Consider the following 72,089-nt stretch of genomic DNA (forward strand, 5'->3'; position numbering starts at 1 on the left):
ATATTGTTAAGCATTTTGGTCTAAAATTACTAAAGCCAGTGATTTGAAAATTATTTTGGGTGAGATGAAAGTAAGAGTTTAATAAACTCTTTAGGATATTAAGTCTTCCATATTATATAATCAGGGTGCAGGCAAATCAAGAGACAAAGGATAAAAGATAAGTCACTGCAAAAAAAGTGTTGCCTCCAAGGGTTAATAAGGATATTAGCATATTGGAGTGTATGTGCTTAGTTCTTCTCATTGCTATAGTAAGCAATTCATTTTTAGGCCATTTCCATCTTTTATTACCATTTTTATCAGGACTATCAAACACCAGGAGGGTAATGCTTTTTCTGTCTGAATATTGTGTTCAATATTGTTGATTTTTTCCAGTATTCTACAGTATGCCTTTTCAATTCTCATTGATTTGCCATTTTATGAGCCTTCAGGTGAAAAGGAGGCTTTGAACAGTTTTTTCCAAGAACACAGAAGAAGAAGAAGAAGAAGAAGAATGAGATCCTATCTCAAATTGGTGAGGAATACTTTTAGGATACGTTTCTGAAACAACTATCTAACAATTGACAGCCAAATGAAGTTAAATCTTTACCTCATATCTTATATAAAACTTAATTACCAATGAATCAAACATAAATATATAAAATGATTTAAATAACTATTAGTGAATTTTTTCATAAATTTGAAAGGCCAATGCAGATTTAAAAATAAAAAATATTTCTGAATTAAAATACATATATTAAAATATTTCTATGCAAGACACCGTGATAATATAAAATGCAAGGGGCATAGTTAGAAACAGGAGAGATACACGGGAGGGTGATGGGGAAGAAACTCTTCTTGGTTTATAGGCAGCTGCCTTCTTGCTGTATCCTCACATGGCTGAAGAAGAGCCAGCTAGTTCTCTGATCTCTTCTTATAAAGGTATTAATCCTATTTATGAGGGTTTGAGAGGGTGGAAGAGTCAGAGGGAAGAGGGGAGAAGGAGAGAGAGAGAGAAAGAGAGAGAACAGAAAATCTTTTCAAAAAGTTTGTACAGAGAGAGAGAGAGAAATAGAGTGGTCTTTCAAGGAGGATATGGAAGGTGAAAGTTTTTTTTTTTTTTTAAAAGAAGAGTCTTAATGCTTAAAAGTCAAATGAGAGGATGCAGTCGAGAGGCTGAAGACCACATCATCACATCACATCTAATGAGACCTCTTCAGTCCTCATCTTACCTGACCAAAGCATTTGACACAGTTCGTTCTTCTTCTGGAAAAACTTTCCTTGGCTTCCATGGCATGACACTCTCCATCTTTCCTTTCATCCTCTAGATACTCTTTCTCAGCAGCCTTGGCAGGCTCATCCTCCTGCACTTAGCTGACCTGATGGAGTTCCTCCAAGCTGTGTCCAAGGTCCTGTCTTTCCTCACGACCACTCTCTGAGACAATCGTATCAGCATCTCTAGCTTCAGGTACCACCTAAATGCTGATGACTTAGGGATGTCTGTCTTTCATCCAGAGCCTCTTCTCTGAACTTCACAATGATGTATTCAACTAGCTATTCAAAATCTCCATTTGGAGGCGTGTATGCCACATGGATGTTATTATGTCCAAAGGCAGGACCAAGCTTTGAATTTCTCTACACCCCAACCCAGCCCTCTTCTGGTGCTATTTCTGTTAATGGCACTTGAATCCATCAGTTGCATAGGCCAGAAAACTAGGAATCATATTTGTTATTTTAATTTCCTCCAACTCTGATACCCAACTCATCACCAGGTGCTGTTGATTTTGTCTCCTAAACAGCCTTGATATCCATCCAAGCATCTCCATCTGCACTGCCAATAACACAGTTAAAGCTATCAACTACTCTTGCTTGAACAGGCGATAATAATCATGGGTTTTGCCACCAAGTCCTTGTCCATCTGGCCACCAGCATGTCTCTATAACAATTTCCCATTGCTCTGAGAATCATGACAAAATTCTTAAGGTGGCCCTGTGCGATCTGCAAATTAACCCATTTCTACATTTGCCTCTTGCTTCATTCTCCAAATTGTTCTCTGATCTCAGCCACACCGTCCTTGTTTCAGTTCTTTAGAAATGACATAATCCCTCCAACTAAGAAGGTTTTTCATGTGCTGGACCATCTGTCTAGAAAGCTCTTCCCCTATTCAACCCTCTTGGTCTTTCTGACTTTCAATCAACGTTCAGGTCTTAGGTTCATCATCACCTTCTCAATGACCTGGTGAGTCTAAGTCATGTTCTTATGTGATGTGCTCTCCAAAAACACATCATATTCCTTCACATTGCTTATCTCAGTCTGTGAGTATTTAATTATTGCTCTGATTACTTATATACTCTACTCCACCAGTGTATGAATTCCATGAGAGGAAGAGCTGTGTTTGTATTTCTAATAAATATATGCCAGGCATGTAATACAGTGAACTGCACAAAATAAGATTGCAGTAAATGATGAATGCATGAATCTCTGTCTTATTCATCTATATGCAGAATCATGGAGAAGAGAAAATGAGAAGATACAATGTAAAAGCACGTTATAAGCACATTTCACTTAAATTGACATGCTGCTGATGGCTTGTCTGCCATCCTTCCCTCTCCACGTAGCACAGTTGACTGAACTCCAAGCAAACATTATCAGTTCACAATTGCATGCTGTAGGTCCCACAGGCTGATCTCAGTGACCCTGACTTCTTTCACAGCATTCACTTTTTAGATTTTAAGGTTTAATATGATGCTTAGAACAATGAATACCTGGTTGATTTGATCGTTCTTAACCTTTTTCAATGTTTAAAGTAAGCAGAGTTCACAAGCTTAAAATCCTGTTCAGTCTAGGGAATAGAATCTTATTCCATAAGACAGTTTGTTTTAATGTCAGGGTGTGGAGCAGACAGAGCTGAATGTTTAAGGCCAAGGCCATGTGTGTGTTTTAGGATCTAGCACTTGTGTTTGAACACTCACACTCTGACACACACATACTCACACCCCAAAGTAAGGAGAAGACAATAAACTCTGGGTGGCCCTAGTGCTTGGCGATTAAATAATATGAGCACCTTCTGAATGCTACCACCAGGTGACCTTGCCTTTTTGAAGGTGCTGACAATGATTTAGGGAAAAGGAGTTAGTATTTTAGCAATGAAATGCTTATGTTTCTTTGTCTTTCTGTCTCTATTCTTTAGCTTTGAGCCACACCTACAGCAAAGTTATTAGATCTCAAAATAGCCATAAGAAACACATCAGAGGGCTATGTAGAGGCCGGGAACAATAAAGACAACAATGGAAAAGTTGGAGGGTTTTCACAAATGTGTGCTCTATGGCAAGGACTAAGAGGAAGGCCCTTGGGTGAAGGGGTTTGAACCCCACCCATCCCCACCCTTGGCCAGAGCTGTCCAGTGGACCAATGATGTGACTTATTCGGTGGCTCACCAGCTTTCAGCTAGTGTGATTCTGCATCTGCAATTAATTGGAAATGTAAAATCTATCCCCCGCCTCTCCCTTTTCCACAGCAAACACAAACCATTTAATTAGCAAGAAGGGAAAGGCAGACAGAAATTCTCTGCTGTGTTCGGTTAATTTTGTCAGTACAGTCAAATTATCAAAAAAACTTGATGGGGGTTCTGTGGTATTTGTGACCAAGAGAGCAGGTTTGAAAGTGTAGATGAGCTTTCCTTAAATTTTAAAAAGATTTTACTTGGTAAAGATATTATATATTTTGCATAAAATATTTTATACAAATATTGCATAAAAATATGCACCGTATTTTTTAAGTCCATAATTGAAGTACTCCAGTAATATCTGTTAACACTATTTACAATAGCCAAGACATGAAAGCAACCTAAATGTCCATTGACAGATGAATGTATAAAAAATGTGGTATATATACAATGGAATACTACTCAGTCATAAAAAAATGAAATAATGCCATTTGTAGCAAAATATAGGGACTTAGAGATTATCATACTAAGTCAAGTAAGTCAGACAGAAAAAGACAAATATCATATGATATCACTTACATGTGGAATCTAAAAAGATGATACAAATGAACTTATTTACAAAACAGAAACACTCACAGACATAGAAAACATACTTATGGTTACCAAAGGGGAAAGGTAGTAGGGAGGAATAAATTAGGAATTTGGGAATAACATATACACAGTACTATATATAAAATAGATAAATAACAAGGACCTACTCTATAGCACAGGGAACTATACTCAATATTTTGTAATAACCTGTATGGGAAAATAATCTGAAAAAGAAAATATATATATACCTATATATATATATTTAGTTATATATTTATATATAACTGAATCACTTTGCTGTACACCTGAAACTAACAACAGTGTAAATCAACTATACTTCAATAAAAAAATTAGAAATAAATAATTTAAAAGAAAAAAAGAAAAAAGTTACAAACATAGTGGATATTAACCTAAGTATAAAATACAAGACCCAACTATATGTTTGTCATGAGAAGCCCACTTTAAACGTAAAGACACAGATTGGTTAAAAGTAAAAGGATTGGGAAAGATACACCATGCTGATAGCAATTAAATGGAAGCTGGGGTAACTATATTAATTCCAAATAAAGATTACTTCAGAGCAAGAAAAATTATCAGGGATAAAGAGAAACATTATTTAATAATATTATCCGTGATAGATGAATTTTCCAGGAAGATGTCACAATGCTGAATGCATATGCTTCTAACAACAGAGCATCAAAATATGTGAGGCAAAACTGATAAAACTACATAAAGAAATAGACAAATCCATTATTATAGTTGGAGACTTCAACACCCCTCTTTTGGTAATTGATAGGTTGATCAGGCAGAATACCAGTGAGCTAGAACAGCACTATCAATCAACTTGATCTAATTGACATTTATAAAATATTCATCTAAAGAGAGCAGAATACACATTCTTCTCAAGTTCACATAGAACATTCACCAAGATAGACCACATTTTGGGTCATAAAATATACCTTAATAATTTAAAATAATAGAAACCATACAAAAGATGTTTTCAGACCACAATGGAATTAAACTAGAAAGTAGTAACATAAACATAGCTGGAAAACATTCAAATATTTATAGATTAAACCACAAACACTTAAATAACACATTAGTCAAAGAAGTCTCGAGAGAAATTTTAAAATATTTTAACTAAATAAAAGTGAAAATACAATTTATAAAAATTTGTGGGATGCAGCAAAAGCAGTGTTAAGAGGGAAATTTATGGCATTAAACGCACATATTAGAAAAGAAAAATGATCTTAAATCAGTAATCTAAGCTTTCACCTGAGGACACTAGAGAAAAAAGAACAATTTAAGCCTAAAGGAAGCAGAAGAAAAAAATAATAAAATTTAGAGTAAAACCAATGAAATTGAAAACTGAAAGCAATAGAGAAAATCAACAAAACCAAAAGCTGGTTCTTGAAAAGGTCAATCTTTCTTATGCTTAATGTTGGGAGCTGTACCCCAAACCTTCTATTCTCATTTACTATGAGTCCTGTTGTTTTTTCCCTATTGGCAACAGTCTGATGGCAGGAAGGAGGATTTAATAAGTGGATTTCTACTCTTCTCTTTTCCTGCTCTTCTCCTCATTAAATGCTCCATACCAGTGTTGACTCACTCTTATTGGAATTTTACTCCACCCTGTGTGGGGTTACTGTGAAACTTCGCATAGTTCCACCAACTTCTGAAACATTTAAGACATTGCTTTCATTGCACAATCTGATGAAAGGCTGTTCTTACCCCATCTCAACTTTCTTCCCGGTAAGTGAATTTTGGCTTGTTAGTAAAAGTCCACAGAGTTGAGAGAGGTACCATCTGCTGCCTCCCAAGATTAGGTCTTATATATGTTATCTTTTATATTCTGACTGTCTTATTTATTGTCAGATATAGTTAGTTCTGAGCATTTGTGACTTTTATGCCACTGTTTTCTTCTCAGCATCAAGAAACCAAATGGCCAACACCAAAGATTGCTGCTACCTCTAGGTGGCCCTGGAGGTTGAATGGAGTTGAGGAACTTTTAATTTCATGGATATTTTTCATCTCATTATCTACATATCTCCAAACTAGAGAAGCAATGAAATTTTGTTTTCAAAATGTGGTTGATGTTTCTGATCACTTTAGTGCTTTTGTGGGTGGTAAAGTTGGGAACTATGTGGTGGGGCACCTCATGAAACTATGTATTCTGTGAAGCTTGGCTTCTCTTTCAATGACCACAGAGCCAGCATCCACCCACCTTTCCTTTCTACTGGTGTATTTTTTGTTATATTTAAAAGACCCGTCTAAGACACTGATTTTTAGGTCTTGGAAAAAGGGAAATTTTGAGATTTGGCTTCTCTCTGGCATCCTAACTCACTCAGTCGGAAACACATTAACATTTTAAAAGTTTATCCTCTCTTTGTGGATCATATATGGTCTATGGCCATTGTATCACAGAGAGATGTTGGGGGAAGCTAATACTTACTAAATAAGTCATCCATGGCAGGTTCTAATAATTATGGGTACTTTACATCCATTATTTTATTTAAACTTCACACACTCTGTTTGGTGAGTAGTCTTACAATTGTCCTTGTTTTAAGGACAAGACCATAACGGCTAAAAGAGACTAAGGAAGATGTCAACCTTCTATACAGCCAGTGAACAAGGAATAAAACCCAGGGCTATGTGACTTTATGTAACTACTGTTTCTACCCACTAGGACCTTTTTGCTAACCTAAATGTCATGGGCATCTGACTAAAATGAGGTAATGAAATCATGTTGTATCTATCTGAGCATTGCCAACTCTCACCATGAAGATATATATTTCATCCATTCTACTCACTAGAGATCATTTCAGGGTCATTTAATGTCAAAAAAAAAGTATCTTTCTGGTAAAATAATCCAAAGTGAAAAGGAGTGAGAAAGGAAATTTCAATCATACTATGCATGACAACTGAAGGAATGAGTGATGAAGTGGGCAATCTTTCAGGCAGTTTCTAGCAGCTAGAGCTGACTGCCTTTGACTTCAGTCTACATATTCAGAACAATAGCTGTGAATAGAGATGTTTGCAATGCCAAGCAGAACAGTGTTGGTTTCAAGCGTTCCTTCCTTGGTGAATGATGGCAAACATGGTAGGGGAGGGCAGTTTGCAAAGTATAAAATCTATGTGACCAGCCAAAAGTTTAGCTCACATGGGGTAATTTTCCAGCCTGGCACCACAGGACTGTCATTTTTATTGTTCACAGATCCTGGATCTTCTGCTTCGAAGAAAGGTTAAGCTTTGGCCAAATGGGGTGCTATTAGCACAGAGAATGAAGCTCACTGGCATTAGAGTTTCCATCACTGCTCTTGTCAGCAGAAGCACTCTTTTCCATACACACCTCTAAGTTGTCTCTGGGTTTCAGGAGAAAAAGTACTGCATTAATCACCAAGGCAAGTTGGTGACCGTGAGCTCTGGTTGTTCTCCTGATTTGGGTCCTCAGGGTTAAAAATGAAGCCAGACACTGTGGAATGAACCCTAATTCCTCAGAGTATGGATAGTTGTTTATGTAGAATTTACTGCTGACTCAACAGATAGGCACCAACACATTCCTTAAGGGGAGAAGGTGGACAAAAGGAAAAGTTTACTTAAGCACTTATGAAGAACTTCAAAGCCTTTCTCTATTTATACAAGAATATGTAGAAAACCAATACAAGTCCAACATATTTCTCCAAACAAATATTATGAAGGGTTTCCATAATTTTAATTCCATTGTAAGAATGCATATTGAAATATAAGGTACTTCTCTCTGGGTTGTGAGATTACAGGCAATTCTACTTTCCCTTTGCATAAGTATTTTCCAAATTCTCTGCAATAATATTACTTATAGAAGGGTGAAAGAGGAGGAAGGTAATGGGAGGAGAATCAGGTAACTTCACACCTCACTGCCCAAAACTCCCCAATTCTAACTTAATGGCTAAAGCTGGACATCCATTATTGTATTTTTCCAAAGACCTTTTGGTTGACAAGACTGAAAATTTTAAAAATATATACATACATACATACATACATGATAATGGGAATTTGCTCTTCAATTTTGATAGCAAGAAGAAAAACAAGACGTTAAGCAAATGAAAGAGCCTAAATATTCAATACCAGGGAAGAGTGGAAAAAACAAGCCCAGAGAGGTAATAGAGGAAATAGTGTTTGACTCACCAGTAGCTATTCCAGCCTATATGTCTAAACCAATCAAGGCATTTCTACCCCCTTGTCTGTAACTGGCTCAGGAATGGGTCTCCACTCCAATTCTGACATAGAGACTAGACTCTACCAGCCTAGCTGGAGGCTAACTTCCAGGTTGGCAGAGCAGAGACCTTTAAAGAGTGATGCTATCAGACAAGCTCCGATCAACCATCTGCCTTCCTGTTATGTGTAATAATGCCTGTCATCATTGTCTGAGCACATTTAAGGTGTACTTTCTGTTACTTCCTGTCCAAAGTGTCTTATCAACATGAACGCAAAGCAAACTTTCTTCATAATTTTACTTAAGGTGTGGGCTTACTTTGCCACCCTATCATACTAGCACTTTTTCCCTTTTGTGAAAATTGAGGTATTGGTTCCTATATCTTGATAATTTGTCCCCACTTATGTTTTTATGTTTGTTAATCTTCTTCAGGATAAAGTTCCACTTCTAGATTTTCTTATGTCTGTGTGCTGCACATTGTAAAAACATAACAATGTGATTTAGGCCTTTAGTTAAAGGATTATGTACATAAACCACATAATAGCACATTCACTTATTTTAGCCATTTGAGTACACTGAAAGGGAACTTTCATTTATTTGAAGAATCATGTGCCAATCTTGCTTTAGAAAAAAAATACTGGCATGCAATCTAGCAAGAAGGGTACGCACACACACATGCATGCACACACAGATAATACTTTTTCACTGTTTCCTTGACAATTTTAAAATTTTCTTTAATGAACTACAGAAAAGTACAGAGAAAAGTGTAAAATCTACTTGCGTGCTCAGACGAACAAATATTACCATTTTGCCCGTTTTAAGTGTTTTGTGTTAAACATAGTGTTTTACATTTTTTTTTTTTTTTTTTTTTTACATTAAAGAAATAGGGGATTAAGTTTAAAGTTGAAGTTTATTCCTCCCTGGACCCATTTCTCTTTTTTCCTTCCCAAAAGTAGCTATAATGATGTACATATTTTAATGTATATATATGTCCATATGAATGAATTATAGCATCACTTGATTTCTCTTTTTCTTACTGATACATGAAAGTTTTTTAATGCAAATACTAATCTTTAATCTGCTGTATGTGTTGTACATATATTCTTCCAGCTGGTAATTGTCTTTGAAGTTTGATTATAGTGCCTTTCTTTCCTTCTTTCTTCCTTTCTGTCTTTCCTCCTTTCATTCTTTCTTCCTTCTTTCCTTCCTCCCTCCCTCTCTTTCTCTCTTTCTCCACAGAGACACCTTTCATTTGATTTATTAAACATATTTATCTTTTATTTTATTTTTTTAAACATCTTTATTGGAGTATAATTGCTTTACAATGTTGTGTTAGTTTCTGCTGTATCACAAAGTGAAGCAGCTATACGTATATATATATCCCCATATCCCCTCCCTCTTGCGTCTCCCTCCCACCCTCTCTATCCCACCCCTCTAGGTGGTCACAAAGCACCTAGCTGATCTCCCTGTGCTCTGTGGCCAATGCATGTGCCAACAGCAAGAACTGGCATTGCCAACAAGTCCTGCTGCCAAGGTTTCCCCTTGACCCATCTGACATTGATATTGGCTGGTCCAGACTGGGTTAGCTTTGGGCTCTGCTGGCAAAGGGATGTCCTTTCTATTCTGACTAGTTCACACTCTCCTTTTCTCTGGACCAATGTGTCTCCCTCCTGCCTTCTCTGCAGGGACTCCCAGCAGGTCATATGATGAAGGCGACCCTAGTCCTTGTTTGCACAGGATATAGGACCAAGACAGTCTCAGGCAAAGCAAAATGGTTCGGGACCCTACTTAGGGCCAAGAATATTGGTGCAAAATGGACCAAGGCCTTTTTTACCTTCAACAGGTAAAGCCAGTTGGTAGCCAAGCATCTCTCCTTTCATGTCCTACACCCAACTATTTAAGCACCTGTTGCTACTTAGGGAAGCAAGTCTCAGCCTTGACTGCAAATATAATCACCTGAAAAACTTTTAAAACTCCTGCTACATAAGCCACACCCTAGAACAATTAAATCAGAACCTTTTGGATTAGAACCAGGTATGCCATATATTTTTTAAGCATCCTGTATGATTCCAATATATAGCCAAGGGGAAAACCACTGGCTTAGAGCAATAGCAGTGATTAACTACGATACTACAGTAATATAACCATCACCTTGATTTGACTCTAATTTGGAGAGACTGTAGTGTTTTTAACCTTGATACTTTAACACATATGCCTCCATATAAGGGTCATCAGTATTTGGGTTTGTCAGTATTTTGGAAATGAGGGCCATTAATCAAGAGTTAAAACTAAACTAAAATTAGATGTAGAAGCACTTTCTTTCCAGCATCCATATGCCTCTGGCTTTTGTCTGCATAGATTCCTTTTTGGCAGGTTAGAACTGATGGAACTGGGCTGTCTCGATTGCAGGAGTTTCATCCCATGAAGAGGATCTCAGATTTAAAATCAACCAGTAACACTTAAAACTAATGGTTCACTGCTGTTAGCAGCTGGTAGACCTCTCTGAAGTCGGTATGAGTGATCTAAAATCATTCCCCTCAATAATCTTCCCTGCGGTGTGCCTCAAGTTGTCCCTGGGGATGCTGTCACCATTTGGAAGGATTACCCAACCATCTGAATGGTTACCATGCATGGACATGCTTGCTAACATATGAAACGAATCAAAAAAAAAAAATTTAGTTTGAAGCTGAAGTGCAGATTCACACAAAAATGTTAGTTTTCAGAGCATCTATGAAAGGTATTAAGTAGGCATTGGACTTAGACCCACTGAATATTTCTAGGACCTTCTATAAAGTCACTTTTATAAGCATTTTGCTTTTAATTATCTAATGATAACCTAAAACAAATAAAAAAGAAGCAACCTCAGCCCCCTATAACCACAAATATATTGAGTCTGATTTGAAGTGTATTTAAAAATCTTTTACCTAAGGCTAGTCTTTCACCAATGGGTCTCAAGTGGGAAAACAACATAGTTATGCTGTCTCCTATGAAGAGGAAAAACATGACTATTTTGTAATGAGAATGATACTTTGAAAACCCTCAACTGCTGCATTTACTCCTGGGACATCCCTAGTTCCTGGTTGTCTCTTGGTTTTCTGTGAACAACTAGTTCGGAGTACGCAGATTATATGCCTGTGAAGGAGAGCCCACGAGGCCTCCTGTCCTAAGGAACACAGCATTTCAGAGCATTTCTGAATACACTAGAAGAAATAAGTAGAAAATCTGCCCCTGCTGATCACTGAATGTGTAAAAAGTAAGGGAGACAGATGTGAGGCAAATCAAGAGGTCCTGTGTCCTTACGCCCCTCCGGCCAGAATCCTGGATGGGGTGGGACCCTAGTTTAGGGTCTGAGTCAAGTCATAGTACTTCCTTTCAGAGTCACATGGTCAGTGTCAAGGGCCTAATTAGCCCTGAGAATTGTGGATGATAGAGAGTGGGAGAGCTCCAAGGGACTATTAAAGTCTTGGCCTATGTACTTCTTGGCTTATAGAAGTGGTTATTTCTTGTAATAGAAGCCACATTGCTGATTATAAAGGTTCATCAGCGCTATATCCTGTATGTGTCTCCATAACCATTAGGGTGTATTAAATCCAGAGTATGTAGGGCAGGGCCAACATCATGTAATATAATATAACGCAGGCAGTCCTGGCCCCTGTTCCATATGGGATGTTCACAGGACACCCTGACCAGGCATACAAAGGACAACACATTGGAGACCAGCAGACCCAGAGGACAGCACTGGAGCCCAAGCACATAGAGCTGGACATCTTTGCCATCACTCCTATGAGATGGAGTGCACCCAGCCTTCCATGGATCCTGGGTGTCAGCTTTGGTAGAACAGTGGAAAGGGGAGGGAATTTAAAAGGCTGAGTAATTATCTAAAAGGAGACTGGGTTATCTGAATGGAACTGTTTAAACCCGAAGCGATTGAGATATATTCATGATCAAGTTAGTACTTCTGACCGCTGTGACCACTCCCTGCCCCAAGCTCACCCCAACTAGGATTCAGTGAGGTATGAGAAAGGTGAGATCAGTTATAAGAAATAAAATGTACACCTTTAACAGAAACAGCAGAGAATGACTTCTCCGTCTCTCACTATGCGACTTTGGGCAAGTCATCCATGTGCTTATTCACAAATGCCCTGTTCCAGGTGCGGTGCTGGGCACTAAGAATGCAGTGAAGAAAGACAGTGTCTTCAGATAGGGCAACCACTGTCTCTGCTTCCCACAATCTCCTTTTTTTCTTCCTATACTTAGGGCCTGCAGTCAATAAATATTACTTTTCTTACCCTTTCTCTGCCTCAAAAAAGTTTTTTTTTAAAAAACTTTGAAAGAGATAGAGCAAAACTTACCCCATTGTCATTGTTAAGAATTAAATGAAAGGATGGCCACAAATATAGGTAAGATTGCGGATGGTTTCGGTGAGTCTAATTTTTCATCCAGAAAAAAAAATCAATGAACTTGTTTTGAAAATAAGCTCCCCCCAAATATGTAGCCCACATATCAGCATTTCCACTCCCCACGGGCACTCTTCCTGTCCCATATGTGGGATCGGGAGAGTCTCGTTTCTTCCTCTCGCGCTGCTGGCCGCACTGGCTCCACATCGTGGTCTTCTGTACCTTCCCCTTCATCTTCCCATGAACCATCACTCACCTTTCCCTGCACAGTACTTGGATCCTTGATCCTTGTTCCTTGGATCTTTTCTCCCAGATGCCACTAAGCCAAAACTGTATGCAGCTTACATAATTTATTGTAAGACTGGGAATAACTAGAAAGATGGAGCAGAGAGGACATTTAAGCATTTTATTAGAAGCCTGTTTTCATTCACCCCCCCCTCAAATATTAGCATTGCATCTCCGTGTTGAAATTTATCCTTACTCACTCTCTATCAGAGAGCCATACTCTTCAAATTTTAACTCTATGATTTCTTACCCTCTTTAGAAAAGTGCCAGCGCCTATCCAGGGAGATTTTTTTTCTAGTATCCATTTTACTCTTCCAATCAAGGAAATTCCCTAAAATACATTTCCCCAATTGCCAATTATTCAGCTTGTTTTAATAAAATGTGCAGAGGGTTGGTCATGATCAATGCATTAGCACTCCAAGTCCAGCAGCACTTCCCAGGAAAACGTCCATGATCTAGGGTTATGTTTTTCTCTACTCTTGTAATAAGGACTTACATCCCCTTCATGCCTTCCTCAGGAACTCCTTCAGTCTCCTCTCTTTAATTTCTAGAAAAAATGGACACACACAATGCTATGTGCATGCATAGGTCCCTCTCACTAATTTTTGGAAATGACACACACACACACATGCACATACACACAACTATGCATACATACACAAGAATACAGGTACATTTTAAGGACATACACCTTCCAAGGGCAAACAATGATCCCTAGAGAAAAATTCAATTTCCAGTTAGGATGCAAAGAATGCAAAGGACTTTTACTTCCAAGGAAGCAACAAGTAACAGGATGAGAAAAATGATCAGTTTTCTATAGAACAATCAAAGAATGAGGATTAAAGGAAGTCTTGACGATTCCAGAGGACAAGCCTTTCTTAGGCAAGAGAGACATAAGGCAGTTCCATCCCTGGGGGCGATAGTCTGATATGCCCTAGCCAAAAACTAAAAACAACCCAAATGCCCATTAGAGGAGAATGTGTAAATACATTGTAACATAATTATACAACGGAATATTATTCAGCATCAAAAAATGAATGCCTGTGAAAATATGGATGAATGTCAGATCCATTATGTTGAGTGAGAGAAGCCAGACACAAGAGGGCATTGTGTATAATTCCACTTTTATGAAATGCAGAAACAGATAAAACTCCTTTATATTGATAGAAATCAGAAGAGTGGTTGCCTGTGTTTCATGGGGATAAACTAGAAGGAGACCTGAGGAACGTTATGGTTTGACAGAATTTTTTAATATTTCACTTGAGGTATCAGTGTTTAATTTATCAAAATTTATCAAATTGTACTTAAGGTCCATGCATGTCACGCTACGTCAGTTTTGCTTCAGTTAAAACAAATACACAGAAATATATCAAACTGCATGCTTAGTATTTGTATGTTTCACTGTAAGTAAATTATACCTCTAATTTAAAAAAGATATTTGAAAATCCATAACTGTTCCCTAGATTTATAATATGCTCTAAATTAATTAAAGGAACATATTTCTCATGATACCTTAGGTAGTGTTGTGAAAGACCTGTTATAAATACTTACCAGGTATGCCAAAACACACACATGCACACACACACACACACACACACACACACACACAGCCTTTCTGGTCTGACATCCATCATGGCATTTCTGACCCCATGCCCTCCTTGAGTGGACAAGTGTGGTGAGGCCAATGGTTCCACTTTTAGAACCACAGATGCAGGAAAGGCTGAAATGAAGCCTGGTCACTTACTGCAGGCACTTCCCTAGGTATCCATGATGACAACCAAGATTTAAAGGGTAGAAGATTTTCATTAAGCTTAAAATTTAGCTGAGTTGATGTCCCCACACCCCAGTTTCCTGATTAAAGAGACAAAGTCATTGCAATCTCAGATAAACCAATGGCTCAGAGACACCCACTTGCTCTGTAAAAACTCCAAATCAGACACACATGATAAAACAGGGTATAGCCATAAAAGTTGAATGTTTCCTGATAAGTAGAACTGGATGCTCTGATTCTTCTCTGCTCTGTGTTTTCTGGAGGTGAGACCTAGGAACACCAAACAGAAAGGACCAGAAATAATTCTTCAGCAGGCTTGTATGGTTGTCTGAACAGTCAGGCTAAACTTGCTACATTTGACAGATACACTATTTCCTCTGTGAGAAGTGGCCCATAAATGTAATAAATCTTCTCTTAATCCAGTGACAAGGGGTTGAGTATGAACTTTGGGTTTCAGTCTCTCAAACAAAAGAAAAGTTCATGGAATTCCATATGGCCTGAAGGGAAAAGAATAGCAGTCAAGCAGGAGGTGAGGAGACATTGACTGGGAATGTTTTCTCACTTGTCTGAGATATTTTCCGGAAGTAACCCTTTCTCCAATGCTCTGAACATCCAAATGCACAAATACGAGCTAGAAATGCCCCAGTCTTCATGCTCAGCTTGAGGCTGATGCCAGTACGTGGAGAAAGGCATAGCCAAGAGAAGCACAGAGAAATAGGACCAGACAGTTAGATTAAGTCCTCCCTAGAGCCTACTCTTCTGTATCTCTAATCATGTGAGCCAAGAAGGTCCCTTATTGTTTATGCAATTCTGACTTGGGCTTTTGCCTACTAGGGGCCAAAGAACCCTACTTGATATCCTGCTGAATATATTTGTTGAAATCACGTATGGCATTTTCCTGAAAAGTCACAGTTACCTTTTGGGAAAAGTTGATCATAATTGTCATATAATGCTATAGATATGCTCTCTTATGTATTGTCTGCAGAACGGTATTTTTTTTTTTTTTTTTTTTTTTTTACAGTAGGTCCTTGTTGGTTATCTATTTTAAATATAGCAGTGTGTACATGTCAATCCCAAACTCCCAATCTATCCCTATCCCCTTCCTTCCCCCCTGGTAACCATAACAGAACGGTATTTTTAAACCAATATATTTAAACAACAATAACCTTATGTTCAGAGGAAGCACAAGAAAGAATGTGAGGATTAATTCCTAAGCATCTTATATAAGAACTTTGCTAATGAGTTTGCCAGAATTACCGAAAACTATATTAGTGACATCTAATCTTTAATTATGGTTCTTGGAAAACCCTTGCAGGTTATATCAACTGGTCATTCACTGACTGTAATCATATGGTCTCTCTTTGAGAAAGAGTTGTTCTTGCAAATCCTGCAAGAATGAAGATGGCAGAGGGGATCAGGAAAACCCATCACCTTGGTGCATATGGAAGCTATCCCAGGCACCCCAACTGCAGGGTCTGTTTTTCACAGCATGAGTTCACTTCCCTTAATCATACTTTCTACTCTCCAAAAATAATGTGGAGGAAGCATACGTTATGTACTTAAAGATATACCATCTGTCTTCCTTCTCTGCCAAGAGAGGAATTCCTTATTAAAATGAAAGCCTTGGGTCATCATAGGAAGCAGAAAGCTAAGATAAATGTCTTTTCTTTTTTTCCTCCCAAAGCACATGTACAAAACGTTTCCCATGGCCACTCAATGGAACAGGTGGATACACTTAACTTTCACACACAGGCTGTTAACTGAATGCAAACCCGCAGCCTGAGATTCTTTAACATAAAGGTAGTAGGTCTGATGCAACAATAGGAACAAAAGTTGAAATGTGGAAATCTCAGCCAATAGACTACGGTGTCCCTTAGGGCTAAAATCTTTGTATCTCCCAAGCCCGCCCAGGCATGGAGCAGGTACAGCAAATATTTGCCAAATGCATATAAATACAAAGAACCATATCATTAACCCAGTGATCTCAAACACTTCACATTAAAATCACCTACTGTTATTTTAAAATCACCACTCTGCTAAGTGGCTAAGATTCTCCCCAGGTTATTAAAATCAGAATGCCAAACTCCACAGGTGAGCCTGACAAAGCGATCGTCTGTATATTTAGCTTATACTGAAGCAAAACATTTAAAAACAATAACTTTTGTAGTCTATCCTCTTCTAGTCCTTTGCCTCCATATCAAGGAAAAGTTTTGGTTCAGTAATAGAATCAAATCTCAATTTTTAAAATGAATTGGATATTGGTGATAGAAGTGTGAGAAATAATTTTGAAGTTGAATTTAAAAAAAAAAAAAAAAAAAAAAAAACTTTCCTAAATTAATTTCAGCAAAGATTTCAGCGAAACTCAGGAATGCTGTGAAAATCAATATATGTCCAACCCCCTCAGATTAAACCTCAAATAGAGGATATGTAATGAAAATAATTGGTTTTATAAGATTTCCAGACCAGGAATGCTAATTCTGGGAGACTTCATAGGTCTTCAAATTGTTGAGTTTTCACCCATCCTGAAAATGACTCTTTTAACTAAGACTTCTGAGAACAAATTCTGGTTTATTACACCAAACATGTCTCTCGACTAGAACATCTTGTCTTTTTCTCTGAAAGTAAAATGACTCCCGGTAGTCAGTGCTGTGCTCTGAGCCATACCTACCGAATTAGAACCTTAGTTTTAACAAGATTCGGGGCTACACATGTGCACATGAAGGGCTGAGAAGCGCTGGTCCAGGGTAAGTGGATCCAGACCGTGGGCCATCTCAGGACCTCGGCAGTAACAATTCCGTGCATAGGAGGAACCGTGGCCATGTGAATTGCTTGGAACTCAGCAAAAGCTGCATTCTTAAATTGAGGCCCTTAAAATTTAAAAAAAAAAAAATTGCCTTTACTTCACCTGTGTTAAGACCAGTATTCAGTTGGAGGCTCACAGTCTCAGAGATATTTCATGTCTGGAGAAACAGACATCTTTTTCCCATTGTCCTCTTGGCTGGGGAGCGACTACCCTGCCTTATGTTGTGTGAAGGTCTAGCGTGGATGGCTGGGACTGAGATCATAGGTCCATGCACCCATCTGGACAGTAGGTGAGAGCCCTTCTTGCTCTGAAATGAATAAGGAGGGAATGCCCTGTATGATCTCTTGGGGGAAAGACCAATGAGGGTGGGGAAACAACATGTTTAGGCTGAAACATTTCCCCTTTTCAAAGTATGGGCTTAGCTCCTTTAGAGAATCTTCTCCAGCATAAAGAGCCCTGTTAAAAAACATGAATTTCCAAGATTAACAAGGTAAACAACAGACCTATTCTGCCCTTTTCACCCTTCAAAACCTACTCTATGAGAGAAATCAGAATTGTCCCTTCTGTACCCACCATTTCCTAAGCCATCTCCCCAAACCCCAGCACTCAACAATTTTTAGTAGGTCTCTAATGCTTTCAAAAAATACTCTTTGCTCGTCTGTAGAATATCACCTGCCAAAATGGTATTACTTCTCTGGGTGTGTAAGAATGAATGGTTTTGAGCTACAGATATGAACATAATATTGATACAAAATATGAGGACATTTCTATATTCCAAAAGAGAAGATCAATTCATCCCTGAAATATACACAGCAGAGTCTGAGTCTTAATTGCTCCTGAGTATCTAGCTGTACACATATTTGTGACAAATACTCTGTTAGCAGTGCCACATGGAATGAAGTAGCAAAATGTGCTTAAATCTACTATACACAGATGCTCCATCACCCACAAAAAGAATATGTCTTTATGCTATTATGTCAGAACCTTTGTAATTAGAATACGTTGGGTTCTGAACACGTTAAGACATTCCTTTCTTTTCCCTCCATGCTTATAATATACACCAGTTATTAACTTGCGTGAATTAAATGAGATAACAAGTACCATACTCCCAGCATAAATCCTGGTACAAAGCTGGAGATCAATAAATGTTGCCCCGCCTCTCTTCTTTCTCAAACGTAGAGGATCAAGAAGAATTTCATGGAGGAAAGGGCCTTTTAGTGAAAACTTGAAAGAAAGAAGGGTGTGAATAGTTGGAGAAGTTGAGGATGGAGGGGATTCCTTGCTGAGACAGGAATAAGCAGATTCAAATATTATGGAAGTAAGCAGAGACCAGCAGGAAGTATCATGTAACAAAATGCATTGAGAAATATAGTGAGAAATTACTCTGGTAAGACAGGCTGGAGGGAATTTGTGAAGAAAACGTCTCTTTCAATAAAACAATCTTGAATCAAACTATATATAATGATGATGAATAATTTTTACATTCTGAGAATATATGGAATATCCCAAAGTCATCTTTTTTTATGCTCTGAAAATTCATATTCAGGGATTTCAATTTGCCTAAGAAAATGGAGAACCATTATTTAGGGTTGAGCAGGTCTATTCTGTAACAAGGGACTGCTTTTTGGGTCACCTTCCCGTGAGTTTAGGAGCTGAAAAACCCATCAGTGATTGTTATCTCACCTCAAGGCTGTTCTTTTTCACAGAGCTTGCTACTCTTAGGGATATTTGATAAAACAATATGAAACAGAACAAGTACTGGACAAGCACAGACCAGGACCTAGCATATACAAAGTGTTTAGTAATTTATATTCTTTGACATAAACTTGATTTTAGTCCTGATCTAGCAGTCCTGGGCCATCCTTATAACTAATTGCCTGAATGCCTTCGGGCAAGTCTTGTAATAAATCTCCAAGTCTCAACTTCTCATTTGAAAAAAGGGATTATAATCTGTCCTACATAAGGATGATGAAAGAATATTAGATGGAATATATGAAAGAGCCAATCCCAATCTCTGTCTGTAGGGGGTGGGCAGACAATAAAAGCTGACTGGTTCATGATCCCAAGGTGAAGCAAAGCTGTGAGTTGGAGCTCCTATCCGACCCACTACATCAAATCACAAACAGATGAATTTTAAGGATCTTGAAGGATTCTGTCAAGACAAAAAGTTTTCTTTTAATCATCTTCTCTTTTTGATCTGAACGTTGGTGATGAGTCTCTTTTGTGAATCCATTCTTTCTGACCTAGCTCAGAGAAAGGACAAATGGTGAAATAAGGAATCTGTGCAAACATCCCCTCATTCTATTGGGAAGATCTGTACTTTTAGCCTCTATTTTCTCATCTGTAAAGTGGGAAGTACAATCAAGTGGGTGCCCAACCACCCTTCCATTTCTAATTCTCTGAACCACATTTTGTGGTAGGCAAGATATCTACGTATGTGATACCTTGTGCATATTTATATAGTTACTCTACTGTCAAAAATATATTTTCATTTAGCTTCATACTTTTCATCTTATTTATTGCTCCTAGAAACCTTGTAGGGAGGTATTTGCAATCTCCACTTGTTTTAGATAAAGAAACTGAGACTCAGAGAGGTTAAGTAGTTTGCCTAAGGTCACAGGTGAAATGAGAAACAGAGCAAGAGCACGGATGTAGATAATGTGACCAAAATTCTCTCTTCTCTTCTTTACTAGGTGTCCCTGGAACTCAACATTCTGGGACCATTTGCTCAAGAACATTTTGCAGTTTTAAGAAGTTGCTGTGAATGAAGAGTTCTCAGGTCTAGTTTTTTGTTTGTTTTTATAATTTTTATATATCTCTTCCTTCCTGTCAGTGTGACAACTATCATTTTTCTTTGCTATCAGTATGCCCACCTCTGACAGTCACCTCTCTCTTATCTTCTTTTTAAACTACTGTGGCTTTAAAAACTGCCAAACAGAAGTTGTCAGAAGTGCATGAAGAATGATGGGTCTGGGAGGCAGGGCCTGGGATTTCTCCTGGAGTAAAGTGCACAGACTTCGACTTCCTCAGACCTTCACTGAGAAGGCTCAGAAGTCCATTTTCATTCCTTGGTGCTCAGAATAAATTAGACTCATGGATGGGGAATTCTTGGTAGATGAGGTTTCGTTGTAAAATGATTGGTCCTGTGGTTGTTTGTTTTATTTATTTTGATACTGCTTTTCCTCCTTTGGAAACACTAGACTGTAACCTCATTCAGAATGTGCCTGTCCGTCACCTCTTTCTCTCGCCTGCCTGGCACAGAGACAGCAGATGTTTATTCATTCACTCATTCATTCAACATACATATTTTAAGAGTCTGTTACATGCCAGGCACTATGCAAGATATTGAAGATGCCTGGATTGAGACTCAGATACTGACCTCAAACTGATGACAATTTAGTAGAGCCGTGGAAAGAAAAATAGGCACAAAAAAGAAATGGGCTCTGTGCATAGTCAAGATACATCTTGAAGATACTAGGAGGGCTGCTAATATCTCATCAGGAGAGTCTTGCATCTTGTATTGAAACAGGTGTTTTTCAGGAACACAATGTAAAAGAAAACGTTTCAGGCAGAGCAAGCATCACATGCACAAATGGGAGACCTCAGGGAACGAGGCTTGTATGATCTGAAACCACAGTTAAGTTGGTATCACTAGAGTGTAAACCACCAGTGTGCCGGCAAACAGTCTTTCTGAAAGAAAAAGCCTTGATTTGCAGCGATTGCTGCTCTCCAAGGGGCAAATCTTCCCACTATGGTCAATTTCAAGCTACCTATGGTTTGACAACTAACCACCTTGCAAAATTCCTGAGTACTTAACAGTTATCTCTTGAGTTGGGTTCCAATGGTGTGCTCACCATTGGAAACAACCAAAAAAAAAAAAAAAAAAAAAAAACTCATTGTCTCCAAAGAGAGTACAACAAAGTTGTCCCATATTATCCTATATTCTGTGGGAAGTCCAATGACTTACCCCGGTTTCTAACCCCCTCAGGGCCTTAGCCTTTGACACTGCTCCACAAGGACATACAAGGAATTCCGCCCTCTTCCTTTTTTTTCCCCCCAAAACAGTGCACTTACAGCATTTATAAATATAGGGATTTGTATTGAAGATTTGGAGTTCACTTGCAGGAAGGCAAATAACCTAGAACTGGGTATATTCGACCTTGTTCTTTACAAGTCCATCGGCCACCCTGACTGATGAACGTGCTGGGCACGTTTCTCTGTGACCTCCCGGCACCTTGCCCATCTCTCAGCTCTCTCTCCACAGGACTGAGTGGGTTCCCTTCTTTCAGATTCCAGGAGCAAGTCCATCTCCCCCCCTCTATCAAATAGAGCATTTTACCTCCCTTCCTGCCCTGCCCTCATGGCCTACTGTGCATCCTCAGAGGCACAATTATAAATTTTGCTGAACAAGGGGTTTTTCTGTTGCCTCCCACCAGCTAGCAATACAGAAGCAAGGATTTTGAATGCAATCTTCCCTTGCTCATGCCTTCCCCAGTCTCTGTACCTGGAAGGGTGATTTTTTTTTTTTTTTTTTTTTTTTTAAAAGAAGGGTTTCCCACTGATAAAAATGATCTCATACTTCACCCATTAAGCCCATCATGTTTATAAGCAATCAATTCTTATCCACTGTTAACATCACTTGACCCTGCTGAAAGTACAAGGCAGTGAGTACCTTGAAATGAAAAAGTGAATGGGTATGTAAGAATACCGTAGACTTGAGTAAATATTTGCTAGATGTACTACCTGTTGCTGGGCTCCTAGAGAGGGTCTTATAAAAAAAAGTAACTATGAACTTAGCCAGTGCCCGTCCCATTAACAACAAAAAGCGTTTTTATTTCATTTTGTTCTGGGCACTTCCTGCAGACATGATAAGAGAAAACACTGATTTAAAGGGGCATTTCCATTTTACTTACAAAGAGATGGGACTCGATTAGAGGAAAAGAGGGTTCTTTAGCAGGTAGAACTTCGTCTAAAAACCCCAGAGCAGTGCTCAGTGAGATGCTTGCATGGACATACACAATAAACCGTTGCTTTGGGGCTAAGAGGTTGGTTTCTCCATGAACTTTTCCACACTTAGCAAAACCCAAAGAGTATGATGAATTCCAAACAAAAGTAAAGGCATGCTTGGGAAGCTCTGCACTGTGCCTTAGTTCCTGGTGACATTTATGGAGCTATCTGGGAAAAGGGAGAAGCTTGGCGATTGGGCTGGATGTGCTCTGGGTCCTCCCACTTGGGCTGTGTCTGGTGCTCGCACACACACGGGTGGCCTCGGGCACACACGTTTCTTCCACAGGCGCACACGTTTACAGAGCGCATTGCGAAATAAGGCGCTTTGCTTGGCTGCTGGAGCCCTGAAGCAGAGCCAGGACACAGCGCAGTTCAGATGGCTTTTCCTCCGGCTGGAGAAGCAATCCCTTCTAAATTAAATGCCAGGTGTGAAACAGGTTTTCTTCTTTATGCTCCTCGACTGTGAATAAACAGAAATTCCAGGGCAAGTGCAAGATAATCCGCACATAATTCATCCCGGGGCTCCGTTTTCCAGATGTTCAGCCACTACCGGATTCCTATGTCTGCGGGGCTTTGTTTCTTGGAAGACGCAAGAGTCCGTAAGGCCGGATCCCACTCCGGATCTGACTCCCGGCACCCCAGCCAGGCCGCCTCACCTTCGCCCCAGCTCCCCGGTGAGCTGCTGTCTGAGAGCCTCTGCTCTTTGGCCGCATGGACTTTACAGGCTTCACTTTGTATGCTTCAAAACTCAAATTGAATTTACCTTTATAAAGGAAACGTTTCTTCTTTAACGTGGAGGATTTGTAGTTCCCTCTTGCTCGCCTGTGAAAGATCTCTTCTAATATTGAGAAGCAACTTCTGAAGTTTTTAAGATTATGCTGTATTGTTTATTGTGATAGAAAGGAGCTAAAGAACTGGCTTTTCCCCACCCGCGTTTTTGGGCCTCCTATGAGTCAGGCAGAGCTCAGCACTTCACACGTCACTTACTGGAGCCTTTCCGGATGACCAACGTCAAACGCTTACTCAGGGCTGCTCAGCGTCCTGTCCAACTTTCTAGTGAATGACTTGGGATAGGATCACAGAATTTGCTGAAGACTATGTGGGTCTATTCTGCTGCCCCAGTGCTCCCTAGCTGTGTGACCTCAGGAAGCTAAGCTAACCTATCCGTGCTTCTTTTTCCTCACCTGTAACATGAGAGCTGCAAGCGTTGTTATGAGGGTCAAAAGAATATCTATAAAGTGCTTAAAGCAGTGCCTGGCAATAGTAAATAATTCATAAATACTCTCTACTGCTATTTTATCCTATTTAGTCAGCACTGAAAGTTGTTATTTGTATCCTTATTTTCAGCTATAAAAACACGGAGTCTTGGATTGATCTCATGTCTTAAACTAGGAGTCCAGCTAAATTCATAGGCATTATGTCTGAATTCAAATCCTGTGGACTTCGTGCTACTCTACACCACCGTTCTCTCTGCCTTTACCTTCCGTAAATGAACCTTGGAAATACTGTGTTATTTCCAGGTTGGCAAGGAAAGCAACAACGATATAAGCTGTATTCAGAATATAATTTTCATCACTGCAACATCTGTCTCATTGGGTTGGGTGTGTAGTTATTCTTCTAGCATCTGGGCAATTTAAATAATATTTTGTTTGTTTGTATCAAACATTTTCATGCCTTTCCAAAGCAAGGTCAATCCTAGTAAAATTAAATTGTTTGCCTGGACAAATTTGTCATTATTTCACCTGGATATCTCAGGTGTCATTTCAAAGGGACACTAGCCTAGTACAATTATTCAGTTCATCCTTCCTGGCAATAATCATAGATATCAATTTGGCATTACTCTATTGATGACCACTTCTAATCTTTAACTTCTCTCCCCCTGGTGACCTTTGCATTCCTGATTCTATGCCATTTGTTTCAGATTTACTCTTTGACTTTCTAGCAACTGGTACATGAAATGATTCTGTGTACAGAAAGTCTGCTGGAAACCAATGGGGTCACCTACCATCACTCCCCTCAGACTGGTTTCACTTTCAACTGATGAACCGGAGCTTCGTATGAATCAACATTGCCCAGGCTATATAATGCTATACAAATATAATGTATCAGAAATACTTAACTTTATACAAAAGAAAATTGTTCACATGAGTCTTGAATGAAAATTCACAACAATTTTATGATGTTTAGTTTATTCCCATTCTGTTAATTAGAAAACTGGGGTCCAGAGACACTTGGTGCACTAGCAATTACCCACAGCTATACCATGTGGCAGAGGGGGCCCCAGTCAATCTGTCTCCAGTTCCACATTCTCCCTTCATGAGAGTATTACTCATTAAGGTGGTGGGTTTAACATGGGCTTCATCATTTTAAAACATGACCAAATGTTTGATTTCATGAATAAGGAAGGTAAGAATTGCAAAACCTGTAGGAAAGGGAGGAAGGGAGTCTCTGCTTTTTTTTATTTTACAGATAGATGGTGAGAAAGACTGCCTTCTACTAGAGAAAGTAAAGAGGGGTGGGGCCTTCATCCGTCAAACATCTCGTAATATAGTAGTATGTTTACAAGTGAACACTGCCTCAATAAAATCAAAGAAGAGGAATCCCCTGCATCACACAGGGAGGTCCCTTGACCTCTGGGAATGCAGGAAGGCAGAAAGAGCCTACAATTTGGAGCCAGATGAACTTCCTTCCTTATGTTATTGCTGTAAGTCAATGAACTCCTCTGATTTCGTGTATAAAATGTGAGTAATACTACTTAACTCTAAGAACTGATAGATGAATTAAATGAAATAATATGTAAAGTACCTGGCATAAAGTAGCCACTCAATATTTTTAATTTCTTGTAACTGTGACTTGCCTAGAGTCCTGAAGATGCTGTCTGCAATGTAATCAGTTTGGTCTTCTGACTCAAGGCACTGAACACCATCTTGCCATCAACCATTACTATTTGTCAAAACTATTGACTTCTCTGCACAGAAGACTTTTCCAGCCACTATGGAGAACAGTATGGAGGTTCCTTAAAAAACTAAAAATAGAATTACCATATAACCCAGCAATCTCACTACTGGGCATATACCCAGAGGAAACCATAATTCAAAAAGACACATGCATGCCAGTGTTGATTGCAGCACTATTTACAATAGCCAGGTCTTGGAAGCAACCTAAATGCGCATCGACAGATGAATGGATAAGGAAGATGTGGTACATATATACAATGGAATATTACTCAGCCATAAAACGGAACAAAGCTGGGTCTTTTGTAGAGATGTGGATGGACCTAGAGACTGTCATACAGAGTGAAGTAAGTCAGAAACAGAAAAACAAATATAATATATAAACGCATATATGTGGAATCTAGAAAAATGGTACAGGTGAACGAGTTTGCAAGGCAGACATAGAGACACAGTCGTAGAGAACAAACGTATGAACACCAAGGGGGGAAGGGGCGTGGGATGACTAGGGAGATTGGGATTGACATATATACACGAATATGTATAAAATAGATAACTCATGAGAACCTGCTATGTAGCACAGGGAACTCCACTTCGCTGTACAGTAGAAACTAACACAATATTGTAAAACAACTATACCTCAATAAAAAAAAAATTTAAAAAGAAGACTTTTCCGGGAAATGCTCTTTTCCGCACTCTAACCCTGTGATTTGAATGGGATAGTCTGCTGATTGGGCCAAGGTTGCAAATTTACTCAAAACAGAGTACTTCTCTGTGATTTTGAACTTGGGATCAGAGGGAGCAAATCTCAGACTACTGCTGGTGGTGAGGCTGGCAGACAGAAAGGGAAGGAACTGATGTCGTTGGTACCGTATTTTCCCCCATGTACAAAAAGCGGGACTGAGAGTTGAAGCAAAGACAAGCCTGGGAGTGAATCCCTGAGACCAGCTGCCTCCTGCCTTTTCTTGCTTTCTGAAAACTTCCAGTACCTCATAGTCCCTCCTCCTCTCCCAAATCCTTGCATAACCTAGTTCAAATTTGGTTTCGTTAACACGCAACTAAAGGATCTTAAAACAATATTTCCCCCTAATCTTTTAAGATAGATATTATTTTTGTTTACTCAATGGAAATACAAGCCCAGAGGGGTTGAATGATGGATGGAGGTCAAGAAACTAGTCAGAGGCAGAGCTAGGGTTACTCTTGGAAGCCAGAGGTCAGGCTGCCTACACTCATGCTCAGAAAACTTCTGTTCACCAAGAGGCCCAAGCACCAGTCTAACTTGTATTCTTGGCTTTCCAGGGGCTCCATCTGTTGCTGAACCCAGGTTTGGCTACTCACTGCTCCAAAGCCAATACTTGAGCGACAAGTGTTGGTAGGAAAGGAAAGACTTGCTTTATTTCAGAGGCTGGAAACTGGGAGACAAGGTGGACTTGTGTCTAAAAGCCAATTCCCCACTGCTGATCAGGGAGCAAGAGCTTTTAAAGGGGAGTTTCAGGGGTGTGTAGGCAAAGTCTGAGGGGCTGCATGCAGAACAGCACAGTCGGCTCTGACAGTCATCTTGAAATTGGTCACATGGTGGTCTGATCAGTGTCATCTTGATTTTTTTAAGTACAGTTAATCTTTAGTTCCAGGGTCAGTTTGTTCCCACTTTCTTTGAGGCCAGTTCTCAGAATTGTGCAAGATGGAGCATCTTATGTCATGGCCACAGCCTGGTCATCATGTAGTTAACTTCTTCCACCTGGTGGGGGTTACAGTATCTATAAGACAGCTCACAGGACATCGCTCAGAATATTGAGGAGGAACTAAAAGTCCTTGACTTTGTTTAATGACTAAACTATTGTTATTTTGTCCTGTTTGACTGCTTTTCTTTGCTTCTACATTTTCTAATTTCTATGATTAATTTTCCTCTTTGGCTAAAGTTTTTCTACAGACAAAAGGCAGGTGGAGGATATGGGTGGAGGGGGTGGTCTGTCCTGGGAAGGCCCCATAGGGTCCTGCTCTGTTACACATCCACCCTGCTACAAGTCCCTTTCTTCTGTAATTCCTGACTACTCTGGCTGTACCTACCAGGCCAACCCACACTCACATTAGCCTCACTAGCTCTTATTAATCTGGTCTAACATCCTGTTCTGACATTGGAGTCTGATCAGGTTCATCTCTGTTCTGAGAATGTGAGAGGGGCTTTTTATTCTGCTCCTCCCTAGACCAGGAGCTTCTTGAGGGCAGAGATGGTCCCTTATTCCTTTTTGCTTCTCTGAGGGCTGGCATATGTGTTTGTGCAATATCTTTCATTGAATGAAAGAAACAAACTAGACAGGTGATGTTACTGTGAGGTAGAAAGAGGGGGAAAGATGCCTCCTCAATTTTGAGCAGTAAGGAGTGATGGACAGGAAGACTGTCTGCTAAAGTTAACAGAACCCATTATGTGAGGTCTTTTCTTGTGCATCCCACCATCCCCTAACATTTCAGTAACGTCCTCCCAACTTCTGAGCAGGATCAGAATAGACAAGACTTTATCTCAACTTCAAACTCCTATTCTCCCAGAAGGAAAGTCCACTGCGACAATTTTATTCTTCTTTATTTCTCCTCTGCACTACTATATGTGGGACAAGTAGGGTGAAATAAGGACAGACTTAGAAACAACCAAATTTAATGTAGGACTCCCGTATTGGAAAACTGAGTAAAAGACATGTAAAATTCTTTTGGGTTCCTGAACCCCGTTCCAATGTGAGTGTTGGCAGCGGGGTGGGGGTAGGGGCTTGTTCCCACACAACACCAAGCAATTCTCAGACACCAGCAGGGTGTCTAAATTCTGACACTACCTACCCAGAGATAGCATCAGATTCCACGGGTTAAGGGCTCAGTCTCACATGACTGACCCCACTCCCTTCACTGCAGACACTAGTCTCAATCCCAGATTGTCACCTGTGCTTCCGACCTACCTACCCGCTACAAACTGAAGATTCCAATGATCCCCTCCTTAGGTTCAATTAGTTTGCTAGAGCAGCTCACAGAACTCAGAGAAACATCTTACTTACTAGATTAACACTTTATTATAAAAAGATATAATGCAGGAACAACCAGATGGAAGAGATGCATAAGACAAGGGATGGGGAAAGGGTGTGGAGCTTCCATGCCTTCTGTCAGCACCACTTTCCCCATCTCTCCAAAATGCCATGTGTTCGCCAACCCGGAATCTCTCTGAACCCTATCCTCTGGGGTTTCTGTGGAGGCTTCATTACATAGGCATGATTGATTAAATCATTGGTCATTGGCAATTAACTAAACCTCCAGCCCCTATCCTCTCACTCCTCCCTGGAGGTGAGGGGTGGGACTGAAAGTTCAAACCCTCTAATCCCATGGATGGCAACCAGCCCCCATCCTTAGGAGGGGTCCAAATACTTTAGAAATTCTGCTCCAGAAAAGGCAATGAAGACCATATATATATATGTCTCATTATACACCACAATATCATAAAAATGCCTGTGTGTTGAGTGTCTTGTGGGTACCAGTTTTCTTGCTAATGATACTATCTGAAAGGTATTTTGAGATCTTCACCTTAAAGTTCTTGAACATTATATATTAAGGGATCCAGATGAAAAGCAGAGGTTCCTCTATTTCTTTTTTTTTTTTTTAAACATCTTTATTGAAGTATAATTGCCTTACAATGGTGTGTTAGCTTCTACTTTATAACAAAGTGAATCAGTTATACATATACAATATGTTCCCATATCTCTTCCCTCTTGCATCTCCCTCCCTCCCACCCTCCCCATCCCACCCCTCTAGGTGGTCACAAAGCACCGAGCTGATCTCCCTGTGCTATGCGGCTGCTTCCCACTAGCTATCTATTTTACACTTGGTAGTGTATATATGTCCATGACACTCTCTCACCCTGTCACATCTCACCCCACCCCCTCCCCATAGCCTCAAATCCTCCTCTGTTTCTTGAAATCCAGATTCCTCACCGAGAGGTCAGAACTGGCTGCGGTCCACCTTTTATGATACCTTTGACTTGTGCTGATTTGAGGGAAGCTCTCCAGCTAACGATGCAGGAGAAGGATTCAGTTTGGAACTGCAGCACCTTGAAGAGAAGGGTCACCTCCCTCTGCTCTCATTGCCTTCATCTTTGTCAGGACCTCCTGGTGTTTGCTCTCCAGGCATGTTCTCTTTATCTCAAGTACAGCTAATTCATTGCCTGAATATTAATATTGCCCACAACACAAAATTTCAAGGGGAGAAAACTAAGAAGGTGGATGGGGGAAGGAATGACATGACAAACTACACAGAGCTGACTTCTTGCAGAAAAGGTGCCCTTGGAGGGAAATTTTAAATAGAAATCTATAGTCTGGCAACAAAGTGAACATACATCATTTTGTAATTAATTTGGAGAGTTGAGAAGAAACATTAACTATTGATTCCAATTAGCTTTGGGGACTAAATTCCTCAGACAATGGCCCAGAAGTAGGGACAAAAGCAATGCCTGCAGTATGGAATTACTGGCTCAGAGGATTCCTTCATCTGATTTTGCAACTGCTTTTCTGATTGCCAACCCGTTCAATGATATTTCTTCATGAAGTGCAAAAAGACGCAGGCATCTTAGGCCATGCCGTGGTCACAGTTCCAGCCAAAGGCCAGCATTTTCAAAGTCATTTAGCAGTTAGTGGCTTTTGCCATTTATAGAAAATTAGCACCTGAGGGTTAGTGATTATTGCAGTTAGATGGTTATGAAACACCCTTTCTTACTCTCTAGGCTTTTAAAAAGAAAAAAAAAACCTATATTGGGGGGAAGATCTAGGAATCTGGTGTCTTGAGATATGGTGGACTTAATTTGTCCCCTTGGTTCCAGGTATGAAGTTCACCCTGCCCACTGAGGCCCCTCGAGTTTTACTCACTTATTCCTACAGCCACTCCTCAAGCCCACTGACCTCATCTACTACAGTGAGCCTCTTCCAGAGGCCTTTATTTATGGTTTACAATTGCACATGTGTCTCCTCTCCTGTTTACTAGTCAAGGATCTTTTCCACTTCACTGTTGTCAAGACAATAAGTTGGTCCCAGACATAGAAAACAAGCAGATATTGACACTCATCACTTGCTTTTTTTTTTTAACTTTTAATTTTATATTGGGGTATAGCTAATTAACAATGTTGTATTAGTTTCAGGTGTACAGCAAAGTGATTCAGTTATACATATACATGTACCTATTCTTTTTTCAAATTCTTTTCCCAATTAGGTTGTTACAGAATGTTGAGCAGAGTTCCCTGTGCTATACAGCAGGTCCTTGTTGTTTATCCACTTTAAATATAGCAGTGTGTACATGTCAATCAAATACTTAGCTTTGTTAAGGGGAAAACAGGTTTTCTTAGCACTTCTAAGGCTGATCATTTTATAATAGGTACCAAGGCAGAAAACCAGAACAAAGAGGTTTTATATATATTTATACATAGAGGTTTTATATATGTTTATATATATATATATAAACAAATAAATCTGAGGCATGAGATATTAACTTCTTGCCACACTGGGGAACACCCTTCATGATCCTCAAGGGAAAACCCAAGAGCCAGGGAGAGAAGGAGGAGGGCAATTGTTCCAGACTGAGTGTGCCGGCTTCCCCTTCAGAATTGAAGCACAGCCTGTAAGGGCCTTGCTTCTTTGGGCCTGGGCTGCTAGTAAAGACAGAGAGACTTCCAGAGAAGGCATGGTTTCACCTCAAGTAGGGTGCCCAGTGGAAATATGGCAATGGCTGATGGAGTTTCTGGGCCAGTGGGCCTTAGGCAGCAACATAGGGGGAAACAACCCTGCTTGTTTCTCTGTAATACAGAAAAAAGTCACCCAGAGTTACTGAGACCAAGGAAACCACAAAAGGACTAAGTAGGCTTATGGACTGGAATGGGGCTGGAGTTGCCATGGGAGACCACAGAGCATGGGGATATTTCAGCCAGAGGCAGTAGCAAAAGTGGCTGTCATCGGTAGTAGTCACCTACCCCATGGCCAGCTACACATCAGCAGATGGAGCCAGTATGGAGGTTGAGGGCTAGAAACAAAGGGAATAAAACACCTCAACTAGAGGCTGGCAGGACCGGATGCCTCTTTTCTGATATCCAGAAATTTGAATCACCCAAGGGAAAAAGGCAGGAAAACAACAGTCAGAAGGAATCCTGCAGTCAAGTATTTATTAAGAGTTACTAAAAACAGAACTGGGAAGTGGATGTGTTCATATATATTAATTTGCTGAAGAATAAGCATAAACCAGCTGTCTTTCTCAAGGATGGATATGTCAAGGCCTCAAGGGGAAGGTCAAACACAGGCAGAGGAGGGTTTACCAAGAAGCCCATAAGGCTTAACCCTTGGGGCCTCACTTGCTCAGGCCCCACTGAGGGCTTCTGCCTCGTTCTATGCTTGTCATTTTATATTGTTTTCCTCCAGGAGGGCTTCCCCAAATCATGATCAGTCTCTGAGCTCAGATGCAGAAATTAAAGAAATGTAATTTTTTTCAGTGTATAAAGTGGGACCCCACTTCCTATTTATAACACTCGATTGAGAACCTCAGGTTGTCTTGGTTTCTGTACCATGAGCTTCATGAAGTTAGAGACTCTGATTTGTCTATGTTTTCCCCTGTGCCTTGAACAGTACACAATCCTCAGTACATAGAAGCTCAAATGAGTCCTAAAGGAAGAAGCCAGACTTGGGCAGAGCAGTCAAAAATGGTTTCTTGGAAGAGAAAGGCTTAAGTCAGCTTTGATATTGGTATTCAGACACCTGAGAATTAGCACAGAACACAGGTAGAGGTACTAACAAATTCAGGGAGGGGCATGCAACTGGCCAGAATGGGAGGTTCTAAATAAATGTCCTGTAGTCATGATAAGATGTACTCTTAATAAAGTATCATATTCTGGAGCTTAATGTGGTCAGAAAGGAGACTGATCCCAAGACAGATCCATAGTATACATAATCTACTTAAGATAAGATGACAGAGAAGCCTTAAAATTCCTCTCTAATGTCTCTTTATTTGGGTCACTCAAAGAAAATCATTCAATGATTTTCCCTGGGGAAGCAAAATGAAAAGGACAAATGAAATACCTAGAAATCTTTTTCAAAAGTAGACTTTGTTTTATTAAGGAAAAAAAATGTGTTGCATACAAAGCAAGTATCCAGGTGACAGGTTTATGTTTCCTTCCAAATTATAAAATAACTAAAATTCAAAGGGATATCATATGTTTCAATATATTAAATTGTTTAACTTTGCTGACAGCCATGCTGGAGATTCATCTGCATGTTCAAGTGGGTTCTCACCTCCTGTGTAACTGACCAGGGCAAGCCGAGACCCATGGCCTGAGTGACAGGCCACAAGCAGGGCTGTGCCACTCATGGCCAAGTGTGCCCCTCTTCGCAATGATACAATTTTATTTATTAGTTCACATCAGAGATAAAAGGCAAGTTTTCTCAAAAAAGAGCAGGATCCAAACCTATTGTTCAACTCTTGAACTTAGTGGGGCCCACAATTTAGCTCTAAGTAAATCCTAGGAGATTTGAAAGGCGCCTTTCCTGCTTCTCCATAGAGTACATTTGAGGAGATTATAGTTGGCATTCAGATAGAAAAAAGTTCCCAGCAGCGCAAATGGAGAAAAGTGTGTGTGATTGTGTGCTGAAAGTCTACATGCCATATCTAAGATACATATAATGTTTTTGCTCCAAGGGACTCAAGGCAATCATTTTATATTACAGAAAACAAAAATGATACTGTGTCCTGTTTCCAATATCACTAAATCCCTCACATGTCACAATCAGGAAAAAAACAAAAACAAAACCAAAATACCAAAAACATTTTGTCCTCTGAGAACTCTGAGATAAACCAAAAATAACAGGGTCACTCTGACTGGTTCTGTTTCCCCAAATAATAAACCTTTGACTATCTCCCATTAACCCAAACTCAATCATCATATAAATCAGTTGCTCTTTGTTTTACTGTGAACAGACTAAAATAATTATAATAACCTTGGAAATTTAACAACTTTTCCTCTAAATACTTTTTTTTTTTTAATTTGATGATGGAAGATTTTAGTCTTTTCCAAAATCTTGCTTTCTTGTACACACTGAAAATAAACTTTCTTAATATTTTTGACTCTCTGGCTTCCTTTTACAGTGACTTCTGGAGATTTCATGAGATAAAGTCTACCTGAGTGCAACAAGTAATAGTGTATCCTCTTTCCTATCAAGATATTATTGGATACAGGTGATTCGTAAATATAACCAAGGCTCAAATTTTATTTAAATGTCAGGCATGCTCACTATTAAGGAATAAGGAACACATGTAGATATTGTATCTATAAAGTACTCCAGGAAAAATTATCCACTGTGTAGAATAGCTACCTAGAATAATTTTGGATTAGGCTATTTTTCATAATGGAAAACTTTTATTTTTCTAGTTAAAAATGTATTGCAAGTGCATCTTTAAGTTAGAGAACACAGAATCATGTTTTTTAAACCATAAACCACAACTAGATAAACATGAGTCCCATGTTTATAAACTCTACTCAGAGGTGGTAAAGAATGTCATTCCCTGACAGTCCAGGAAAATGAACAAACATGGGGGTCCCAGGGAAGAAGGACATCACTGCACTTAGAGGTATGCAGGTATAACCTACAGTGGTCAGTGAGATAGTTCTTGGTTCCTAATCTCAATAAAGCTGATATGGCCAGTACAATACTTCTGACACATAAAGGTAAATTATAAATCCAGGGCCTTTTTAAACTTCCAGACAGAAATTAACTTCTAAGTTTCTTGTCATATGTCCCTAGTTTGTTAATGATACAAAAAGTATGTAATCATTAATCAGCATTTCTTGTTACATTTATATTTTAGAAAACTATTCAAGAATCACAGTATCAATTTAATGATACAAAATCAAAATATTTCTAAACAACTTTTGTGGTCAAATCCATATGTTGATGGCAGAAAATTGACTGCCAGAAGGGGTTGTAGAAGAAAAAAGCGATACGTGTACTGCTTTCTATATGACTAAGAAATTCAAAAACCATAGGTAGGCAAAAAATAAGGCATTTTGTACCTGAGATAAACCAAATATAGCAGGGTCACCCTGGCTTGGTCTGGACCACAAATAATAAAACCTCTACTGTAACCCTTAAATCCTTTACAAATGTATTTTTATTCCATATGCTTGCAATGCTGATGTCTCAAGATACATCTTGACATTTGTTAAAATGATAATTGTGTAAGAAAACTGTCATGTTTTTTTTTCTTTGCCTTGAACAAATAAATGTGTCCTAGAAACCAGGATATTTGGGGATTTTCCCTTTTAATTTCTGGTAGCAATTTTTAAATTTTCTGAGCCACGCCTTTTGAAGTCTAACTCCCTTATACTCATTTATGCAATTATAAGCTCAAGTATTTATTGAATGACTACTTAAATGGAATCACGAATTATCCACTGTGTAGAATAGCTACCTAGAATAATTTTGGATTAGGCTATTTTTCATAATGGAAAACTTTTATTTTTCTAGTTAAAAATGTATTGCAAGCGCATCTTTAAATTAGAGAACACAGAGTCATTTTTTTTAAACTATAAACCACAACTAGATAAAAATCACTGATATATATATAATGTATTGAGATATATTTAATAGACATACACTGATATACATATAGTATATCTGATCTCAGGTGGCCTTGGCCTGCAGTGGCTTGAAGCAAGATTTTGTTCCCGGCCAGAGATTAAGGTCAGGCAGTGGCAGTGAGGACGCTGACTCCTAGCCACTAGACAACCAGGGACCAGTGACCAGTGACAAGGCCCTGGCCCATCAGCTGTGTAGAAATGAATTTCCACATAGAGATGGAAAGTAGTGAAGCAAGTAAAGTGTTTATTAGGAGGAAAAAGAGTACAGTACACGTGGATAGACACACAGGTGGGCTCAGAGAGAGAGAGTCACGCCCTCATGGTAGTTTGAATCACTTTTATGGGGCATTTCTTCTGGGTTTCCTTTGACCAATCATCTTGCTTTGCCTGGTTCTGAGTCTGTATTTGATATATCTCAGTGTCCTCCCCTGTGTGTGCACATCTCTTAGCCAAGATGGATTCTAGTAGAGAGGCCTATGGGTAGGTTGACATCACGTACTATAGGATGGCGCCCCCTTCATTTTTGACCTTCAAGGAGCCTTTCTGTGCATGTGTGGTTGGGAAGGTCTCCTTGACTTAAAGAATGAGGAATATGTGATCTTTTATCTCTTATCTGAGCAGGGCCCAGCCTCCTCCATAATGTTGCTTTTATGGAGTTTCTGCTATTATGGAGTTTCTGTCCACAGGGGAGAAACAGTTCAGCCTAGGGCCCATCTGCCTCATATCTATACACTATATATATTGATATATAGAGAATATATATAAGGAATATATATATTTTTTTTTATTTAGCAAATTCAGATTGATGTACCCTTAAACGTTGTGTTCAAATTTTTACTGTAATAGATTAGGCTATTATTAATTCTTATGTATCTGAAAGTTTTCTCCCACTCTTCATTATTTGCTTAAGTAAAATTTCAAGAAATAGAATTGCTGAGACAGTATTCACAGTTAGAGTGTTTGAAACATATTGTCAAATTATCCTGCCTAAAGATAAAGGTTGTGCCAATTTACACAATTTATGAAATATTATGTTTCCCCATCTTTACATTATTGGGATAAGAAATGTAACTTATTTTTCCAGTTATATGGAACCTGTTTAAATAAATTATTATGACACAAACTTTTTGTTTAAATTTTTTTATTTCTTTAATTTTTATTTATTTTTATTTTATTTATTTATGGCTGTGTTGGGTCTTCATTTCTGTGCGAGGGCTTTCCCTAGTTGTGGCAAGCGGGGACCACTCTTCATCGCGGTGCGCGGGCCTCTCACTATCGCGGCCTCTCTCGTTGTGGAGCACAGGCTCCAGACGCGCAGGCTCAGTAGTTGTGGCTCACGGGCCTAGTCGCTCCGCGGCATGTGGGATCTTCCCAGACCAGGGCTCGAACCCATGTCCCGTGCATTGGCAGGCAGATTCTCAACCACTGCGCCACCAGGGAAGCCTGACAGAAACTTTTTAATGCTAGTATTTGACTGTACTAGAAAAAACTTTAAAACATTTATGTTTGGTTTTATTTATGTCTATTGTCAAAATTTATTATAAATAAATCTCTTACATTGATTGGTAGTGTTAGCACTCAAACTCTTGACTGTTCAATACCTAAGATTTAATATTTTCAAACATACTTACAGAAATTCCAACATATTTACCAAAAAATGTTATAACTACTAATAAATACATTAAGTCATTGTGACTATCATTTAGGGAAACAATTATCTTTTGGAATAGAAGTTTTAATCAAAACCACATGTGTGAATTTTCAATTTATTCTTTTTTACTGTGTAGACCAATTGCCACTTGATTTTTAGCTCTGACATATATTAAACAATATATATTCCCCTTATAAATACACAAATCATAGTCACAGTAATACCAAGTCAATGCTGAATTTCAATTCTCTAGGGATTTAGCTTTGTAGCTGGAGTCCATATTTGGGCTAAAAGTCATGTGAGTTATGGGCTCAAGTAATAAATATTAACTCAATTTCCTGGTTGCCCCTCTTGTACTAAAGACCTGTTGATAACTGCTCAACTTAGAGGCACCTTGGTGCTCTACTATTTCAGTAAGGCATCGTCCCTGTTCACTCATCCCATACTAATACACACAAGCCACTTTAACATGAACCAGATGTGGAGTGCATGGCTGGGGGCCTCAGGCAGAGACTGCACCTTCTGGAGGTTTGCTTAATGAGGTGTCCCACAGTTTTAGAAGGGGCAATTAATTTCCTCGTGGCACTATGCAGTATACCACAAAATGCCAGGGAACAGGATGGTTTTCTTTCTCTGCAATCCTACATCCACATGTTTTATCAATTATGACTTTAATAAAAAACATGACAATGTGACAGCCATGGTCAGTAAGTCATCCAGAGGTACACAGGTAAATTCAGATTCTATTTTGGGCATGGATGTGCCCCGGGCCGGGGAATAGGGTCAGTTAGTGGACTCTCTGAGAAGCATGGGAAGATGAAGAGCATGTGGAGCCCTCTCTTACACACTGGCACTTTGATTTTTTTTTTCTAAGTCTCCTAAGTGGTTCCCTAAAAAGGAAAATTAAATCTTAATTGAAATGTGAGAAGAACCCCAGAGACACACTGAAAGGCTAGATTAAAGTAATCATATTTGACTTATAGATGCTTCACACTGATCAATTAACAGAAAAATAAATATAACCTAATCATGAGGAACAAATATGCTGCAACTTTAATGACACAGAGGGCATTCCTACTGTGAAATAGAGAATTGTGCTCCTCCTTGATGGGAGTTTTGAAAAAAATTTTTACTTGTATTCTTTTAAAAAATCTTCTTCTTTTTCTTTTTCTTTTATTTTTACTCTATGGCAGGTTCTTAGTAAGGAATACATTATTTCCTTCTAGGTTTGGCATAGCTCCTTGCTCTCTTGCTCTGGGTGAGGGATCAGTAAATATTGCTTCTTGCATTTGAAGATAGTGTTTACCCCTGCTTCCTATTATAGGGCTCAGGGAGTCTCTGGAACAGCTTTCTCTCTCTGTTTCTCTCTCTCTCTCTCTCTCAGACACACACACACACACAAACACACTCAGTCCTCTATCATTACTTGACATTGACTTGGAAAGTATTAGATATATTGTTTACTCTTACACATTCTACAAGATAAGCTAAGAATTTTTTTAAGTTTATTGATAACTCCAGGGTTATTCAAGGTTGTAAGGTTAAGCTGTTACCTATCAAGCGCAGGCTCTTAAATCTGATACCCAAGATGCTTCAAGATGGAGCCTGCAACCTTTTCCAGACTTGACCTTCATCACCTGGTGAATTGGATACCTCCGTTGCCCACAGTTGTGGTTTCTCAGACACTCCTTTCCTTGTCATAGAGCTGTCAGTCTGGAAAGCCCTCATTCTCTCTGCAAAAGCACTGTGTGATGTTCACCCCTCTCAGGAGCCCCAGTCTTGTACTCCCAAGGGCACATCTCATGGTGCCAAGGCATCTGAGACTTGACAAGTCCCAGACTGAAATGACGACCTTCCCCCCAAATCTGAACGTGCTCATCCCTTCTATGATCCCTTACGCTGTGCTCTGGTCCTACCTCCCTCTACAGGTGCACTCCCTGCAAATTTCCAGGCCATTCCACCCTCTGGCCTGATGAAATTCTGGATACCTTCAGAATAGGCCACAATGTTAGAGAGTTTGCCCCTCCCTGTAGTCTATGGGATGGGGGACACCTGGCTATCTAACCGTTCTCACCACCAGGACTTCCCTGCCTTCTCTTGGTGACTTGACTGAGCTTCCAACTCAACTTGGTATCTCACCTATGACATGGCATGCCTTTGTTGCCATATTTCTGTTACCTTCTGGAGAGTGCTCTCTGCAAGAACAGACCATGTCTTATTTATGTTTGTATTTCCAGCACCAACACCATGCTGTCACTTACAAGATGATCCAGAAGGATCCTTGCAGTTTTTCTTTAACCTTCTAGTCTTTCCTTCGCTGAGCTCCAAAGGGTGAGTATGCGGTCTTAATATTCTATTCACAGCTGCTTTATATTAGAGTTTATTGTACACCTGTTGGTCAAGAGAACAGCAAACTCACTCTCATAAGGCTTAGCATAACATCTTGCTTATCTGTAAAATGACGAATTAGAAGTATTACGTTTTACCATTGTTTTGGGTACTAGAGATGCTATGTGAGAGAAGACATCCTGTAAAATATATAATAAAGCATTGATTAAATAATTAATTAATTACATTATTGATCAATAAATTATTTATTAGTAAGTGAAATACTTTATAAATTAGCTTTATAATTGGGTATTGTTACTGTTCTCCCAGGAGCTATTTCAAAAATATTATTTTGTTCAAATAGAGAAAAGGAAGCTACATATTATTTATTCATTCAAAAAGATATTTTGTGTGCCTCTGTTAAGTGTCAGCTTCTCGACACTGGGGAAACAGTAGTGAATGATTCAAAACCAACCCTGCTCCAGGGATAGTGGGAGACTGTTTAGAAAACCAGGACATTATGATACCATGTACTCAGATTAATGGAAACAGACAAGAGGAGCATAAACCTAGGTTTGGGTGGTCAGAAGTGACATTAAGTTAAATCTTTGAAGTGTGACAGGATGAAAATCTGGCACTTGGAAAAACAACAGCCAACTCTGAGGAAGTCCAAATTTCCAAGATTGCTGGTCCAAACTATATATCTTTCAGTTGACTGTACAGTACCCAAAGCAAGTTAGATCAGAGCAAATATTCAGCAACAAGTGAACTCCTCACACATGTGTCTGCCTGACTTCAAGTATCGTTCAGGTATGTTTGCACCACAACTACCTTTAGACCTTGAAGAAACTAACGGAATAAATCATCTAAAAAAAGCACGCTCTTTAATAGGATACTATTTCCATTTGCATTGTTACGGAGGTAAAAGCAATAATAAATATTTTTGCATGTGTTATTTCACCTGAGTGGTACAATTCTATCTTGTCACTTTTAAAATGCCCTTGTTTAAGATCATACAGATGGCTAGTAGCAGGATCAGGACTTATACCCAGGCCTGTCTGACCCCAAAGCCAGTGTTTTTTAGCCTGCATACTATATTGCTTCCTGCTAGTGAATGGGAGTTGTGACTTGCTCCCTCTCATTCAATGCATACTCAAAGATCAATATGTTAAAAAAAAATAAGTCAAGATGTTCAAATACACATTTAATATTTAAATAGGATATTGAAACAAGGCCTACAATTTTTGCTACTTAACATTTGTAATTCACTAACATGATTTATATTATGGTTTAACCTCAAATATATTTGCTGTAAATAACTCAAATCAGGAAAACATATCACCTAAATCCTATTAGAGTTTGAGAACTTTAGCTATGTCAATTGTGACATAATAAGAAATAAACATTTGGTCTCTGCCCCAGTTCCTGGCACAGAGTTCTAAAAACTCTTGTAATTTCCTGGGCAATAGGGGTTCTAGGAGCATCTTTTGTTCTAATGTCTGATCTTTGATCCCAGTTCCTGACACAGAGCTCTTAAACCCCTTGGAATTTCCTGGGTGATAGGAGTATCTTGTGGTCTAATAAGGCAACTCTTGGTGGGCTTCAGGATGGGGGCTAGTCACCAGAAAGACCAAGCCATGATTAGAAGTTTAAAACTTTTAACCCCACTCTCCATACTACAGGGAGAGAAGAGGAGCAGAAGATTGAGTTAATACTTGATTATGCCTACGTGATGGAGACCTTGATAAAAATCCCCAAAGTACAGGGTTCAGAGAGCTTCTGGGTTGGTGTATACATCTGCATTCCAGGAGGGTGCCATACCCTGGCTCCACAGGGTCAGACATTCCTGTGCTCAGGACGTTTACAGACCTCACACTATGTACCTCTGTCTATTCATCTGTATCTTTTGTAATATCCTTTATAAACTGGTAATCATAAGTAAATGTTTACCTGAGTTTTGTGAGCTGTTATAGTAAATTATCAAACCTGAGGAGGGAGTTGGGGAAACCCTTGATTTAGTTATTATTTACTTTGACCTAGCCATCCCCGTTCCGGGAATATATCCCGAAATACATGACCAAAAATATGAAGTATGTGCATGGGTATTCATTGCAGCCTATTTGCAATAGCAAAACATTGGAAACTTTTCAAGCGTTCATCACTAGCGGGCAACAAACTATGGATCAATCACAAATGGAGTACTATACTGTCATAAAAAGGAGTGAGGACTATCCTATATCCTTGTAGGAAATAACCTCTGGAATATCTTGTTGAATGGAAAGACAAAGTGAAGAAAAATGTTATAGAATGAAACTATTCATCTAAAAGGAGGGGCAAGAAATTATTTTCTTATATTTACATATATTTATTTTAACACAGTTCATAATATGTTAATATCTCTTATAGTCACAGTTCATAAATTATATATTCTTATAGTAAACCTAAAATACATACACATACTTTCTTTTATTAACATAAAACATATTAAATATAAAATAATAAAAAGATTAAAAAAATAATAAATTACTACATTTGGGAAGGTAGAGAAATGAATGAAGGGAACAGAGAGAATATAACTGACTATGTTTTGTAGATTTGGAATCATTTAATATTTTGTATAATTGTAAAAATTGAAAGCAAAAAAGTGTATCAATTTGGTGACATAATCACCCAGAGAAATTTAATTATTTGACTATTCATCTCTAGTGCGATATTCCCTAAGAACTGATTTTAAAAAAGTCTTAACATGTTTACAGAAAACATTGATGGTGGTAGTGTTTATATTATAATTCTGAGACTGTGGCATGTGCCCCTTTGGACAAAACAGATGAGAAATCATGTCAGTTTCTTTGGTAACTAGGATTTTCAGTATAGGTGCACCTGGCATATTGATGAGGTTAAGAAAAGTGTTAGTGGTTCTGAATGTGAATTGGCAGTATCAGTATGAACCCATGAAGTATTTTATTTTAAAAACATTTCATATCTCAGTTCACTGAAAAACAATAGAAAACCATGACCAATTCAGTAGCAAGGAGTACCCTAGCTCTTCAAATGTGGTCTCTAAATAGGAAACCAGAGTTCCTTGGATGAACAGCTGATTAAGAATAACAAAACCTAAGAGGTACACACACACACACACACATACACACACACACACACACCATATGCATAATATTAGGAAGAAAAAAGAGACATAATTACAGGTATAAAAGATATTTTTTAAATACCATGAGAGAATATTTTTAACACTTCATGCCAATAATATTTTAGTAAATTATACTTTACCAAAATTAACTCTAATTTATTTATTTATTTAACATTTATTTATTTATTTATTTTTGGCTGCATTGGGTCTTCATTGCTGAGCACAGGCTTTCTCTAGTTGTGGCGAGCGGGGGGTACTCTTCATTTTGGTGCGCGGACTTCTCACTGCAGCGGCTTCTCTTGTAGCGGAGCACAGGCTCTAGGTGCACAGGCTTCAGTAGTTGTGGCACGCAGGCTTCAGTAGTTGTGGCTCGCTGGCTCTAGAGTGCAGGCTCAGTAGTTGTGGTGCTCAGGCTTAGTTGCTCCGTGGCATGTGGGATCTTCCCGGACCAGGGCTTGAACCCGTGTCCCCAGCATTGGCAGGCAGATTCTTAACCACTGCGCCACCAGGGAAACCCCAAATTAACTCTAATTAAAAAAATAAGACCTGGATAGACTAAAAAAATATACTTCATGTAGTCAAAAACCAGCTATTTAATTCAAAATTGTAAGGATATACCTTAAAATATAGATTATTAACCTACACATGGTAAGATTATGGGTGGTTTTTATATGCTTCTTTTTGCCTAGAGGCACTTTTCATATATATACACATATGTATATATGTATATATATGTATATATAACATATATATAAGTATGTATACGTATCTATACATATATACACACACAGGTATATGTATATACGCGTATATACACACATACAGGTATATGTATATATGCGTATATATACACATACATACATATATGATGTCAAGAATAAGTAAATCAAAATAATAGAAATAATTTTTAAGACATTTTTTGATTTAATGTTGTTCCTTGTATTTTCTTAACTTATGCTATTTCTATGGTTTGGCTCACAACAGCCTATCCACAAGAAAGACATTATTTGTCTCTCCTGGAACCTCAACCATGTTTAAACTTCTATCTGACAAGATTGTCCCACTTCATCCAGATGGTCCTGGCTCTCCACTCATCTTAGGCACCCAGAACACCATCCTGCTGGTCTCCCAGTTCACATCTCACCTGGGAGTTCTGTCCTCCCTAACCCTGGAGAAGGTGACTTTCCCACCCTGTTCTTCATTAGCTGTGGCACCTTAGCCCAGTTCCTCACTTGTCCAAACCTCAGTTTCCTCACTTTCAAAGAGAGACAGCAACCTATGGTGAAGATGGGGTTTTCTGTAAAGCAACTAGCATCTTTCCTGGTACAAAGTAGCTACGGACTATACTGTGGTTAATTTCATTCTTGGCTTCAAAGGGGCACAAGAAAGCATTTAGCACAGGCACCCTGACCAATCGTTAGCTGAACAAAGTGTCACAGAGACACTTAAAGTGAAGATTATTGAGAAATACCAAAGCTGGAGGAAACATATTTTTTCTTATCGCAATGGCAGAACTTCCTTCCTACTTTTGTGAACCAGTATTGCATGGAGAATCACCGAGTGTGAGTGTGTGTGCATGTGTGCATGTGTGTGTAAGCACATTTTTGAGCAAGCATCACACTCTCCCTCATCTAAGGATCCCTCATACCATGCGGCGAGGCCAAAAAAATAAAAAAATAAATCTGCTTCCACACTTCCCCTCAGCATTCACCCTATATCAGGGAAAAGTTGGAGGCCAATGATAAGAAAAAGTTTACCTATATTAGAAACATTTGACCCCATCATTACATCAGCAAAAATAAAACAAGGCCAGCCCACTGCATGCCCTCTCCCTGGAGCCCCGGACAATCTGTGTGTGGTAACAAAGCCTGATAAAAAATTGACAGCACGCCACCTAGTTATGATTGCTCAGAGAAAACATCCCTTTCATAATAATCTTATTAGGACAAGAGAGTGGATTTTTTTTGTCTCTCCTTTGTGAGGAGCAATTTATTTTTATGGATAGCAAAAAAAATAAATTTTCCTGAAATGGTTCTTTGGTGGATCGGTGTTCATGCAGCTCATTCTGTGTTTATAGATAAGCAAAAGGTCAACTGAGTGTTACATCTTTTATGGTGAGTCAGTTAGGCGCTGCACCATGTGGTATGGGGAGGGAGCTAGTTGGCAAATTCAACTGTTCTTCTACTTTCCTTTAGAGACTGGTTTGAGGGGAGATTTCTGTGCCAGGGACTGTCAGGGGAAACACCTATCAATCACCTGTCACAAGGCATTTGTTTTGGTGGTGGGATTTGATATTCTGTAGGAGATTAGGATGTATTGCTTTTGTCACCTGTGGAAAATATACAGATGATTTTTCAAGTACGTGTTTGACAGATTCCAAAGGAGTGGCATATGTGTCTCTGATTAATGACTTCCTCCTGTGTTCCTGAGGCCACTGCAACATTTCATTAAACTGTATAAGCAGGGACCTGTTTGGAGATAGTGGAGAGAATCTGGGTCCAGAGTCCGTTCTGGGAGAGAATGAGGGTTTCAGACCCAATTCCTCTCCAGACACACACGGTGTAAAATTGCAGTCAGCCCTCACTTGGGAGTGCCCCTGCTTTCCCAATGACATTTCTCATTTGTTCAACAAATATTTAATTAGTAGGCACCATGCACAAGACTCTACATGCAGGACCCAGAAAGACCCTGCCCTTAAAATGTTTAATTTCTAATAGAGACGGGAAGGAGGGTTAATTCAATAAGCATTTGAGTGTCTTTTGTACGCTAACTCACTAACTACTGAAAATCTAATAGGGAAAGAAGCAGGAGAGGACATTAATATTTAGCGAGCACCTATAATGGTCCAGACAATATATTAAGCATCGAACAAGATTTTTCTCAATTTTATCATTGTAAATATTTTATTTCCGTTCCCCGCCCCGCCCCCATTCCCAGGTAAGAAAATTGAGACTCAAAGAGATCTTGGCAATAAATGACGATATCAAAATCCAAACCCACATCATCTGGTCGCCACTGAAAGAGAAGGAAGGAGGTGGGATGAGGGCAGAAGGTAGGGATGGAATGTGGGTCAGAGGTGGGCATGCACAGAAAGAGCGTCTCGGAGGAAGTGGAGTTGAACTGAGGGCTAGACAGGAACAGCATAGAAAAGCAAACCTTAGATAGGCTCTGAGGAAAAGGAAAAGGTGAAGTTGTTCTGGGCAGACAGCAGTGACCGTCTCTACACCCAGCCCGTGTGCTTTTTAATGTGGCAGAGAAACTAGTGTGAGGGAGCACTTTTCCCTCCGCCAGACCCCGCCCAGTCTCAGGAAGGGATACAGGGTGTGATGGAGAGACCCTAGACAGAGGGCTAATAGGCGGCAGTGCCGACTACTCCTTTCTGAGCCCTTTTTGGTGGCCTCTGTAGTTGTCACTTCCTTCACCGTGGTCTTTTTCGATGTTTCTGCTGCCTCTCCCCTGTGGGGTCCCCAAGCCCAAGGCCAGCCGCAGCCTTCTGACTCAGCAACCTCTGGCACCACCTCCGTTCAGCCCTACCCAGGTGATCTCCAAACCTCTCTTCCGGCTTCACCTCCCGCTCCTGACTTCCTGAAATGTCAGTTCTGACTGTGAGTCACTCGTGCAGGCTCTCCTTCTTACACATTCCTGTTCCCCCAGTTTAGTTCAAGCCCGAATTCCATCCCACCTGGACTACAGTGGTCCATTAATAGCCCCTCCTTCTGGTTCCTTCTTAAACGGTGGCCAAACTGCATTCACATGCATCTCTCATACTATTCTGAGAGCTCCTATAGACCATCGCGGGTGCGGTTCCTCTTTGCGTTCCAAGCATCTATCGCTCTCTAAACTCTCGGTGACACTTGTGGGATGGATAGCTCATACTATGCCCTCCAATCTGTTCTGCGCACATCTGCAAATTCAACCACCTTTATAGACAGAATAAAGCTTAAATTCCATAGCCTTCCATTTGAGGCCACTCACAAACTGGCCCTGGTTAACCCTTCCAGTCCTGTCTCTTTCCACTCTCCAAAAGTAACTCATTATTACAGCAAGTTTTGCCCCACCCCTTGCCCATGACACCTGTGGTTTCTCACCTCCTCTGCTGTATCCTCTCCTCCTCTCTTCCGAAAAAAATCTCACTCATTTTACAAAGCAAAATTATAATCCCATCTCATCCACCAGCATTTCTAGATTTCCCTAGCCTTAAATCATCACTTCCTTTTCTGAACCCTATTGGCATTTAAGGTCTAAAATGCCATACATCTTTCCCCAGCTGCCCTTTCCTGTGAAGCATCCTCTGTGGGGCTCAGGCTTTTTTCTCTACTTGACTGTACATACTGTGAGAACCAGACCCCTGGCCTTCATGATATTTGCACCTCTGATGTGCTCTGCATGTACAGGAAGCTGAAGAGAGCTATCCTTGTATTATCATCTCCCAGAATTCACAAACGATAATTCTTTGGCATGTACCCTTTCCTTCTTGCATGAGTCAGATTCCAGTCATTATTCAACACACATGTACAATGCAAGTCAACTCAGATCCCGCAAGCCAAGCCCTTGCAAGGCTTCTTTTGAGGTGGCCGTGTCTGTAGGGCACGTACCTACTCTGACTAGCAAATGGGCTGGGTGTGTGACATTTTAACAGCAGGTTCAGTTGGGGACTGCGATTCAATTACAGGGTTTGATACCTGTAACGGGAGCCACTTGTTCTCTTTGAGTGACTTTTGGGAAAAAACAAAACAAAACAAAACAAACAGCCTTCTTGTAATCAGAAGGTCTTCTGAGTCAGCACTTGCCTCACTCTCCATTTATGTCATACCATTTCATACTAAAACTCATTTTATACTTTTGATACATTGTGGCTCAGAGAGTAAATGGTTTATGCCAGAACATGCTACCTGATGGATGGTACACTGACTTTCTCAGCTTAATTAAATATCTACCTGGAGGGATTACTGCCAAGCAGTGGCTGAAGCTTGAAATCCTACCCACCTGCTTCTGCATACTTCCTGCACCTGAAAGGCCAGGCTGAAATGCCCCAAAGAAAGAAGGCTGTTGTTGTGAAAAGAGGTTGCATTACCTGCCTGTCCAGTGGAGTGAATTTTCATCATGCTGAAAATCTTAAGCTGAACAAGACTCTGGGATCCTTGCAAGGGGAGAAAGATGACTGGAAATTTCCACCCACTTTGCAAACTAATCCCTCCCCTGAACACTGATACAGGAGCAAACTGTCCCCTTCTTACCTGTCTTAAAAAGAAATACAGGAATTATGAAAGAGGCTGAAATTTCAATCTTAGCCGCTTTGCTTTTAACTCGTCAGGTACCTGCATAATTTCTCCCAGACAATGACCTTGTGTTTCAGAGACTCATGTCAGCATCCGTTGGCTCTCAAAGATTTTCAGATGCATGGACAGTTTGCTTACTGAAGGACCAGTCTCTAGTTCCCACATGTTCACTTACTTTGCCTTCCAAGAGGCCAATGGCAGCACCCTGACGATGACAGTTTTCCCAGGGTGACATACAAGGAACTTGCTACCTTAAGATATGGGCAATTAAATTTAATATTAAGGTCAAATGTATAACTCCAAGAAACTGTGTAATCATATACTGTTCCTAAATGAAAGACATTTTCATTCAAATTACAAATTGCCCCAAATCTTGCCAGATCCTTGTTCAGGTCCATGATAACCAAATCTATATCCTGCATCCACTTTCACTGATGGCTCAGTAACAATTTTGGCAAAGGTCATGATGATTGGGATCAGATGAACCAGACAGAATTCAAATCTGACACATGAGCCTTTGGAGAAGTCCCTTGCTGTCTTCATTTTCTCCTCTATAAAAAGGGGAAATAATACCTGATTCCCAGGACTGTGGTGAAAATTAGGGAGACAATGGTTTCACAGTGCTTTGTACCATGCCTGGTACATAGTAGGTTTAAACAAATGGTGCTTAATTTCTTCTTTCTTCCCCAGCATCGAATTAGATTGTGTTCATATACTGCCAAAGGAGCTTGTTAATTTAGTCTGTAAACATTCCAATAATTTATTACCAATAAGTAACAAAAGGAAAAATCATGGCTTACATGGCATATGGCTTATTCAGAACACAATCAATTGCTGAATTTTTGCCTGGCTGTTGTATCAGGAAGCCATAATTCGTGAAGAGATCAGAGAGACCGCTAAACAAAAAGTAAATGCTTTGCATCGAATCTCTTTTTTCATTGAAGAAACTGGTGTTTTCTAAGTCAGTGCACACGTGTGTTTATTCACCGTCCTTCTTTAATTTCATCACATCTGTCTTTCTCAATTGCTCAGCTGCAACCTAGTCTCAAATATTTTATGATACTTAATTTCAAGAAAATTGTTTCACCATGGTAGCAAAATAACAAGTGTAATGGAAAATATATTAAATATAATTCGTTACTGCACAGAACTTTGTCATCAATATTTATATAACGTGTAAGTGGAAAATCAAAGATAACTGAGACTGAGGCAGGGGACATATATCAATACATACAGGGTTCCTTCCTGAGAGAGGGATTTTCCCTGCTTAAATTAGAAGAAAATATTCTGGGTTGTTTCTCTAATACAACATTTCCCCAACATATCTGAAAATTGCTCTCTAATCCAAATGCAACCCATTTTCCCCCATTAGATCAATTATTCTTACATTTTTTTAGTTAGAATATTTTATTTTTTTAATTAATTTTTATTGGAGTATAGTTGCTTTACAATGCTGTGTTAGCTTCTACTGCACAAGAAGACATACAGATGACCAACAAACACATGAAAAGATGCTCGACATCACTAATTATTAGAGAAATGCAAATCAAAGCTGCAATGAGGTATCACCTCACACAAGCCAGAATGGCCATCATCAAAAAATCTACAACCAATAAATGCTGGAGAGGGTGTGGAGAAAAGGGAACCCCTTTCCCCTGTTGGTGGGAATGTAAATTGGTACAGCCACTATGGAGAACAGTATGGAAGTTCCTTAAAAAACTAAAAATAGAGTTACTTACATTTTTAAAACAAGGTTGCCTTAGGCTACATTATCATGGTATAACAAACATGAAATATCAAAGAAGAGTGTCAGGGAGGAATAGGACCAAAAATTAAGGTCTCTTATACAGGTATTCGACTGTAATTATAAAAGAGGAATCATCGGGTAAAAAACTGAGTTAAACTTTTGTTGACTCATAGTGAGTTGGTAAGGCCTTTTTCCATAACAGCTATTGAGACTCCAGACTACTTGTCATTAAGTAGTATCTTTGAAATCATCAACACTGGAGGAAAATGTGTTATTTTGATAATGCTATGTTAAACCACCATTGACATCTTGGGCCCAGACTCAAGTTCTGACCTATTTAAGTCACCCACTTTGTGCCTGCCACTGTGACATTTGTTTGCTTTCAGTTAAGACAGGAAACATGTGTTCATCTCAATTTCTAAATCACAAAGTATGCACTGAAACAAGTTTCTTCTTTACCAATCTATTTAATGTGTTGTCCGGAATTAAGGTAAGTAATGAGATCGCAGAACACTGCTCAGTGGATATGAATCCATCCCTCCACTTTCCAAAGCAGGAATGATGATCAGCGTTTATCGGGCAGCAACTATGCTTGGCATTTTCCATACATCACTTCATTTCCCCCTTGCAACAGCTGTTTGAGATGCAAATTACCATACCATTTTACAGCTTAAAAAGCTGAAGTTTAGCAATGTTATGGAACTTGTCAAATGTCACACAAGAAGTAGCAGAGGACTTCCCTGGTAGCGCAGTGGTTAAAAATCTACCTGCCAATGCAGGGGACACGGGTTCGAACGCTGGTCCGGAAAGATCCCACGTGCCACGGAGCAACTAAGCCTGTGCGCCACAACTACTGAAGCTGGATCGCTTAGAGCCTGTGCTCCACAACAAGAGAAGCCACCGCAGTGAGATGCCTGCACACCACAACAAAGAGTAGCCCCCGCTCGCTGCAACTGGAGGAAGCCCGTGCGCAGCAATGGAGACCCAACGCAGCCAGAAATAAATAAACTAATTAACTAAAAAAAAATCTACTACATCTGATTCCTGTTAAAAAAAAAAAAAAAAGAAGGGGCAGAATCCGGATTCAAGCAGAGGCATATTCAACTACAGAACCCTCATTCTTTCTCCTCCATCTGGCCACCTCTCTCAGAATTATTACAATGCGCTTCATATGGACAAAAGACTCCTCAGACAGCTGTTGATGGTTTATTTTCCCCCATGGCATTCCAGGGAATCTGCTCCAGAAATAGTTTTTTAAAGTAAACATACATTTATAGCAAAGAGGTGTTACATGAAGTATTTTCATTTGGAGAATGAAAACTACTTATGTTTACTCTGCCATTCCAGTCTGGTCCTGCATTGTCTCTTCTTTTTCTCTACGTAGAAAAATTAGGACTAGTCTGTGATCTCTGCAGCCACCAGTTTCCTAAAACTGTAACTCCTCAGAGAAGATGAATCACATCAAACATTGCTGACTGACAGCCTTTTAATCTCAGAACCAGTGCCTCAATTTCAGTAGTTGCCAAGACAAGAAAGAAGAAACACGAAGACTTTAGGGGAAAAGGTCATCCCCAGTGTTGCCAAGAGCTGAGTTCGCAAGCAGTGTTCATGAATAAGCTCAATTATGTTTTACCTCCTCTGCACAGCTGGGTCATTCCACTGAGCGATGTTCCCCTCACCAGATGTGCCGATTCCTCAGTGCAACGAGTAGCTCACAGTTTATCTGACACACATGTATTTAGTTCTGAGGGTCACTGCTCTCCCAGGTCAGCATTTTTCTCACTTCTCAAGTAAATCAGGCATGACAAACCAGTGTGTCATCCTTGCTTTTCTTTCTCCCAAATACGCTGTTCAATCAATACCAATTCCCAGTCGGTTACAACAAGGGCGAATGCTTTCACTCTGGGCTGGTGTGCTCCCTGCCTGGAGGCCTAATGATGGTTGAACAACATTGAAGGGGTGTGTTAGAAGTAACACATCTCCCTAATGGGATACACTGGGAAATACTCATCTTCCTTGAAGAGATACAAGCCCAGGAAGCGTAGGATGGAGCCCACACTCTTATAGAATATTTTCCCGCCTAGTCTTTCATAGGCCCTCAGAAATATTTCTCAACAATTAGGTTGTAACTTACAGTTTTCTAACTAGATGGCACAATAGAATATTGACTTGAAATTGTTTGAATTAAATATAACTGCTTTGCATCTGAATAAGAATCCCTTAATAATTGAGATCTATTCATAAATGCCCCCAGAAATGTAGGTAGTATAAATAGTTACCTATTAGCAACTGGCTTATTAAATCATCAAAAATATCAGAGATTTTGTACATCATACCTGAAACTAGTCCCAGCCACATCTAAAAAGTGGAATTGCAAATTATCGTGTTCCCTTTTGCAAAGATTTTTTTTTTTATCATTATATGTCATTGTTACACACTGCATCTTTGCATTCCCCTGCAAATCCATACATTGAAGGCCCAACCTCCAACGTGATGGTACTTGGAGATGGGCCTTTTAGGAGGTGATCAGGTTACATTAAGTCATGAGGGTGGGGCCCTCTTGATGGGGTTATTAGCCCTAAGAGGAGGAAGAGAGATCCCTCTTTCTCCACGTGTACCCGCTGAAAAGATGACAAGTGAGGAATTAGAGAGAAGTCAGCCGTCTGCTGGAAGAAGGTCCTCACCAGGAACCAAATAGGCCAGCACCTTGATCTTAGACTTCCAGCTTCCAGAACTGGGAGAAATAAATCTTTGTTTAAGCCATCTAGTCTATGGTATTTTTTTGTGGCAGCCTGAGCTAGGACAGTCATAATATCCCTTCTAATCAAATTCAGCGAATACTATTTCCCACAAATAAGTGAAAAATTTTGAAGCAATGGGGTGAAGAGCTGTGTAAGGTCAAGGTCCAGGCGGGGCCAGATTTAGAATGCTCAGTTGTCTCTTGATCATAGCAGAGCCCCTGAAAATGATTCTCACCACATTACATCCCTAATTATATTTCTGTTCCAGAGCAGGAACAAACATAGTGGGGTAGGTTTGGGGTAGAAATGCATGCCAAGTGACTGTGTCTGATGAAATCAGATTGAGAAGTCGTGGCCAGACAGATGTACTTCTGGGAGCCGTAGGACAGAAAGATCAAATTCAGGACAAGAGTGCACAGCCATTGTAATTATTATGCATGGGAAACTTTTTTTCTTCCCTTTCTTCCCAAAACGTGTGTGTGAACATGAATGTACTCAGCACTCTTTAACCTGAAAGTGACCAAAACTCATTTGCAGCAGCTTAAGCACCTCCCAGAAAGTGCTGGAGTGTGGTTTCAGGCATGCCACACCTGGACACTGTCTCCATGTCCTGGGTGCCTGTATCCCACCAGCCTTCAGTTCCATTTCCCCTGTGTGTTTTATTATCAGGCAACTTCTCCCCCAGTGGATGGAGAGAAGGGTACCAGAAGCCTCAGGTTTACAATCCAGACATAAGGGATTGAGAGATTAGGGGTGGATGGTCATTGGCCAGACTGGGTCATATGCACCCCTGACCAAGCCTGAGTAACCATGGGACAAATCTTGGACCTGTCCCTACCCAATAGGCTGGGGTTTGAGGACAGCCGCCCTGACAGTCTAGGAGAGGGGCAGTTCCCACAGAAAAGTGGTACTATCCCCGTGTGGGAGGAAAGCTGCTTCAATTACATACCGACAGATGGCTATCACTTAACCTCTTTCTGTTTAAGGTGCTTTGTTTGATTGTATTATATTCATCTTATCTGAATTCTGTATAGTCTTCTAACATTGAATATCATGTAAAACTGTATGATGTGCTACAAACTCCATTCAAAATACATTAGGTTAAGCTGTAATGAAAGCTCTAAAATACCTGTTAAAAACTGCTCCACTGAATGTTTAGATGTACGCTTTTCTCATCAAAATGTACAGCTTCCTATGTAAATGTATATGTATATTTGTGTACATATGTGTGTGTATCTAGGTACACATAGATACCATAGTACTTGCTAGAAAACAAGCTTCCTCCTTTCCCCGCCCCTCTCCTGTCGCTCTTCCCTCCTTCCCGACCAGCCACTGTTCTAAGAGCTGGGAATACAGCCTTGAACCAGAGAGACGAACGTCTTGCCTCATGTAACTTGCTTTATGGAGGTAGAAGTGGAGAAGCAAATAAACAAACTAGAATTTATGAGGAATGTCATCTGCTGTCTGTCTCCCATAAAGCTGCTATCCAAGGTTTTTAAAAAGTCTGGCCTCACTGGTGGTGGGGGTCCCCTGCGTGTGTTGTGGACGGAGGGGAATCCAGGCATTCTTCTCCCACTCCTGGAGCTCCTTCTCCTGGGCAGCTACACACCCCCCCCCCCCCCCAGGGCACTGTGCCTATGCTTGCCCAGCAGCCTTCCTCTTCCCTTGAACAAGCTTCACTTTTAAGGATACTGCATCAGCTTTAAACCAACCTCAGGATACAAGGTCTTTCTACTTAGAGAAAAACTGCCCTGGTTGAGTAACTGTCCTGCGTTCTTGTTAGATATGATGTTTATTTCCTCCATCCGAAATAAATTCTCTAAATTGTTTTTTGTGTCTTTTCATCGTTTTACACCTCCGCACTTGTTGTTGTCATTGTTGTTTTGGACTGAACCAAAAAGCTAAGACTGTGGACATGACTAAATTACTAACATACAGCCTAAAGTCAGTGCAGAGTTAGTCGGCAGGGGCTTTGCCTGTTTTGTGGATAAGTGTACCCAAGCGGTAAGAATGATCCTCAAGGGACTTCCCTGGTGGTCTGGTGGTTAAGACTTCGCCTTCCAGTGCTGGGGGTGCGGGTTCAATCCCTGGCCGGGGAGCTAAGATCCCACATGCCTTGGGGCCAAAAAACCAAAGCATAAAACAGAAGCAATATTGTAACAAATTCAATAAAGACTTTAAAAATGATCCACATCAAAACATCTTAAAAAAAAAAAAAATGCTCCTCAACGTTTGTAGAATGAATGAACTACCGAAAGTCCCCAGTGATGAAAATATGACTTTCAGCTGCAACTTTAATGACTTATGATAATTCTGCACTTGACGAAGTTGAACCCACTCCCTCCCTGCCCACATCCTTCTTCATCACAGTCACCCCCTTAATGCTAGTTCCCCTGGTGGCTGCTTTCCCCACTCCCTCTGGCTAGGGGTTTGCAAAGCTGCTGCCTCCAGTACTATTATTTTAAAATGTATACAAATATAAATATATGTGTGCATCAGAGTTGTTTGTTGCATTCAAATCCCCTTCCATGTTTGTGCATAATGTCGTATATATCCTATAAGGCTTCAGAGTATGATTTTTGATGCTTTTCTGTTTCAATTCATTGTATCATTACATTTTAATCTCCAGGAAGAATTCAGAATCTCTGGGGGGGAAAAAGGCATAGAAAACAATATAAGTCTCAGAACCTTGTGAGGTTTGCTGTATATATCTCACAACACCACAGTCTTCAGAATAATGCAGCTAAGCCTTTATCAATGCTTTTTCAGGTTTTTGCAGCTTGAGCATAATCTCCCTGGAATGTGCTAAATCTTATCCTCCACATGACCTTGTAAGAAACCAGAGTATTCACAGATTCAGCACGGGAGGTGCTCGGCAACCTGTTTCAAAAGCTCTGGGTAGAAATTTGCAGGGATTAAAAGGAGTAGGTGATTTCAATTAAATGGTCCTCAGAAGCTGGTGTTAGCCATGTATCTTCAGGATCAAAATATAGCAGTTATTACACACACACACACACACACACACACACAGCCTACTTGGTATATCACAAAAAGGAGATAAAACCTTAGATTTCTACTGTGGCCACTTTCCTCCCTCTCTGCTCCCACCTGGGGCAGAGAGCTTCATCTTTCAGACCATGCCTGTCTAGGGCTACACTTTCTGGACTTCCTTCCCAGGTCTGAGAACTTGGCTAGCTACTACCTTTATTTCTCAGCTTCCTCATTGGTAAAATGGGGTTAATCACAACCTGTATCTCAGAGAGTTGTCAGGATTAAATAAGCAAATTCACATGAAAGGGCTTAGCACATAGTGAGCCTGGACCCTCAGCACCCAGGAAGACTTCAACAAATGCAAAGCCTTTGTAGTTGTAATGAAAACCTTCCCTCTTCTCCGAGAACTAATGTGCAGAGTTTGGGATGAGGGACGTAGGAGGTTTTATGGGGAGAATAACCTGGAAACTGGATGTGATTAAAAATCTAAAAGTAATAATTTGGTGGTAAAATAGTTCTGGACTAAGAGTCAAGAGGTCTGGATTTAGTTCTGGCTCTATGGCTGATTAATTGTGTGACTTGAGCTGAACAAATATCTTCTGGGCACTTACCATTTGCCAGATACTGAGGATTCAGAGGCCAATAAAACACCATCCCTGTGCTCCAGACATTCACAGACTTGTAGAAGAGAAAATTATGTGAACGCTGAAATAAAATACTATGTGATTCACACAATCAAACGGTTATAGAAAAGGGAATAATTTTTTTATTCCCTGGAGTTAACAGATGTGAACACAACTTAGAGGGTGGAGTCAGATAGATATGGGTTAAAAACTCAAACCAGCAACTTAGAGTCAAGTGAAAATGGGTAAATTATTTACCCTGCTTTGAGCCTCGGTTTCCTTTTTCGTAAACTACCTGTTCTGTAGGATTCTTAGACATTAGAAATAATACATATAAAGCATCCGGCCAGGATTGTTAGCGTAAGTTAAATGTTGGGCACATGGTAGAAACACGGATGAATGTCCTTTCCCCTCTTAAACCTTTTTCAGCCCTCACACTCTAAGTCTCTATGCATCAGGCCCAAAGGAATGTTATATTGTCACCTCCAAGTGCAGTTTTAGAAGCTGCTATGAACTTTACTGGAACTGAAAGTTTAATGTGGAAAGTTTCATGAATAGTTGTTGGTTCAGGTAGAGAGCCTGGGTGAATAAAGACATGAATATATTTCTAAATTTCACGAGCTTTTCTTCTAAGGCAAGGCAAAAGTTAGTCATTTGTTCTGCCTTTTACTTCTCTTTCATTTCTTGTGGGAAGTTATTCCAACCAACAAATTATCATCAATGCTATTTTCTCCTTCTTGGTGGGAGAGACATACCACCCCTCAGGATAAGCCTGATGAGATAACATTGTCTCTCTCTAGAGAAATTCTCTCACCCCACCCAAACCAAGGGAGACTCCCTTCCCTGAATTGGGAAACCAAAATTCCAAACTGTTGTCTTATTCACAGACTCTTGCCAGTTTGAAAACTCAACTGGATTGCAGAAAGGAGCCCACATTCTACCATCATAGAACTATAAAGGAGAAGTATGCTCAGTGATCACTTGGTCCTTCCTATCCCTGCAAATGAGGAAACCCAGACCAGGAGAGATGCAATGACTTGTCTCATGGTTAGCTTAGCAACAGGGTCAGGAATTTGAACTCCAGACTCCTAGACAGTACTCTCCCCCCACACACTCAGTCTTTTCAAATAAGCAAATCAACGTAAAGGCCGACATAAAAATCCAAATGTAATCAAACACATTTAGTCTTCCAATCGCATTTTCTGGAAACCTCTGATAAATGCAAAACTAACACAGAGGAGGAGAAAAAAAAAGCGCAAATTAAAAACAAATGTACATGAGGTTAAGTCATATGTTCCCTCTAGGAAGATGTTCGCTATTTTTCATTAATTTCCATGAAGCCCATGAACATCATGGGGTTTGGGATTAGATAAATATTAATTATGAGAAAAGTGGAAGTGTTCTGGGATTGTGAAGAGGATGAAATGTTATTTCCCTTCCTCTCAGTGACAATATAAAATATAAAGAGACATTAGGTAAAAACTAAGAAAATCTGAATAAATTATGGACTTTAGTTAATAATAATGTATCAATATTTGTTCATTAATTGTGACAAATGTGCCATACTAATTTAAGATGTTAATAATGGGGGAAACTGGATGTAGGGCATATTGAAACTCTTTGTACTCTCTTTTCCATTTTTCTATAAATCTAAAACTGTTCTAAAAGTAAAGCTTATTTTAAAAAATAAACTAGAAAACAAACAAGCAGAAAAACTTCCACATGTCTTCCACCATGCTCTTAGATCTTGGACCATCACAATTAATGCTAAGTTAGAATGGAAACTTAGGAGTGCTTAAATGGCATGAGAGATCATATATACATGGATTTGTATTTCAGGCTATATGCAAGGTAAATGCAGGTGAATTCTGAGTATCTGTTGTACCTCTAGCCTCAGTCCATCACAGTATATTAGATGGAGTGAAGCTCCGTCCTTCAGGATGCTGAGCACTTTATGTACAAGTTTTCCCTAATCCTCAGGACAACTTTCTGAGGTATACATTATCATCCTTATTTTGTCGGTGAAAAAATTATGTTCAGAGAAGGCAGGAGATCTGCTTAAAATTTTTCAAGTACAATAAAGTTTATTCAAGATTTGTTTCCCATCTCCAGATTACTTTCCCTAAACATTTAATGTCCTTTCCTCTTCTTACTATCAATGAACATAGACACCATTTTCTAAAGAGCTGGCCAAAATATGAGATAGCTGTTAATAGTTTTTAGTCATGATGTCTCTTTAGAACCTTCCTGGATGTGAGTTTCTCAGAGCTGCTTTTGTTTTTCCTAAAGACCTTGATGATATTGAAAAGTAATGATAAGGCAGTTTGTAGAATGTCTCTTGACCGGGATTGGGATTTGTCTGATGTTTCTCTCATGATTATAATGGGTTTATGGGTTTTGGGAAGGAAGGCCACACAGATGATAACATGCCATTTTCATTATGTCATCGTATCAAAGGTACTTACTATCAACTTGATGTATTACTACTGATGTTGACCTTGATCACCTGGTTGAGGTAGTATTCATCAGCTTTCTCCACTGTAAAGTGACTCGTTTTCCCTTTCTCTATATGGTACTCTTTGGAAAAAATAACCACATGCAACCTGCTCTTGAGTGGGATTTATGTGCCACACACTTGAGGATAGAATATATAAATTATTTGGAATTCTTCAATATAGGAGATTTATGTATTCTTTATTTATTTTTTTTATTTTTTAAGATCGATTTATTGATTGATTGATTGATTGATTGATTGCTATGTTGGGTCTTCGTTTCTGTGCTAGGGCTTTCTCTAGTTGCAGCGAGCGGGGGCCACTCTTCATCGCGGTGTGCGGGCCTCTCACTATCGCGGCTTCTCTTGTTGGGGAGCACAGGCTCCAGATGCACAGGCTCAGTAGTTGTGGCTCATGGGCCTAGTTGCTCCACAGCATGTGGGATCTTCCCAGACCAGGGCTCGAACCTGTGTCCCCTGCATTAGCAGGCAGATTCTCAACCACTGTGCCACTGGGGAAGCCCGGAGATTTATGTATTCTTAACCATTTATTTATTTATGCCATCATTTATTTATATCAGTATGAAGTCATGGATATTTAGTTTACACTTGGGTTATAATCCAATACTACTTTATTTTGTTGCTCAAATAATCCCAGCTGTGCCATGGGGAGCTCTTTCAGTAGGCTTACATGTCTTTTCAAATAATCCCCATATTGTGATTTCTTTTTTCTTTTTGACAATTTTCTTACTTTTTGGCATTACAAGATGTTCTAGGCTTGTCTTGTATATTTCCTGCCCCAGAAACTAGAATTTTCTCTTTCTACAAGAAACCCTGGTTCCTTTCTTTGGAGAATGTTATTAGAAACAAAGACCTGGCTACTAGGTGTATCCTAACTAGTGCATATATGCATATCCATAAATATTTCTATATGTGACCATAAGCTAAACATGAGTTCATACTGATGTCTCCAACTCCATTCCACTTTCATGTCCATTATGACATGGTTCATTCTAGCATGCTCCCCTTGCTTTTCTATAAACTCCCAGTTGAACAGTGAGAAGCCTGGCTTTCACCGGCCACCACCCATTTACTTAATTATGCAAATCCAGGATAAATGTATAGTGGTATCAGAATTGTTAATACCTACCCCAATGGAAACCAACTTTATCAACTAGAGCACAGCAGTTATGTATGGTTTCTTTTGCCCTTAGTCTTACAGACTCCACTTATTTCCATCATTATTTAGGTCAGCACTTTCCTCCCACAACCTTCAGTGATGTTGCTTCACACATTTGTAATACGGTTAGATTCTTTTGTCACTTTCTGTACTCTATCCTGGGATCCTCTGGCTTCCTAAATGATCTATTTTTAAGGTGCATGCATGAAGATCTGTTTCTTGTGCTGTAAAGTACTATGGTTTTGATAAAAGTATAGTGTGGTTTCATTGTTCTAAAAAATCTCTTATATTTCACATATTTAACACACCACCGCACACTCCATCCTCCCCCAGGCTGGAATCCCTGGAAACCTCTGATCTTTTAACTGTCACTGTGGTATTGTCTTTTCAATTGCCATATAATTGGAACCACAAAGTACTTAGCCTTTTCACACTGGATTCTTTAATTTAGCAATCTGCATGTAAGGTTCCTCTGTGTGGCTCTTTTTGTAGCTTAATAGCTCATTTATTTTTATTGCTGAGTAATATTTCATTGTGTGAATGTTTGTTATCTTCTCACCTATTGGAGACATTTTAGTTGCTTTTAGTTTCAGGCAATTATGAATAATGCTATTATACATATTTGTATGCAGGTGTTTGTGTGGGCATAAATTTTCAAATCAGTTGGGTAAATACCAGGGAGCAGGATTTCTGTATCATAACCTAAGATGATAACTTTATAAGAAATTGCCAAACTATCCTCCAAAATGGCTGTATCATTTTGCATTTCCAGTAACAATAAATGATATTTCCTCTTGATTTGTATCCTCTGCAGCATTTGGTATTTTCATTTTTTTGGATTTTAGCAAATTTAATAGGTATGTAATGATAGCTCACTGTTGTTTTAATTCACAGTTCTCTGATGATACATGACGATTTCTGTTACTGATCTCTAGTTTAATTCCATTGTCATCTGAGGACATATTTTGTGTGGTTTCTGCTTTAAAAAAAAATTAATGTGTGTGTTTTATGGCCTAGAATGTGGTCTATTTGGTGAATGGTCCATGTGAGCCTGACAAGAATGTTTATTCTGCTGTCGTTACATGGCATATTCTTTAAATGTCAATTAGATTAAGTTGATTGATAGTGCTGTTAAGGTCAACTTGCTGATTTTGTGCCTTTTTGATTTATCATTATTGAAAAAGGGATGTTGAAGTCTACAGCTATAATAGTGAATTTGTACACTTCTCCTCAAAGTTCTGTCATTTTTTCACCTCACATATTTTGATTCTCTGTTATTAGGCACATACATGTTCAGAATTGTTATACCTTCTTGGAGATTTAACCCATTTATCATTGTGTAACACTTCTCTTTATCCCTGATAACTTTCCTTATTCTGAAGTTTGCTTTGTCTGAAATTAATACAGATACTCTGGCTTTCTTTTAATTGGTGTTAGCATGGTATGTCATTAGCATGGTATATTTTCTTCCATCCCTTTACTTTTAACATACTGGTGTCTTTATACTTAAAGTGGGTTTCTTGGAGATGACATGTAGTTGTATCTTGTTTTTTTATCCACTCTGGAAGCACATATCTTTAAGTTGAAGAATTCAGATGATTCAAATTTTATATTATTATTGATACAGTTGGATTGATATCTATCATATTTGTAACTGTTTTCCATTTGTTCTTTATTTCTCTTTCCCTTAATTTTCTGCCTTCTCTGGTTTTAATTGGGCATTTTATATGATCTTAGAATGGGAACTTCACTCACCTAATTGGAAACCTAAATACAACAAGAATAGTGGATCCTGGGGTAGCAGGGGCCAAATGGCAACAATCAACACCAAAGGCAAAGAGGGTATGGTTACTGTAATGGGCAGCAGAGTCAGAGCAGCAATCAGAAGGGCTTGGATGTGGGGGAGTAAAGTGATAACAAAGAGACATGGAAAATTTTTAGGGGATGAAACTCTTCTGTATCTTTCTCGTGGATGTGAGCATATAACTGTATACATTTGTCAAAACTCACTGGACTCTACACTTTAAAGAGGTAAATTTTTCTGTATGTAAACTATAATTCAATAAGCCAGACTTTTAAAAACCACACAGATAAAAGTGGTGCAAAGGAAATAAAATAACTTTAGGATTCAGAAATACTTGAGTGCGGTTACCAGCCTCTCTGCTTATGACCTCCGTCATTTGACCATTCATCTACTGATTCATCTATCCATCCTTCTATTCAATCAAAAATTTAAAAATAATCTATGTGTTGGGGATAATTAATTAACTAGGACAAGGAAAATCATTGCCCTCTAGATCTAGTATATTTGAACTGATGTCTGAATAATGAGAAGGAGCAACCCAGGGGACCACCTTGGAAATGCATTATAGGCAAAGATAAGAACAAGCAGTGGAAAGAGGTGGGAGCAAACATAACATGTTTGAAAGTTGTGTAGAGCACCAGTGTGGCTATAATGAATGAGCTAAGAAGTGGAAGGAGATGATATCACAGAAGATGTAGTTACCAGACCAGAACAGAGATGCATCCATGGGCTCTGATAAACCAGGGTTTTATTCTGAGAACAATGGTAAGCCACCAAAAGACATTAAGCCAGATAGGTCGCATGTTCAGATATATGTTTTAAAATAGAATATTCTAGCAAATGTATGGAGAATTGCTTGTGGCAGGTGGGCAAAGGACACCTTTGGAAGTAGGGATAGAATGAAAATTGATGGATTGGACAGGATAAGTGAGAAAAAAAGAGGATGTCTTAAGATTCTTCACTGAACCTACTTGAATTTTTTTTTAAATTTTATTAAATGAAACCAGTAATATGTATTTCACAACCTTATTGAGAGGATTACTTGGAACAATAAAAGTAAAATATTGAGTCTACCACAGATTAGGTGCCCAAAAATTATTTGCTAATTTTTGTCCATCAGTAGTTTATCAATATGAATATCGATAAGATCTCTGTCCTTTAGAAAACATTCAAGAACCTAGTGTTTTATTTACTGCCAAATCTCAGGTTCTGGTGCCCTAGTTCTCTAGGGCCTAATTATCATCCAATTTGAAATAAGTAAATAATAGCTAAATAGAATTGAAGGATTGGCTTCTAGGCGGTGGGCAGATATCCCTTGTATTGGATCAGAAATGGGGGTCTTTTTTCTAAAGAGAAGAGCTATTTCATACAGCCCCACTTCTCACTTAGTATTTATTAAAATATAAATACTGCTCTGGTGTCTAATTCTTTCATTTAAAAAAAGGCAAATTAAACTTTATATATGGAGAAACTAGTAAAAATAAATATCATCAATGTCTTATATACTAGATTTTCCTCCTGAGAACATTTTACTTTTTTAGTATAAATCTGTATATATATATATATATATACATATACTTAATTCCACAGAATCATAACCAGGTTCTGATAATCTGATTTTCAGTGTAATAGCCTTATGATCATGATGAAGGACTTACCAATTTCTCCCAGACATGGTTGATTTACTCTCTAAAGTTTCTGAAGCAACAGATGCCTTCAGTAATTTTCTACACATTTATTTATTCATTACTGCAATCCTGGTTCTATTTATAGGATATTTCTGAGGGTCAGTGAAATGATCCATTAGGATGACTACATCAATAAAGCCTCAAGTAGCAAATGGATATAATAAATGTTATATTACTTGAGTTGATGAAGAAAAAAAACAGCAAACTTGTAGATTCATAGAGATTATGCCATCTGATAAATGGAAGGAAAATAAGAATAACATATTAACAAAGAATCAGAGAAATATTGGGCACCATTAGAACAACAAATCTACATAAATGGAGTCACAGATGGAGAAGAGAGGGAAAAGAGAAGGAAAATTACTTAAAGAAATAATAACTGGAAATGTCCAGATCTGACGAAAAATATTAATCTTCATAACCAAAAAGTTCAATGAACTCCAAGTAGGATAAATGCAAAGAAAGTCACACCCACACACATCATAGTAAAAATGTTTAAAGTCAAAGACAAAGAGAAAATCTTGAAAACAGCAAGAGAAAAAAGATTCATCACATACAAGGAAATCCCAATGAGGTCAACAGCTGACTTCTCAAGAAAAATGGAGGCCAGAACACAATAGGATAACATTTTCTGAAGTGATGCAGGAAATGGAAAACTGTCAACCAAGAATTATATCCAGCAAAATAATGTTTTAAAAAATTAAAGCCAAATAAAAATATTCTGAGGTAAATTAAAAACTGAGAAAATGCATTGATAGCAGATCAGTCTCACAAGAAATACTAAAGGAATTTCTTCAGTCCGAAAGCGAATAACACCAGAGAAAAAAAATGAATTCACATGAAAAAAGAAAGTGCATCAGTTAATGTAACTGTGCAAATAATTGTAAAATACAATATAATTGCATAATACACTATAATTGCATATTTATTCTCCTTTTTTGTCTTATTTGATTTAAAAATCAATTCCTTAAACAACAATAACACTGTTGGTTCTATAACATACATAAAAGTAATATATCAGAAGAAAGTACAAAGGAAACAGATGGGAACAAATTTGTCCTAAAGTAATAAAATGACACTGTACAGTAATTCAAATTCACTTAATATAACAGAACTATAAATATATCCTTGGTACATTTTCTTGCCTCAGCTTCTTTGATATACTTAAAACTATATAGAGTGATAAACATAATGTATTGATGGGTTTATTTTATATGTAGATATAATATCTATAACAATACCAACAAAAAAGGAAGAGGAAGGAATAGAGCAATAGAAATACCAGACAATATAGACTTTAAAATTTTTAAAAGATCATTGGAGAGAAATAGGAATATTTTATAATGAAAACCTGGCCAATCAATCAGGACAATATAACAATAATATATAGATGTGCACATTTTAAAAGGGCCTCAAAATACATTAAGCAATACTGAAAGAATTGAAAAAAGAATTAGAAAATTCAACAATAACAGTGGGTTACTAAAATGCCCCAGTTTCAATAATGTATAGAACAACTAGAGAGAAAACTAACAAGGAAATGGGAGACTTGAAACACACTGTAAACCAAATAGACATAACAGACATCTATAAAACAACTATACTTAAGAACAACAGACTAAACATTCTTCTCAAGTGCACTTGGACATTCTCCAGGATAGCCCCTATCCTAGGACATAAAACAAGTCCCAATAAATTGGAAAAGATTGAAATAATGCAAAACATGTTCTCCAACTGCAATGGAATAAAATTAGAAATACATGACAGGACTGCAGTGTACAGCATGACTATGAGGAGCTCCATGGACCCAGTAAAACTGAGGAAAATTATTTAAAAAAAAAATTCAGAGCTCTAGAAATTCTCCTAAGGCATATAGCAAATGAAAAAAAAAAAATTAAGAAAATCTATTAAAATTTAGTAAGAACAGCAAGAGTCTCTGGTATCTAAGTAGAGACCCACTCTTTTCTGAATGCCCTCCTGACTCAGTGAGAAAGTCTGCTTCAGACTGGAGTTCCCTCTCACTCCAGCTCTCAGTCAGAGGTATCTTCCAGGGAGAGGGCAAGACATCAGCATTTCTCCCTCTGCCCCCAGTTACCAGTGCTGAGGCCAAGTTCTGGGTGGGTGCATGTTGTAACACATTAGTCCATAATGAATCTCAACAATAGAGGGAGAAAGAGAGAGAGGAAGGGAAACCAAAAGCTATTCTTTGCAGAGAAAGCCAGGTAATAAAGGCAAAATAAATGCTAGAATTGAAAACTCATTCTGCTTGAACCACCAAAGTAATAATGAATTGGGCAAGGAACATCAGTGGATAATAAAACCATTCTGTGAAATGTTGTTGGAGAACATTAGAGTCAGATGGTGACATAAATCATCCCACAGATTACTTATTAATTTGAAAGAGGGAAATAAAAGGACTTTACAATGAGGAACCTTGTCAGTCACTACATTTTAACAAAATATGCTAAACTGAGGCTCAGTAAGGTGAGAAATCTCACATCAGGACCTCACCTAAGAAAATACAGCATCACCTAAGAATGCTTTTGCCAAAATATGTCCAATCTAAGGCAAAGCAAGCTTCAAGACCTCACTTTCATTTATGGAAAATACAGAGATTGAAGAGTAAATAAAATGATAGATGGGTGAAATAATGAGAACCAGACTGTGAGTCATTTTGTATGATGAAAGGTTTGGACCCAAAAAAAAGTCAATGTTAAAGAAAATGTAGAGGGAATATCCCAGAATAAAAGCAGTTAAAGAAATATTAGAAGCAAATGAAATATGTGAACTTCGATGGCATACTGGTTAAAAAAATCTCAACTATAAAATGTATTTGGGGGACATTGGAACATTTCAATAAAGACTAAATCCTAGTGTATACTGTATATTATTGCAATAATTTTACTTAAGTGCATTAACAATATTGTTATAAAGTAGGTAAAGAATGTCATCATTTTCAGAAGATACAGACTTAAGTATTTAGAGAAGAGGTGCCATGATATCGTCAACATAATTAACAAGGTTTAACAATTTTGCCAGAAATAGATATAAATAGAAAGAGAGAGGAAAAAAACAGTTGTGAAAGCATGTTTACAATTATTGAATCTAGGAGTAGGGCACGTGGGAATTCATTCTACTGTTTTTTCTAAATAGTCTGTACAAATGGAAATTTTCATAATATAAAGTTGAGAGAATTGCATATGTTTGAAATGTTATAAAACAGACTTATAAATAACTCAAGTAATAAATCACAAAGGAAATTAGAAAAATACTTAGAACTGATTGATACCAAAACCAATACTGAGCAGTAAGAACAAGAAAACTACTGTTCCCCTGCAGGCTGGCATCTCCTAACAGAGGTTGGTTGCATGCAAAGCTCTAGAAAACTGCCCAGGCTCAGAACTTTAGGCCAACCAGGGTTCAGGTCCCAGTCCCAGAATTATGCCCAAGGAAGAACTGGTGCTTACCCAGCCATGAGCATGGAAAAGGCAAGATAGGGCTGGAGAATGGGTCCTCCCATATCATATTGCTATTGAGTCTCAGCTCCTAATCCCAACAGTGTAAGAGCCAGTACTTTCCTAGTTTGCATACCCAAGACTTGGGTTCCCCCTCCCGGATTGTGACATCTGAGCCTTCTAGGTTGCTGTGAGCAGCGCCGGGAGGGGATACGGATGTGAGAAACCTGCATTCCTGATCCTATCCTGCCCGATGATTTTTTCCAAATGTGCACAGTCCTGCAGCCTGACATACATGATGCTTGGCCATTACTTTCATGAAAGGTATTAAAATTTATGAGATAGAGCTAATGCAATATTTAAAGGAAATATATAGCTTGAGCAGATTGTATTAAAGCAAAACCTGAGACAGAGGACCTTCAAGATGACAGAGGAGTAAGACGTGGAGATCAACTTCCTCCCCACAAACACATCAAATATACATCTACATGTGGAACTATTCCTACAGAACACCTACTGAACACTGGCAAGACCTCAGACTTCCCCAAAGGCAAGAAAATCCCCACGTACCTGGGTAGGACAAAAGAAAAAAGAAAAAACAGAGATGAAAGAATAGGGACAGGACCTGCACCTCTGGGATGGAGCTGTGAAGGAGGAAAAGTTTCCAAACAGTAGGAAGCCCCTTTACCGGCGGAGATGGTGGAGGGAAGCTTCAGAGCCAAGGAGGAGAGTGCAGCAACAGGGGTGCAGAGGGCAAAGTGGAGAGATTCCCGCACAGAGGATTGGTGCTGACTAGCACTCACCAGCCTGAGAGGCTTGTCTGCTCACCGCCAGGGTGGGTGGGGGCTGAGAGCTGAGGCTCAGGTTTCGGGGTTCAGATCCCAGGGAGAGTACTGGGGTTGGCTGCATGAACACAGCCTGAAGCGGGCTAGTGCACCACAGCTAACTGAGAGGGAGTCCGGGAAAAAGTTTGGAACTGTCTAAGAGTCAAGAGACCATTGTTTCAGGGTGCACGAGGAGAGGAGATTCAGAACACCATCTAAACGAGCTTCAGAGATGGGCGCAAGCTGCAGCTATCAGCATGGACACCAGAGATGGGCATGAAATGCTAAGGCTCCTCCTGCAAGCACAGGTCACTATCCACACCTCCCCTCCTGAGAGCCTGAGCAGCCTGCCACTGCCAGGGTCCTGTGATCCAGGGACAACTTCCCAGGAGAACACACAGCATGCCTCAGGCTGTTGCAATGTCATGCTGGTCTCTGGTGCCACAGGCTTGCCCCACATTCTGTACCCATCCCTCCCCCTGGCCTGAGTGAGCCAGAGCCCCCTAATCAGCGACGCCTTTAACTCCCTCCTGTCTGGATGAAGAACAGATGACAGAGGGCGACCTACATGCAGAGGCAGGGCCAAACCCAAAGCTGAACCCCAGGAGCTGTGCGAACAAAGAAAGGAAAGGGAAATTTCTCCTTGCAGACTCAGGAGCAATGGATTAAATCTCCACAATCAACTTGACGTACTCTGCATCTGTGGAATACCTGAATAGACAAAGAATCATCCCACAATTGAGACAGTGGACTTTGGGAGCAACTTTAGACTTGGGGTTTGCTGTCTGTGACAGACTAGTTTCTGATTTTTGTGTTTGTCTGAGTATAGTTTTTAGCACTTGTTATCATTGGTGGATTTGTTTACTGGCTTCATTGCTCTTTTTTTTTAATTACTTTTAAATTTTTTTATTTTAATAAATTTTTTGATTTTAGTAACTACTTTATTTATTTATTTTTCTTTCTTTTTTTTCTCCTTTTATTCTAAGCTGTGTGACTGACAGGGTCTTGGTGCGCTGGCCGGGTGTCAGGCCTGAGCCTCTGAGGTGGGAGAGCTGAGTTCAGGACATTGGACCACCAGAGAATTTCCAGCCACAAGTAATATCAATCAACGAAAACTATCCCAGAGATCTGCTTCTCAACGTAAAGACCCAGCTCCACTCAACAACCAGCAAGCTCCAGCGCTGGACACCACATGAAAAACAAATAGCAAGACAAGAACACAACGCCACCCATTAGCAGAGGGGGTGCCTAAAATCATACTAAGTTCACAGGCACCCCAAAACACACCACCTGACGTGGTCTTGCCCACCAGAAAGACAAGATCCAGCCTCATCCACCAGAACACAGGCACCAGGCCCCTCCACCAGGAAGCCTACACAACCCATTGAAACAACCTTAACCACTGGGGGCAGACACCAAAAACAACGGGAACTATGCACCTGCAGCCTGCAAAAATGAGACCCCAAACACAGTAAGTTAAGCAAAATGAGAAGACAGAGAAATACACAGCAGATGAAGAGGCAGAGTAAAAACCCAGCAGACCAAACAAATGAAGAGGAAATAGGCAGTCTACTTGAAAAAGAATTCAGAGTAATGACAGTAAAGATGATCCAAAATCTTGGAAATAGAATGGAGAAACTACAAGAAACATTTAACAAGGATCTAGAAGAACTAAAGAGCAAACAAACAATGATGAAAACACAATAAATGAAATTAAAAATTCTCTAGAAGGAATCAATAGCAGAATAACTGAGGCAGAAGAACGGATAAATGACCTGAAAGATAAAATAGTGTAAATAACTACTGCAGAACAGAATAAAGAAAGAAGAATGAAAAGAATTGAGGACATTCTCAGAGACCTCTGGGACAATATTAAACGCACCAACATTCGAATTATAAGGGTCCCAGAAGAAGAAAAAAAGAACGTGACTAAGAAAATATTTGAAGAGCTTATAGTTGAAAACTTCCCTAATATGGGAAAGGAAATAGTTAATCAAGTCCAGGAAGCACAGAGAGTCCCATACAGAATAAATCAAAGGAGAAACATGCAAAGACATGTATTGATCACACTATCAAAAATTAAATACCAAGAAAAAATATTAAAAGCAACAAGGGAAAAGCAAAAAATAACATACAAGGGAATCCCCATAAGGTTAACAGCTGATCTTTCGTGAGAAACTCTGTAAGCCAGAAGGGAGTGGCAGGACATATTTAAAGTGACAAAAGGGAAAAACCTACAACCAAGATTACTCTACCCAGCAAGGATCTCATTCAGATTTGACGGAGAAATTAAAACCTTTACAGACAAGCAAAAGCTAAGAGAATTCAGTACCACCAAACTAGCTTTACAACAAATGGTAAAGGAACTTCTCTAGGCAGGAAACACAAGAGAAGGAAAAGACCTACAATAGCAAACCCAAAACAATTAAGAAAATGGTAATAGGAACATACATATCGATAATTACCTTATATATAAATGGATTAAATGTCCAAACCAAAAGACATAGACTGCCTGAATGGATACAAAAACAAGACTCATATATATGCTGTCTACAAGAGACCCACTTCAGACCTAGGGACACATACAGACTGAAAGTGAGGGGATGGAAAAAGATATTCCATGCACATGGAAATCAAAAGAAAGCTGGAGTAGCAATTCTCATATCAGACAAAATCGGCTTTAAAATAAAGACTATTACAAGAGACAAAGAAGGACACTACATGATGATCAAGGAATAAATCCAAGAAGAAGATACAACAATTGTAAATATTTATGCACCCAATATAGGAGCACCTCAATACATAAGGCAAATGCTAAAAGCCATAAAAGAGGAAATTGACAGTAGCATAATCATAGTAGGGAACTTTAACAGCCCACTTTCACCAGTGGACAGATCATCCAAAGAGAAGATAAATAAGGAAACACAAGCTTTAAATGACACATAAAACAAGATGGACTTAGCTGATATTTATAGGGCATTCCATCCAAAAACAACAGAATACACTTTCTTCTCAAGTGCTCCAGGATAGGTTATGTCTTGGGTCACAAATCAGGCCTTGATAAATTTAAGAAAATTGAAATTGCATCAAGTATCTTTTCTGACCACAACGCTATGAGGGTAGATACCAATTACAGGAAAAAAAACTTTAAAAAATACAAACACATGGAGGCTAAACAATACACTACTACATAACCAAGAGATCACTGAAGAAATCAAAGGGGAAATAAAAAAAACCTAGAAACATATGACAATGAAAACCCGATGAACCAAAACCTATGGGATGCAGCAAAAGCAGTTCTAAGAGGGAAGTTTATAGCAATACAATCCTAACTCAGGAAACAAGAAAAATCTCAAATATAAACCTAACCTTCCACCTAAAGCAATTAGAGAAAGAAGAACAAAAAAACCCCCAAGTTAGCAGAAGGAAAGAAATCATAAAAATCAGATCAGAAATAAATGAAAAAGAAATGAAGGAAACAATAGCAAAGATCAAAAAAACTAAAAGCTTGTTCTTTAAGAAGATAAACAAAACTGATAAAGCATTAGCCAGACCTATGAAGAAAAAAAAGGGAAAAGACTCAAATCACCAGAATTAGAAATAAAAAAGGAGAAGTAACAACGGACACTGCAGAAATACAGAGAATCATGAGAGATTACTGCAAGCAATGATATGTCAATAAAATGGACAACCTGGAAGAACTGGACAAATTCTTAGAAAAGCACAACCTTCCAAGACTGAACCAGGAAAAAATAGAAAATATAAACAGACCAATCACAAACACTGAAATTGAAACTGTGATTTAAAATCTTCCAACAAACAAAAGCCCAGGACCAGATGGCTTCACAGGCAAATTCTATCAAACAATTAGAAAAGAGCTAACACCTGTCCTTCTCAAAGTCCTCCAAAATATAGCAGAGGGAGGAACACTCCCAAACTATTTCTACGAGGCCACCATCACCCTGATACCAAAACCAGACAAAGATGTCACAAAGAAAGAAAACTACAGGCCAATATCACGGATGAACATAGATGCAAAAATCCTCAACAAAATAGTAGCAAACAGAATCCAACAGCACTTTAAAAAGATCATACACCATGATCAACTGGGGTTTATCCCAGGAATGCATGGATTCTTCAATATATGCAAATCAACTAATGTGATATACCATATTAACTAGTTAAGTAATAAAAACCATATGATAATCTCAATAGATGTAGGAAAAGCTTCTGACAACATTCAGCACCGATTTATGATAAAAACTCTCCTGAAAGTAGACATAGAGGAAACTTACCTCAACATAATAAAAGCCATATATGACAAACCCACAGCCAACTTCATTCTCAATGGTGAAAAATTGAAACCATTTCCACTAAGATCAGGAACAAGACAAGATTGCCCACTCCCACCACTATTACTCAACATAGTTTTGGAAGTTTTAGTGACAGCAATCAGAGAAGAAAAAGAAATAAAAGTAATCCAAATCGGAAGAGTAAAAGCAAAACTGTCACTGTTTTCAGATGACATGATACTATACATAGAAAATCCTAAAGATGTTACCAGAAAACTACTCAGGCTAATCAATGAATTTGGTAAAGTAGCAGGATACAAAACTAATGCACAGAAATCTCTTGTATTCCTATACACTAAAGATGAAAAATCTGAAAGAGAAATTAAGGAAACACTCCCACTTACCATTGCAACAAAAAGAATAAAATACCTAGGAATAAACCTACCTAAGGAGACAAAAGACCTGTATGCAGAAAAGTGTAAGACATTGGTGAAAGAAATTAAAGATGATACAAACAGATGGAGAGATATACCATGTTGTTGGATAGGAGGAATCAACACTGTGAAAATGACTATACCACCCAAAGCAGTCCACAGACTCAATGCAATCCCTATCAAACTACCAATGGCATTTGTCACAGAACTAGAACAAAAAATTTCACAATTTGGATGGAAACACAAAAGACCCCGAATAGCCAAAGCAATCTTGAGAAAGAAAAACGGAGCTGGAGGAATCAGGCTCCCTGCCTTTAGACTATACTACAAAGCTACAGTAATCAAGACAATATGATACTGG

The 72,089-nt window shown here is 39.1% G+C and overlaps 1 long non-coding RNA gene across 1 annotated transcript; it reads left to right on the plus strand.

Annotated features, from left to right (window-relative positions):
- The first annotated feature begins 5,707 nt into the window (after positions 1 to 5,707).
- On the plus strand, positions 5,708 to 39,030 carry LOC137760566 (uncharacterized). The gene is made up of 3 exons (XR_011073365.1): positions 5,708 to 5,764; positions 20,154 to 20,239; positions 38,944 to 39,030. It is a non-coding gene; the product is annotated as an uncharacterized lncRNA (long non-coding RNA).
- Positions 39,031 to 72,089: the final 33,059 nt, after the last annotated feature.

The sequence above is a fragment of the Eschrichtius robustus genome, chromosome 1, assembly GCF_028021215.1.
Source record: "Eschrichtius robustus isolate mEscRob2 chromosome 1, mEscRob2.pri, whole genome shotgun sequence".
NCBI lineage: Eukaryota > Metazoa > Chordata > Mammalia > Artiodactyla > Eschrichtiidae > Eschrichtius > Eschrichtius robustus.